General features: G+C 38.1%; 4 protein-coding genes and 1 pseudogene across 6 annotated transcripts; 4 read left to right on the top strand and 1 right to left on the bottom strand.

Annotated features, from left to right (window-relative positions):
* Nucleotides 1-18,513: 18,513 nt before the first annotated feature.
* On the top strand, nucleotides 18,514-23,442 carry LOC306887796 (interleukin-11-like; the record flags this gene model as incomplete). The annotated part of the gene is made up of 5 exons (XM_079445809.1): nucleotides 18,514-18,574; nucleotides 18,656-18,816; nucleotides 21,997-22,089; nucleotides 22,332-22,493; nucleotides 23,269-23,442. 5 exons carry the CDS (start codon nucleotides 18,514-18,516, stop codon nucleotides 23,440-23,442), a joined length of 651 nt encoding a protein of 216 aa, XP_079301935.1.
* A 3,254-nt stretch (nucleotides 23,443-26,696) lies between these two features.
* znf628 (zinc finger protein 628) lies at nucleotides 26,697-36,374 on the top strand. The gene is made up of 7 exons (XM_079444168.1): nucleotides 26,697-27,002; nucleotides 28,455-29,011; nucleotides 29,174-29,246; nucleotides 29,759-30,841; nucleotides 30,922-31,264; nucleotides 31,510-31,664; nucleotides 33,504-36,374. The coding sequence occupies exons 2-7, from the start codon at nucleotides 28,638-28,640 to the stop codon at nucleotides 35,751-35,753; spliced, it is 4,278 nt and encodes a 1,425-aa protein (XP_079300294.1). The 5' UTR covers nucleotides 26,697-27,002; nucleotides 28,455-28,637; the 3' UTR covers nucleotides 35,754-36,374.
* Nucleotides 36,375-36,730: 356 nt separating this feature from the next.
* On the top strand, nucleotides 36,731-39,146 carry LOC306886839 (putative N-acetyltransferase 14; annotated as a pseudogene). Its single transcript, XR_013785954.1, has 3 exons — nucleotides 36,731-36,845; nucleotides 37,280-37,371; nucleotides 38,399-39,146. The product of XR_013785954.1 is annotated as a putative N-acetyltransferase 14 (transcript).
* A 6,837-nt stretch (nucleotides 39,147-45,983) lies between these two features.
* LOC306887559 (single-stranded DNA cytosine deaminase-like) lies at nucleotides 45,984-47,863 on the top strand (the record flags this gene model as incomplete). The annotated part of the gene is made up of 5 exons (XM_079445391.1): nucleotides 45,984-46,003; nucleotides 46,792-46,957; nucleotides 47,081-47,360; nucleotides 47,460-47,575; nucleotides 47,813-47,863. The coding sequence occupies 5 exons, from the start codon at nucleotides 45,984-45,986 to the stop codon at nucleotides 47,861-47,863; spliced, it is 633 nt and encodes a 210-aa protein (XP_079301517.1).
* A 2,811-nt stretch (nucleotides 47,864-50,674) lies between these two features.
* On the bottom strand, nucleotides 50,675-56,965 carry LOC306887557 (microfibrillar-associated protein 2-like). 2 transcript variants are annotated; one of them, XM_079445388.1, is made up of 7 exons: nucleotides 56,842-56,965; nucleotides 55,410-55,494; nucleotides 55,278-55,307; nucleotides 54,323-54,361; nucleotides 54,154-54,241; nucleotides 53,940-54,013; nucleotides 50,675-53,222 (listed from the first exon to the last, which is right to left on the bottom strand). In XM_079445388.1, the coding sequence occupies exons 2-7, from the start codon at nucleotides 55,453-55,455 to the stop codon at nucleotides 53,119-53,121; spliced, it is 381 nt and encodes a 126-aa protein (XP_079301514.1). In that variant the 5' UTR covers nucleotides 55,456-55,494; nucleotides 56,842-56,965; the 3' UTR covers nucleotides 50,675-53,118. The 2 variants fall into 2 exon arrangements, with proteins under 2 accessions (XP_079301514.1, XP_079301513.1); XM_079445387.1 differs by having other exon boundaries at nucleotides 52,712-53,222; nucleotides 53,922-54,013; nucleotides 56,842-56,935.
* Nucleotides 56,966-63,061: the final 6,096 nt, after the last annotated feature.

Raw genomic sequence — 63,061 nt, 5'->3', positions numbered from 1 at the left:
TGGACCAAAGTGCTGTACAGAAAAATAAAACTCATACAAGACATATAATACAAATAAAACACGGTCATGGTCCGCAGTGTCAAATGCAGCAGTTAAGTCAAGAAGCACCAGAGTAACACAATCACCAATGTCAGTAGCTAAAAGGATATCATTAAAAACTTTTAGAAGTGCAGATTCTGTGCTATGTAGAGTTTTAAAACGGGAAAACTTGAAAGAATATTGTGATCTTTCAGATAGGCTAGATAGGCTCCGGCATTTCAAACCCTGAGATATTAAGACTTGTTTTTTAGAGATTATATCTGGAACTACACTACCTTCAAAAGTTTTGGGTCAGTACGATTTTAGAATTCAAGCTGATTCAAACTGATCAAAAGTGACAGTAAACACATATGATTATAACGATTTCTATTTCAAATAAATGCTGCTCAAAAAGAGTAGCATGCACCACAAATATATTAAGCAACACAACTATTTTCATTATTATCATTATTTGTCTTATTATCAACAATGATAATAATAAGAACCAAACCAGCCTTTTAGAATGGTTTGTGAAGGATCTGACTCTGAATATTAATGTTTCTGCCGATATATTGAGAAAAATTTGATAGCACTTCAGTATAGAGACCAATTCTCACTATTAACTAGTTGCATATTAGCATGCCTATTATTAGCATATTGGCTGTTTATTAGTACTTATAAAGCACACATTCTACATCCCTAATCCTACCCAATACCTAAACTTAACAACTACATTACTAATAGTAGTCTTTAGTAGTCGTAGTAGTAGTTGTAGTTAATGGTTTGTTCATTGAGTTCATTGAGAATTGGACCTTAAAATAAAGTGTGACCAAAAATTCTACTTAATTAAAACTTAATTCAAGAATGAAGGCTTAATATCATATGCAGTTTTGCTCTTTAAGTAACTGTATTTTGTTTTTAAGGATGTTTAGATATTTGTACTGGCAAACAAGATAAAATGTTGATTTTAATAATTTTAATGACAATGAGGCAAATAAACATCTTGGCAGTACTAACTATCACTCGCGATAGTAGAGGAAACAATCTGTCTTTATTACTGTCATAAGATTTCACAATGTTTTTCTTTCATAGTCTTCATGAAATCATAATGATCCTGTAAGCAGTAAAGCAGGTGTGCTATATATAGTAATTACTATGTGAGATAATCTTTACATTTACAAGTAGACTTCATCTTTGTGGCTGTATATAAAAAGCTTGTGTGTACTTGTGTTTTATAGCATTGTTTTATAATCTATCAAAATCCCTTCAATAGGACTCTTTGTTAATGGCAGCATGCAGTTGGGTGTGTATGTGTCAACATCTCTGTGTGATATTTTGGAAAGCCCTCTGACATCACCTGTTAAACTCCAGTGATGCGTTCTCATTCAAGTAAATTACAGCGTGCCATTTGTAAATCATTCAGTGGGCGGAGCTTGACACTGAGCCAAATTACAGCTTTCTCTCCACATCAGTGGCTGCTAGGGTAAAGAAAACATTAGGGATCCTTCATTCTTGCTTTCATCCTTTCAGTCTTAACAGGAGATGACATAGCCGTTTCTGTTCAACAATATGACATTATCTAAAGAGGGTATGACAATTTATGTCTCTGTTTCTCTCTTACTCATTACTTCTTACGTTTATGCAGATGACCGCAGTCATACGGCAGCTTTAGCTAGCTGCTGTTCCGAATCAGTCTCTGTTTTTTCCCAGACTCCTCCCAGAACTGATCTATACACATTCGGCCCAAATATAGAGAGACTGATGCCTCTTTTGTCAAGACTGTGTGTGTTCTGGGTGGGAGGCATATGGCATGTGCTTGCTTAAGGCCCGGCGCAGTTCAAATGATGATGTAACGCCAGGAAACAGGGGGAAATCAACCCCGGCGGTCCTGTAATCCGATCCCTCTTTTTTTTCTTTTTCTTTTATTTTTCTTTCATTCTTCCCCATATTGTGTAAGTTTATTCAAATCTGGGACAATGACTTGACACTCTGTTTTTGTTCAGATCCATTAATTTATTCAAAAATACATTAAATCATATATGCAATGACTTGAATACAGATATGTTTAGGGGCATTAAGTCAGAAATGTTAGGGTGATACAACTGTCTTGATAACATAATGAAGAAAAAAACCTCATCAAATAAAAACCAAATTCTTGAAAATAAAAAAAACTTAAGTAGTTTGGCATAATCTTTTACTATTATTTCAGTTTTATTAAAGTACTATTAATTAAAAAAAATATTTGTCTGCAGAATCAACCAAATTATATTATACGCATGGTCAGAAGGTATTTTAAAATATCAGACAATTTGAACATTAATATTCAGATTGTAGTTAGGTGGTGCTATTCCCCAAAAATATAATATTTATGAATTAGTTCATTAATTTAATTATATTTGTACCAACAACTCTTTTTTTACATTGATATGTATATTATACAATGTTTTTGAAAATAATAATTACATTAACATGTTTTCAACGTGTAAGGAATATATGTTATTTGGTGGTTACACCACATGACAGTTTTGAGGTCACTGAGTTTAAATTCATTCACTATAAATGTATTTATTTATTTGACCATACTTTATTTTAAGATCCAATTCTCAATATTAACTAACTAGTAACTAACACTAATTTGTTGCTTATTAATAGTTAGTTAGGTACTGATTTAAGGGATCTAAAATATGGTAATGCAGAGTAATTGTAATACACTAATAAACAGCCAATATGGTAGTAGGAATTGGTCCCTAAACTAAAGTGTTGTCATTGACCTACCTCTCAATGTAATTCTGAGGTGAACTTGAGGTCAAGTTGGGCGACCGGTGTGGGAGTCACCTGTAGGCTCAATGTGATTTGCAGTGAAAGTCTAGTGATTGTTTGTTACAGGTAAAGACTTTGATCTGACATCACTGGCAGCTTGGTGACAGACAAACGGAGCGTTACAGGAGCTGTCACTGATAGGATTAATTCAGGTTGAGTCATGCTGAGGTTGGTGAGACTGATCCAGTCACAAATGTTTGAGTAATGCTGCCCTACTGTACTGCTGAGTGTCTGTTTTCTTCATCATCAAAGATTTGACTCTTTTCTCTTCTTCTCTTTCCTCACCTTTGCCCTTTCTCTAATCCTCCATTCCTTCATCCGCCCCCTTTTCCCCACAGTCTGTGTGTCTTCATACATTTTTACATGTCTGCTATCTTTCAGGGAAATTCCCTCTATCTATGACTCTGCCATTTCTCACATTCCTTTCATACCTACAGGGATAAGACGATGAAATGTGCTGGAGTGCGTGTGTGTATGAAGGGGTTTAATGGAGCGTCTCGAGCAAGAGATAGAGAGGCGCTGAGTGGGTGGTATTAGAGGAGTTTTTAGGATGAGGACGTTGTGCTTCATTGATCTTCTTGACCGTGGGAGGCTAATTGGCCATGTAAACAGATGTATAAATATAGAACAGTCATTATGACATACAGTACATTACACTGACAAACACACAGAGGGAACGTGAATGAGTAAGATGGAGTGAGATTGTTTCACCTTCGGAATTTTAAACTGACCGTTCGTACTGTAAACTCTGACTTCCTATTACATGAGACCGACCTTTAAGGAATAAGGTTGTTTTTCAAGGCCACCTGAAATAGCTATTTGTATATTCACTTATTAAGTCCAGAGGGCCCATTTAAATGGATAGTTCACCCAAACTATTAAATTATTTTATATATTTATGACCCTCATGTTGTTCCAAACACAATGAGAGTTTTGCTCTGAGCAGAAATTAAGATATTTTTAATAAAACCTGAGAGATTTCTTTGCTTCCATTGAAAGTCCATTTCATCCTCATTAGCGGTTGACCAATATTGTTTTTTTGACAGCCGATGCCGATATCTTGGAAATCAGGGTGGACGATGGCCGATATAAAGCCGATATAATTTATTTATTTTAATTAATATTTAAGAAACTTTAAATATTTTGAAATTGATTAAAAAATAAATGTGTAAAATAAACACTTATACTTCAGATGACATTTTTATAAAAATATAATTAAAAAGGAAGTAAACACTAACCAACAGGGCACTCTGTATTCTGGGAAGTTTGTGTGCATTGGGAATCTTATTTTTTAGAATAAAGCCAAGGTAACACTCATTTTACATACAGCACACAGTGAAAATGACATGAATATGACAGTTGGCAAATGCATAAAGTGCAGCATAATTTTAAACCACGAGTTTAATGTTTGTCGATCGCGCGTTTCCATTGAAGCTGAACTCTCCTCTTGTGTGCTTTCAATTCACATGGACCGACCGTCAAGCAGATCACACACGATCATGCAGGATACAAATGCACACTTCACAAGATCTCACAACTGGATTCAGCTGAAGATTTATTTGAAATCTCACAAGTTTGCAAGGTTTGTGAAATTAAATATTCATTAGACATTGAAAGATTTGTTTAAAGGTAGGGTATGTAGTTTTTCAAAAACACTTTAGAAAACTGAGTCGGGCCGAGTAAGAAAACAAACTTGTAGCCAATCAGCAGTAAGGGGCATGTCTACTCATGATGCAGAGTAGAGAGTGCTCAGTCGACAGTTTACTGTCGGGGATTTGTTGTGTCGAGCCACGCCTATAGGACCCATGACTACATTTAAATGGGTCCTATAAATGGGCTTGCGCATACAATAAATTGTTTTTTTGTGTGTCATAAGCTTACACTTTACAGAGACAACAACGACACACAGGCATTAAAAATAAGATGAGAATAAAAAATACACATATATAAATATAAATAAACAAAAAAATTGAAAAAGAAAAATTATTTGAAACATAAATGATTGTATGTACAGTTGTGCTATAGATGATAGAATGGGATAGAATAGAAGGAGATGCAGGGATGTACTAGGATGGAGGTGGTAGCAAATAAATATAAGGTTATTGCAAATTGTTACTGCATAATGGGGGGGGGGGGGGGGCATTTAACTGTTCATAAGGTGGATTGCCTGGGGGAAGAAACTGTTCTTGTGCCTGGCTGTCCTGGTAATTGGGGCTCTGTAGCGCTGGCCAGATGGCAAAAGTTCAAAAAGGGGATGACTTGGATGTGAGGGATCCAGAGTGATTTTCTGAGCCATTTTCCTCACTCTGGATATAAACAGTTCTTGAAGGGTGGGCAGGGGGGCACCGATAATCCGTTCAGCAGTCCGAACCGTTCTCTGTAGTCTTCTGATCCCTGATTTTGTAGCTGAGCCAAACGGCTGAGTAGAACTGTTTCAGCAGCTGTGGCAGGTTAAACTTCCTCAGCTGGCGAAGGAAGTACAAACTTCGATGGGCTTTTTTTACAATGGAGTTGATGTGATTGTCCCAATTCAGGTCCTGAGAGATGATGGATCCCAGGAACTTAAATATCTCCACTTCTGTCACAGTGCAGTTCATGATGGCGAGTAGGGGGAGTGTGTGTGTGTGTGTGTGGGGGGGTGTTTCTCCTGAAATCCACGATCATCTCCACAGTTTTGAGCGTGTTGAGCTCCAGGTTGTTTAGACTGCACCAGACAGCCAGCTCTTTAACCTCCTGTCTGTAGACAGACTCATCACCATCCTGGATGAGGCCGATGAGTGTGGTGTCGTCTGCAAACTTCAGGAGGGGTCTTTAGAGGTACAGTCGTTGGTGTACAGGGAGAAGAGCAGTGGGGAGGGGCACCAGTGTCGGTGGAGCGGCTGTTTGACATGAATTTCCCCAGTCTCACTAGATGCTGCTAATCTGTCAGAAAGCTGGTGATCCACTGACAGATAGAGCTAGGGACAGAGCTGGGTTAGTTTGGTCTGGAGGAGTGTAGGGATAATGGTGTTGAAGGCCGAACTAAAGTCCACAAACAGGATCCTCACATAAGACCCTGATTTGTCCAGGTGTTGCAGGATGTAATGTAGTCCCATGTTGACTGCATCATCCACGGACCTGTTTGCTCGGTAAGCAAACTGCAGGGGGTCCAGTGATGTCCTTCAGATAAGCCAGAACCAGTTTTTCAAATGACTTCATGATGACAGACGTTAGCGCTACAGGTCTGTAGTCATTAAGTCCTGTTATCTTGGGTTTCTTTGGAACAGGGATGATGGTGGAGCGTTTGAAGCAGGAAGGGACTTCACACACCTCCAGAGATTTATTGAAGATCTGTGTGAAGATGGGGGCCAGCTGGTCAGGACAGGTTTTCAGACAGGCTGGTGTCACACCGTCTGGGCCTGGTGCCTACCTTCTCTTGTTCTTCCTGAAGACCTGGCGCACATCTTCTTCACTGATCTGAAGTACAGGAGTGTGTGTGTGTGTGTGTGTGGGGGGGGGGGGGGGGGTGCTGGTGGTGTTAACGGTTGTGTAGATCCTTTCAGCCAGTCTAATCTCCTTATTCAGTGTGTTCCTGGCCTGATTGAACAAGACTCTGTCCCCATTTCTGTAAGCATCCTCTGTGGCCTGACAAAGGTATCTGAGTTTTGCTGTAAACCATGGTTTATCATTGTTGAATGTTACATAAGTCCTGGTGGGAATGCATATATCCTCAGAGTAACTGATATATGAAGTTACAGTCTCTGTGAGCTTGTCCAGATTGGTGGAAGCAGCTTCAAAAACACTCCAATCAGTAAGGTCGAGACAGGCTTGTAAAACCCGCTCTGTCTCGTTGGTCCATCTCTTTACAGTCTTTACTACAGGTTTAGCATATTTAAGTTTTTGCCTGTAGGTTGGTATAAGATGAACCAGGCAGTGATCAGAGAGCCCCAAAACTGCCCGTGGAACAGAGTGGTATGCATTCTTTATTGTGGTGTAACAATGATCCAGTTTATTACTTTCTCTGGTGGGACATGTACCATGCTGTCTGTATTTTGGCAGTTCACGTGAGAGATTTGCTTGATTAAAGTCCCCTAGAATTATTAAAACAGAGTCTGGGTGTTGTTGTTTTGTGTCTGTGATCAGATCAGCGAGTTTCTGTAAAGCTGAGCTCACGTGCGCTTGCAGAGGAATGTAAACACTCACGAAAATGAACGAGCAAAACTCCCGTGGCGAGTAGAAAAGTTACAGTTAAAGAAGAGCGCTTCTAGATCTGAACAGCACATCTTCTTTAACACTGTTATATCTGTACACCACCTCTCAGTGATGTAGAAGCATGTCCCGCTGCCACGCGATTTCCCCGTTGATTCTGCGTCTTCTGCGTTGATTCAGTCTGCTCTAAACAGCTGACTGCTCTAAACGGCACGTCTGGAATGGCGTCGTTCAGCCAGGTTTCCGGGAAACACAGAGCAGTAAAGTTTGAAAAATCCTTATTTATCCGGGAGAGCAGAAGGAGTTTGTCCGTTTTGTTGGGTAGAGAGCGGAGAATTCGCCAGATGGATACTAGGCAACGGCATTCGAAATCCACACTGTCTGAGCTTCACAAGCGTGCCAGCTCGCTTCTCCCATCTACGCGTCCTGAAGCGTCTGAACACCGCTGCAGAACTTATCGGTCAATGCAGATATTTAAAAAATGCCAAATATCGGCTGATATATATAGGCCGATATATCGCGATATATTGGTCGATAACTAATCCTCATACATATTTCATCCTCTGTTTACCATATTTGTTCTATGTATGTGCATTGATCCGTGTTTTTGTATGAATAAAAGCCTAAATTTCGCAAAAGACCCTTCACAAAACCCACCCCCCTTCATTACTGTTGCTATGTCCAACAAGCCATGCCGCTCTCACAACACACATCATGTTCTCACGCAGTGAAATATACATCTCGGAGCGAGGAGGAAATTGACAACAAGTCATCAGACAAGATAGAGCAGGTTACTTTAGGTATGAAACAAAGTCTAGGCTTTCAAATTTTGTCATTTTTTAAGAAACTCAAACAATTTTGTGGCTCTTTCATGTGACCAATCGCTGTATCGCCTGTATCGTTCAAGCAGCATGTAAACTGATCATCTCTTCCTCTTTACTGTGTCAAATAATCATGAATGAACATCAGGTTTCAACCGCAGAAAGACGTCAATACACAGAATTTTTAAGTTCAAGTCCACCAATGTTAATCTGATCTCCTATCTGGTTTGTTTGTTGGACAAAAAAGGCAGATTCGCCATCATGAATGTTCAGATGACCTGTCAATCAAACTCCCTGTGAAGGGTCAATTATGGCACATGTTTTTTGGGGTTTTTTTTTGTGGATTACTACAAGTATTTAGAAGAATATGCATAAAATGTAAGTCTGTGGGCCCCAAAACAACACTGGATCCAACTGACTCTCATTGTGCAAACAAAAAATACATTTTTCCAAATATCTTTTTTTGTGTTCCACAGAAGAAAGAAAGCATTATTTGATTGGAATCACATGAGGGTTAATAAATGATGACAGAATTTACTTTATTTTTTTATGAACTATCCCTTTGACATGCATCTCACAACAAACATTAGACGAATATTTATGTTATTTTAGTTGAGTTGTATTAACTGAACTTCAGGAGTACTTTCTTCCTTTTCATTTTTGACTCATTTTTGACTCACCTAAGCCATAAAATGCCTGTTTTAGCTAAATGTCTGACTGATTGACAGGTGAGTAGGCAGTCCTTTGATGTTGCCTGTGCTGGATCTACCAGCACCTCCAGAGTGTAAGTGATGAGTGAGAAAAGAACTGAATATGAAAACACTGAGCTAGAGGAGAAACACACATCCATGTTCAGCAATGAGACCCACTGGCAAATCTGTGGCAACACAGGCAAAGAGCCAGAACCACCATGAGGTTGGCATCAGACCCCACATGATTACAGCTCGCAAGACAAAACACGAGTTACCAAACAATGAGCTGCTGACAGCCCGGTCTACCAAAGACTCTATAATGGTGCCAATGAAAAGACTGGCATAAGAGGTAGCTGTCAAAGAGGTTTAATGGCCTCCTGAGGGGCACAATGATAACCGTCCCTCCCTAAAATACTGGTACATCTGCATACTAAAAACAGACATGAAGGAAGGAAGGCTGTTTTTTGATTATTTGCTCTAGTTTATATTATATTAAGTGATTATAGGCTACTTCACACAGTAAGAGTCTTGTGAAACTCTCTTAGATGGGAAGACGTAAGGAGGATCATTGCTTAACGCACAATGGAAATGCCCAAGTTATTGGAAAGTAGAGATTAGCATCTTTGTTCTTTGAGCCGATTCTGTGTGGGACTAAATGGCACATTTTTGCAAGCGGTACAGATGTTGGTTGGCATTAGTCACACGACTGAGAGCATGAGAATGCCCTCCAAAGGCTTCCCTCTTTCATATCATCAGGGTCACGATGAAAACCCAGTCAGTGGGACAAACCAATGACGTTGGAGGAGCATTCCAGAATCTTTTGTCTCCTCTCGCCGATATGTTCTCACCCTCTTTCTTGCCTTCCCACTGTCTCTCTGTCAGCCAACATCAGCCGTCCATCGTATCTCATTCTGCTTTATCTTTACTTTTCCTTTCCTCTGTTTTTGAGCAATGAGATTCCTCCCTTAGAAAACACACAGCCCTCCAGTTAGCCCTCTGTGATGCAAGAGGAGCAAAAGGGGGTCCAGTAAGGGGAGGGTCCAGTGCATGTGTAACAGAAGGTCTCCGGTAAAGGGGAGGGTGATGAGTTTGGCCTTTGGCCGCTTGTGACGCTCCTCTCTTGTGAGCTATCAGACAAGCCTGACAAAGACATTGAGAATGTGTCTTTTTTTAGCTACAAAGAATTAGCTAAAAATAGCCCCACTCACGCTGGTTGTCTTGTATTTTTCTTTTGTCCCATCAGTCACTAGTCCTTTTACAGATGCCCTTGCTAAAGTTTCTCAGAGAGAGAGAGAGAGAGAGAGAGAGACATACCATGCTAGTGACCAGACCTGTTTACATATTTCACTCCTGGTTCCATCCGCTTGTTTTTGTTATTGTTTAGCAGCCCCGGTTTATGTTTAGCCCTCTCCTCCAACACCTACTCTTCCGCCGAGATAAAGAGAGATGGAGAGCCGGTGAAAGACAGAGAGATGGAAACCGAGATGGAGGTCAAACAGCCATATACTGCAATAAAAATATATTTTTTAGTTTTGGTTTGTTTTGCAGTAAAACTTTTCTTTGAATAAAGACTTGTTTTTAAAGAATATACCTTTCAATACTAAAGATGATCCATGATTGTTTTTATGTTTAGTGATAGTTGTTCATGAGTCCCTTGTTTGTCTGGTGCAGTTCAACTGCCTGCTGTTCTTCAGAAAAATCTGCATTCTGCAGTGACTTTGTGATTTTGAGATTCACGCTGAGGACAATTGAGGGACTCTTTTATACACAATTATTAGGAAAGATGAAAATATTTACTGATGCTCGGGTAGGCAACACAACGCATTGAGAGCTGGGCGTGTAAACTTTTGAACAGGATGATGATGTGTGAATTTTGTAAATATATTTTTTTCATTAGTACTGCCTTCAGAAGTTACATAGAAGACATGTTTATCAGAAGACAAAATAAGTCAAATTTACCCTGATCATCCTATTTCTGTATTGGGACAATTTTTTCTTGTTGTTTTAAGCCTAAACCTTGCCAAATTTTGTTACATTCATGCTTCAAAAATAAATGAAAAAAAACCCTGAAAGATATATTGTCTGAAAATAAGTCCTATTCTCTACAAAATGTAGCTTCTTATGTAAATTCTTATGTAAATGCTTACTTTTTTTCCAAGCAAGAAAATGTTTTTTTCTTGCTCGACAGACTGGGAAGTGATGGTTTGAGATACAGACAAGACACATACAATGACAGGTGAGGAAAGAATGTTTAAGCCGACTATGTGCGGGACGGTCAGCATTCCTGTGTTTGTATACGTGTGCTTTAACAGACTGAATTGAAGTCTGCAAAATGTTAACACACTCATGAGATGAACAGATGAGACGCGAGGAAAGGGGGGGTGAGTGTGGAAAGACTTGCCCACCCTGTAAAAAGTTCCTTTTTGCGTGGTTTGTCCTCCATCTTCATTCTGTTCTCTACTTTCTTCCTCTCTCTTGGTCTCTCTTTGACCTATTGCTCATTCAAATATGTCAATATTCAAGTGCATGTTACAAATATAGTATGTGTTACAGTAAATAAATGGAATTGAATAGAAATAGTTGCTTTTGTTTCTCCTTTTCCTAATTAGTATTTAATTATTTCAAGTATCTCATTTCACTTACTGACCTGACCACAATGCATACTCATTCTCTCTTATACCATCCAAATGTCTTCCAGCAAGTAGCTTGCATCAGAGTGTGTGTTTGTGTGCGTCAGGGTAATATCTGAACACAGCTGCCAAGCTCTAAGGACCGGAAGACAGCTACTGCCGCGAGTGATTTACAACTACTTATTACCGTTTAGGAGAATTTTCGTAACCAGATTCAGCCAGTGTTTGTAAGTGTGTGTTAAGGAAGTGAAATATCATCTCGACATTTCAGTACGTCAGATTTGAATAGATAAAGTCTATTAAGTTATTTAGTTGTAATCTAAGTGCGTGTGTGTTTGCACACTTGGCTCAGTTACATGAACTGTCCTTTGTGTGTGGTGACAAAGTGTGATGAATTATAAGGTGGGGTATAAAATACATATTTTCTTGATTTGATTAGATTTTTACTCATTTGGGTATATTTTTGTTACAATGCCCAAAATAAACTCATTATTGATGTAATTTATAGAGAAAAAAAATCTTGGAACTTGGAATTTTGTGAGAATATTACAGATTTAATGATCAACTCAACCAAAAACTTGGCGATTGTGAATCAGACTACACTGGTCACACTGTACGTTTCTGATTCACTAACAAGAACCAGTTCATAAGAGTCAGTTAATCGTGAATCAGACTATGCTGGTGACACTGTATGTGTTTTGTTCACTAAAAAGAACCAATTCATAAGAGTTATTTCATCATGAATCAGATAACACTGGCCCCAGAACCAGTTCATAGGAGTCATTTGATTGTGAATCAGTGTTGGGGGTAACGCATTACTTCTAAATTTACAAGACAATATCTGAGTTACTTTTTCAAATACAGTAAGTAATGCCAGTTACTTTGTTTTCCTGTGTATTGACTGACAGCTCTCCTGTCACCATGTTGAGAGAAATCGGGAGTAAGTGCAGAGGGGTTGTGTGCACTTGTGTGAACATGGTATTGCACTGCATTTCTAGACTAAATGTGAACATGCGTTAATTCATCTCACTCTCAAAAAACAGATGAAGTATTCCTCAAAATGAATAAAAACAGTGAAATGCAAACTCAGAATAGGACACAAAACTGCAATAATTAAATATGTTTAATTTTCATTTATATTTAGTCAATTAGCAGACACTTTTATCAAAAGCAACTTATAAATGAGGACGATAGAAGCAATAAAAATCAACAAAAGAGGTATAATATGTAAGTGCTGTGACAAGCCTTGATGTATTTAATCCCATTTCGTGAATTTACTTTTCCTTCAGCCTGAGGCTTATTCATTTCACTTTTGGTCCAAAAGATCTTCTATATTTCCCAAAAATATAACTATTTTATATTAAAATCAAACAAGCAAGCCCTGCCCAGATTTAAAAAGTAACGCTAAAGAAACATAATTAATTATTTGTAATTAGTTACTTTTTTAGGGAGCAATATTGTAATGCTTTACTTTAAAAGTAACTTTCCCAGCACTGTTGTGAATCATTTTACATTGGTGGCACTGTATGTTTTTAATCCACTAGTATGAACCAGTTCATAGTCATTCAAATGTGAATCGGACTGCACTGGTCACGCTACAGTATATACAATTGCATGCAGCCTGCAATAAAATGTACACACCCTTTTTTATCTCATATTTAATTGAGACTGTTAAAATATGACTTTTTGGTCTGTAGATTTAGGTGTGCGGCAATGCTGAAAAGTGCTACAGGAAACACTGGCACAGAAAAGATTGATCTTTGGATTTTAAGAATCAAGATCAAATGTAGATGAATCAGAAAATCAATATTTTGTACGCAGCCCTAGTGTACTTATTAGCTTATATACAGCGCATTTATTGACCCAATATCATTTGGCAGAGGTGTAATCCAGCAGTGTTTATGTGTGGTTTCCTGTGCACGTGTGTTCTTACAGGCTTGTGTCTGCAGCATTGTGAGACAGATTCTGAGACGTCACTTTATTGCTCAATGATTATCTTCCTGCAGTGTGTCATTCTTTCTCTCTCTTCCCCCTTTTGCTTTTCCCATAGAGCCATTATCACACTAACTTGCTCTCTGACGTCTGTACATGGGCACACGGGTTGGGAAAGGTGAAGGGGGCTTGCCAGATCGTAGTTGGTCAGGACACACCTCTTTTTTCTCTGCAGTACAAAGAATGGGAGCAGTCAGTTAGGGTCAAAGGATATGAACAACATCCTGTCATAAGAATTATCTTTCTTTTTTGACTGTATTTATACATCCTCCCACACATGCACACATTCATCTTCCAGCAGTCACTCTCACTCTTTTTTCCTCTTTCTTTCTCAACACCTTCCATTGTGAAATTCCCTTGAGGGTTTAGTAAAGAAGTTATTCATTTATATCAGATCATGCTTTTGCAGGTATTTAATGTGCTCTGCCAACTGTTGATATTGGTTTGTGTGTGTGTGTGTGTGTGTGTGTGTGTTTATGACTAAGGCTGTGATATGCATTACTGCACATAACATAATCATAATTATATGGCCTAAAAAGCTGTTTTGAAACATTGGAGAACAGAGTAATATTAAACAAAGTTTTATTTATTTTACTGCTAAGTAATTTAAACATCCTCGTTTTTATCAAATCATGTTATTACCTATTTAGACCAGTAGAAACATGTACCATAAAACTGACTAATAAACTAATAATTATTCATCCCCCAACACACATTGTTAAACTAAAACGTTGAGCATTTCTGAAGGAGTTTTCCATTCGAGAAACTAAATGGTTCCACCAATAATGGTTGTAATTGCACATGCAATTTGGCAGTAAAAAACAAAGTAGACTAAAACCAAATGATGGTGAATGGCTGTGAGGTTTTGGCTTGGAAAATGAAAGTGTGATTATGATTATGAGTGCAGTGCAAAATGTTAGCAAGTGTTACCAAATAAGTACAGATGGAGACATGAAATATTGATCTTGAGTTCAAATTATTTTAATATGTTATATGAATTTGGAAGAAGCTTTAATCCAAATTGACTTACATTGCACATATGCTTTTGATCAGTTAAACTGTGCTTTTATATAGATAGATAGATAGATAGATAGATAGATAGATAGATAGATAGATAGATAGATAGATAGATAGATAGATAGATAGATAGATAGATAGATAGATAGATGGATAGATGGATGGATGGATGGATGGATGGATGGATGGATGGATGGATGGATGGATGGACTGACGGACGGACGGGCAGGCAGACAGACAGACAGATAGATAGATAAAATACATCCCAGAAGTCCATGCATAACACATCACATATGATATTACATATGACATTATAAATAATTTTATTTTTTCTAATTTTTATTATAAATATACATTCTAATGTAATGTATATTATGGTGTTTCATGATACATTTTCTGTTATTTATAACGTTTATTGCATTATTTTAGTGTTGTTATTATATATTCTCAGTTATTTTAAACTTTGCACTTTTCACACACTTTCATTGTTTGAAAAAGTATATAATTCACTTTTACTGTATGGAAAAGTACAACCAGTACATTCTACTAAATTTCTCCTTATGTTTCCCACAAACAAAAGATAGCTATAAACAATAATCAGTCATTTTTGAGTTCATTTTGAAATCATTTGCACTGTTCACACACTAGCTTAACCTTATTTGTAAACTGAAATGAGTAGTCTCTTTCTCTGCCTTTCAAGTTTCATTTATTTGAGTTTAACTATGTTAAACCATCAGACTCACTAAGCCTGCTGTCCATTCCCGAAGAAAAAAAAGCAGCTTTTCAACAGTAGTTCTTAAACTCAGCATTTTAACCACCTGTTGAAATTCATTAGTGCCTTAATTGTTCCAATTAAGCTTCTGCCCTCTTGCCTAAGGGTGCTGACACATCAAAGGAAGCCATTAAAAAAGACAACAAAAACCACCACTGAGTTTGTGAGCACGTTGGCCAATGAAACAGTGTGTCTATTATTGCGTGCTGCTGTGTATGTGTATTTGAGGAGGGGAGGTCTTGCAGCGTGTGAATGTGGACATAATGAATGTGTGTGTGTGAGTCTCATAATGGGGGATATTACAGTAATGAGGTACTAGGATGTCTGGACACTTATTGCTCCCCACCTGTGCCTCACTTCCCCCGTGATCGAGGCGTGTGAGCGAATGTGTAGGAGTTTGTGTGTAATGTCTGTGAGGTTTGTGACCGGACAGCTCAGACTACTGGTCTTTCCTCCGGTGCGTTCAACGATCGGTGATGTGAGGGGCTGAACATCAGGACCACACACTCACATACACACGCATACAGCAGAGCAATCACCGCTGATTGGTAACGGGCTAACACACCCACACACATAATCAGACACACACGCCCTTTGGATTAGGGACTTAAACAGACTCACCATCAACCACCCAAGAGACCCCCATCAGGGCATGCAGGCAGAGAGAGTCGGTGAGTGACTAACTTCACTCTTTCTTTTATTCTTTTACCAGCTGTGTCTTCAAACAGGCCTTTGATGTGGGAAATTAAAAGAGCGAGTGTGTCAATATCTCCCTCCATCCCTCCATCGCTCCTGCACACTCATCCATTTCCCTTCCTTCCATTTCTTTCTCTCTCCTCCCTTTCTTCTTTATGGCTGACCCAACAAAACCAGAACATGACCCTGCAACCGCATTACTTCCACACACCCTTGTGTGTGTGTATATGAGTGCATATGAGAGAGTGGGAAAATGAATGGTTTTGTGTGAACAGTGCTTTTTGCATGCATTCATTACTATCTCTTAAGAATAAAGACGTGAAACCGTTTTTATAAAAAAAAATATATATATATTTGAAACACTTATGTTTGCCAAATCAAAGTTATGTAGTACGAAAAACAAGAAATCATAGCAAGGACCTCTGAAGACCCTCTTGAAAGTGTGTCAGGGTCACTGAGTTCAATGAGCTGCTTACAATATCAGATAATTTGACCTTTTCATGACAACGCAAAGTCATGAAATGTTATATACGACTTCCCAAGAACATAATATTTATGAATTAATAGTTCATGACTTTTTTAAAGTACCTTTATATATATATATATATATATATATATATATATATATATATATATATATATATATATATATGTGTGTGTGTGTGTGTGTATGTGTGTGTCATTAAATTAAAATTTAATGACAAATGGTGTACATTTTTTTCAATATCAAAACAACATGAATATAACATTATTTTTATATAAAACAACATTTTTATTCTAGCTTGGAACATGTTTTCAAGTAGTTTTTCCTTATTGTGGACACTCTTATTTGTCATTCGTTTGACCCCTGACCCATCTAAAGTGCCAATAAAATGAAGGACTGTGAATAGGATCAGAGCATGACGCAGGCTGGATTCAATCCCCAGTGCCTGGGAATTACCCCCTGTGCCACGGCTCCACTGTTCCCCCACTGTTTGTTAGATAATCATTCCCATACCTTTACTGCCGTGAATTTATTTATTTATTTTGTGAATCTGGAAAGGTCAGCTATTAATGCAGCATGTGTATTTAAGGTTGCATTAACCCCTCACCCATACTCTCTCTCTCTGTCTGGAAACTCCTCTCTACTTCTGTTGCAGCACTGTGCTATGCTTTATTGCATGTGACTCCGTATTTCCAGTGCCGTGCACTGGTTTCTGTATATGCTAAATTAACCTTCCCCCTCTCCCTCTCTCTCTAACTGTCTCTCTCTTTCGCTCTTGAAGTCTTAGTGCTAATGTTCTGCAAGTTCCCTAACTGTTACTATGCAACACTTACAGGCCTTACTATGCAACACCTTTCTCTTTTATTCCTTCTCTCACTCTTTCCTTTACCCTGGAGAGAAAGAAGGGGGAGCGTCAGAGAACGAAAAGAGTGGAAATAGGGTGGAAATAACAGACTGCTGTCTCAGGAGCGAAGTTTGAATATGGTAAATATGCGCAATGCAGCTGCTCCCTTTACATTACATTATGCAAATAAAGTGTTTATTTATTCCTAATATAACGGGGCTGAGAAAGACAGAACGTGGGAGTTATGAAACTCAGATTGACTGATATAAAATGAAACAATGGGCTTTTTAAACTTTTGCAGTGATAGAGGGAGAGAGGGGAAGAGATCTGCAGATGGAAAGATAAAGAGATGGACGATTTGATTGGAATAGATCGCGTAGCGGGATGGAGCAGAGGAAGAGAGATAGCAGGAGAGATAGACAGACCTACACAAAATGATATTGCCAGAGGGGAAAAAATAAAAACAACAGAAATGTCTTTTTTTGCTCTCTTTCAAAAATTCTCAAAAGGAGACAGACAATGCCGAGGGGCGGGAAGCGCGCGCTCTGAGGAGAAGGCGAGTGTGTGTGTGAGAGTGTTTTTATGAATGAAGTGGTGACTCAGGATGTGTCATACCCCCGTCTTTATAAAGGAAGTTTTAAACAAGCCTAAACATTTCACTTCGCGAAAAATTAGACTTACCCTCGCATCCTTCTCTCTCTCTGTCTCTCCCTCCATACACCTCTCTGACCCTCGCCGTGTATCTTTCCATCCTCACTCGCGTTTGTTAAAACTAAACAACTATTGGGACTGGACAGAGTCAAGTTTTGCTGCTTTTTTTTCTTGTTCTCGCTAATTCTGCACTTCTGTCATTCATTCATTTTCCTCCTCACCTCACGCTCTTCCTGTAAACTACTGTCGCGAGCCGTTCGCGCGGATACTGAGAGAGAGAGAGACGAACTTTGGAGCACGTGACAACATCTGGAGCTTCATTTATTTATTAATTTCTACACTTTGTTTGTTTGTTTATTTATTTATTTCTCTGCGTATTTATTTGCAACGTAAAACAAGGACCTGGACAAATATGAAATGTAAGTGTCACATTGTTTATATATTAGCTGTTATTTTTTGTACGTAGGCTACACTAATCATAGTGACGACACTAATTTGCTGTTTGTGTAGCGATTGACACTTGTTGCTGTAACCCTCGTAATTAAAACAATCTGTTTAACTCGTTTTATATCGCCTAACATAAACCTACGAAACTATTAAGCATCCCTACTGATTTCTTGAACTGACAAGCCTTTATTGTCATTTATAAACGCGGGACTTTTTGATGGAAACCTGTACGGGTTGTAAGTGGTAATAATGGGTAGATTTAGTTTGACAGGATAACTGCTTGAGGCGCTCGCGGTTAGTTCATTAGAGAAGCATTTATCATGTCGACAGTAATAATGGATCAAGTGTTGCTCGCTCAGGGCGCAGAGCAGCGTCAGCGGACCGCTTCTTCTTCTAGTGTGATGCAACATGTGTGATTTCCTTCTCCCCAAAAGATGAAAGATGTGTCCTCTGGCTGAGACTCTCGATGTGCTTTGTGGACGTGTGGAAACACGGTCCCGTTGTAAGAGTGGCACGGGATCCTTGGGACGAACATAGAAGTGTTGTTTGTAGCTGTGCATCAATGATTTGCTCTCCTCCGCAGTGCTGGGTGACTCCTCCTCATCGCTGCTCATCTCGCTGCTGTTGGCTCAGCTTCATCTGTTAGCATCTGCCTTCCCTGCCCACCCCCGGCGGATCCAGGCTGACTTTGACAAGCTGACCAATCAGACCAGACACCTTCTGAAGCTGACTCAGGATCTACTGGTGAGTTGATCTGGTGTGACACCAGGAGAGGAAGTTCACACTGTACTCAGAGATGCTGATCAGATCTTGATCTTGAGCCTCTCAACAGCTGGGCTACAGTAATGCTCCTTGCAAAGATTTGTGGACAGGAATTGGCTTATCTCTCGCGCGTTCGCTCGCACACAAACATACGCACACACCGCTACTGATCGGCTTTTCATTCAGCTGGCTCATATTAGAGATTGCAGATTGCGGTAGCTTTGAGTCCATGTGGGAGCAGATAAGGCTCATTACTGTAGCCTCTATCTAAAAAAAGCACAGATCCCTGGATTCAGGCCCAGCAGCAGGGCCGACATCCCAGACTGCTTCAAAGTTTGCAATGTAACATTCGTAAACTTGCAACTAATGAGCCTGAACCTACGGGATGGGGGGTAAACATGATCTGCATGGCTCAGAACGAGCCTTGTGCTCATATCCAGTGCTCAGACCATCTGAGAGCAAAATGCTGTGGGCTTTACTTGGGGTTTTGTGGTTGCTATGTGATGGAGATGTGTACTTTGAGGGTCTCGAACCCACAGTGCACCCCTCACCTCTCCGAGGCCTCCCTTCCCTACCTCGGAAACATAAACAGATCGGTGTTCCCATGGTTACTTGGAGGTCCTGTTTACCAGCACGAGTGAAGCATGTGGCACTGAAAGGTGAAAAGTACAGTGCTGCCTTCTATGTAGTTCCACTGTAAATGAAAATGCTAACAGATGTATTGCTTAACGGCGTAGTACGAGCCGTAATCCTTCGTTGGAGTTGCTACTAATAGTTCACTCAAAAATGAAAATCCTATCATCATTTACTCACCCTCATGTCATTCCAAACCTGCATGATTTTTTTTCTTCTGTGGAACACAAAATTGGACATTTAAAAAAAAGTGTCTTTTTTTTGCCTATACATTGAAAGTAAATGGGCCCAATGTTGTTTTGGACCCCATTGACTTTCATAGCATGGGCCAGTGTCATTGTTAACTAAAACTATTAAAAACAATCAATAAAAATAAATAAATAAATATTACATGGAAAAATTAAACTAAATGATTTTTTTTTTAAATGTTGCCTTGGCAAATAACTTAAATCAATTTAAGTTGAAGTACTAAAATCTGATACTGAAATAAAACTGAAACTGCAAAAAAATTATAACTTTTCAGATTTCTTTAAAAAAAACATACCTGTAGCAATATAGCATATGACAAAATGACTAGAAATTAAATTACAATGAAAACTGAATATATAAAAAAATTAATTAACACAGATAAGGGCAAAAACATTTGAAACATTATTCAAAATATCTTTGCATGTGTGTGTTCCCCTGAAGAAGTCTCATTTCTACCCCCTTAAGATGTGACTTGCCATATTTTTTTTTGCATGGTCTTTGATTCCCGTTGACGTTGAGATTATGTGTACATGGTTATGCTAACTCAAACATATACTCATCCTGAACAAGACAGATTTTCCTTTGAGAACAGAGAAATCACCTGATCTGACTCCATCACTTATAAACCCAAGACCAGATGCCACTTCTTCCAGTCCTGTGGTTCAATTAGATACAATAACACTTGGTTGTGTGCGTGCGTGTTGTATATAAGGGTGTTTTGCGTCTGCCGCCTTGTGTATGTGCACCAGATGTTACAGCGGAGAACCCTATCAAAGACCCCACTGGTGACAAAAGGGCCCGACACACTTTGAAAAACATTTTGTTAGTTTTTCAGTGACATGAAGCATTTATTTTGGTTTCTTTTCTTCTTGCATGGAGTTCCACTTTACAGGGGTCAAGCCTAGGAAAGAAAAATAGAATGGGAGTCGACGGAAAGTCCCCACAAGAAAGCTATAAAACCCAATGTGTGCGTGTATGTACAGAATGTGTTACTGTTACTTGTGTGAGGTGGTGAGAGTGTGTATACATGCGATGTTTGTATGACCGTGTGCGTGCCGGTGAGAGTGTGCATGTTGTAAATAGTTGTGGTCTGTGTAGGTGTGGGGCTGCTTGTTTAGCTTTCGGTCTCCACAGCAAAGTGTCCTGATAAAAATCACTCCGATTTATCACATTCCCGTATTTGCATTCAGGAAGACAGGAGGAGGGAGTGCACAAGAATCAGTCGAGTGAGGTCATGATACAAACGGAGAGGGTGGGGGGAAACGGGACAAGCGACCGAGGAGATAAAGAGATCAGAGAGTGCTCTGGATGAGAGACGCTCAACAAGGTTTGTGTGTGATGATAGTGCCACTAGGATGAAGAGTGATGAGGTATAGGACGGAGTGTGTCATCGTTTGGCTGCTACCACGGAGCCTAGATAGAGAAAAGGCTGGATTCAGCTGAGGGAGCAGAAGTACACAAAAACAACAACAAATCAAGGAAAAAACACATCATTCTAAACAGTGCAAGAGTGGCCACGGAAAGCTGGCTTCAGCACGCTATTATGTTCGTCATGTTGACTTCTGATTGGTCTACGATGTTGTTTTCCTCTTCTGATGGGGCTTCAAAGACACAAAGGTCGCATTACTCCTGTCACATTATCAGCACTCATTAGCATTCACAAACAACCCTTTGGATGACTCGTAAACAGGCTCTGCTCCATTCACGTGGCAGCTACATTAGCAACCTCAGATATTGTCTAAACACCGGCGAGAGCAAGTTGGGGTCACTCTTCGCCCCCCTTGAGATACCTTAGAAACACCTGAGTTCATTTCTGTCTCCCTCTAGTGCCAGGTGAGGGCAGTGCATCCAGGCATGGACCGGCCCATACGTCATGGCACCTTTTTTTAGTCCTGACCCTGGAGTTTCCCTGCAGCCCAGGGTTGTCTATTCCACTTCAAACTCCTTAGTCATTGCATATATTGTTATTCTTCCTCTAGAAAACATCCTGTGGCTTCAGGTCATGAACGTTTATTGTCTGGGTTCAGAAGTTAAAGCCCGGGGAACTCTGGGTGACTGCTGTTCCCTGTAATTCTGCGGTGGTTCTGCTGGTGGAGGCCAGTCGTTTCACTTGTGGGACAACTGTTACTCTGTTGTTTTGATGGTTGAGTTCAGAGTTGGGGATCTGGAAATTAGGTGTGACCAGAAGAAAATGTCATGACATTTTCATTATTTGGGTAACATGCTTCTTTTTTTCTTTTTGATTAATGCCTGTTCTGTCTTTCTGTCTTTTCTTTTCAGAAAAACCCAGTGTTTGCCACAGAGATTGATCACCACAGGTTCAAGTCTCTTCCAGCGATCAGCAACAGAGTCAGTGACCTCACCACTCTGGAGGTGTGTATGAGGACAAATAGGCTTTCATGCTGCCATTTATTTTAATTATGTACCTATTTATCAGTACAGGGCCTTCCTAAGAGCAGGTCCATCGATTGCACACCGATGGGACGGCCCTTTACCTGTACATCTTGTCTATTTGCTTGTACAATGTAGTTATTTGCCATGACATTATCATGATATTTTGTTATGAATTCTCTAAATAATTTTGTTTCTGGCTCTTTTCTCTTCCTCTATTGCAGTTCAAGCCTACACTTTCTCAGCTCTATGCAGACCTAAAGTCCTTTGAGCACCATTTTGAGTGGCTGAACAGAACAACACGCAAGCAGCAGCACAGCTCAGTACCAAAGCTGACAGACATGATCTCCCACATTAAGAGCCTCATACACTCCTTACAGCGTCAGGTACATGCTCACACACACACCTTTTAGCCAACAATATGTGTAACTGTTACAAGATTGGCTTATCCATATGAAACCTATAAACTGTAGGTATATGTAATATATAATATAACAGGTATTAAATACATAGAATATTACAGAATAGAAGTTAGGGGTCAGCAAGTTTTCCTTTTTTTAAGAGTTAACTTTTATTCAGCAAGGATTTGCATTTAAAGGTTTAAAACTGATAGCAAAGACATATATAATGCAACAAAAATGCTATTTTTTCTTTCAACGTTCTGTTCAACGTTCTATTCAATAAAGGTCTCATGGTTTCCAAAAAAATATTAAGCATCACAACTGGTTTTTACATTGATAATAAGAAACATTTCTTATGCACCAAATCAGCATATTATAATGATTTCTGAAGGGTCATAGAAGACCGGAGTAATGGCTGCTGAAAAATCATTACATAAATTACATTTGAATATATATTAAAAAGAAAACTGTTATTTTAAATTGTAAAAACATTTCACAGTATTAGAGTTTTTTACATAAATGCAGCCCTTTTGAGCATAAGAGACTCAAAAACATTAAATAATCTCACTGAACCCAAATCTTTTGAATGGCTGTGTATAATAGAATATATTTAAAATATTCTATAATACATATATAATAATATATTTGTATTAAAATACATAAATTCATTTAAGTCTCTCAGATGCATATGTACAGAGATTATTTATAGTTACCTGGAAATATAATCAGCATTCATGATTATGATTTTTTTAAATTTCAGATGACCCGAGCAGAGGCTCCCCGGATCCCTGTTCCCTCTCCCTCACTCCCACCTAATCCCGCTTTTCACTGGGAGGTGGTTCAATCCTCTCAGGAACTCCTGCAGCAGTTCAGACTCTTCTGTGACTGGGCCTCACGAGTGTTCCTTACCTTTAAATCCAGATTACCAGCATGAGGAACCTCAGAGGCATCACGCAAAAAGCATCGGGCGGTAAACTGTCTCCTTTTTACAGCAGGCCAGGACTCAATCATTATTAAAGTCCAGGGATGGACTGACCATAGGGAGCACCATATAGTGCACCAATAGTTTTGATATTGTCAGGCCGGAACATCTGAGTAAGAGGAAGGTAGTTCAGCATTTCAACTTGTTCTCTCGTAGCCATTCACAACCTACTCTTGTTCAGTCTCGTTCAACTGCTTTGTAGAGCCCTGCACGGGCTTCAAATTTAGTCCCTAGCCCGGCTCTGGCCCGAGACGCTCAGGCCCTAGCCCGGCCCGTGTCCGACAGCTTATCAGAATTACCGGCCCGAGTCCGACCCGAGCCCGTCTTTTTTCTCCCTTCTCCCAAAACAGCTTATACTACTGTTTAGGCTATTAAAACAGTTCAGTTTTGTATGTAATGGCAAAATGATTATATTTTGTTTCGTTTTTTTATTAAGTTAATTTAGAGAAATGTTTGGAGCATTTTTGTTCGTTAAATAGTAATAAGTCCTAAATTTTTGTTTTTTAAAGTAACGACCAAGCGGCCAGCGGCATGAGCTGATCATAGCCTATGTTTGATCAATTTAGCCTTCTGAAATCATCACGACTTGCCTAAAATAAAATCTATAGATATACTAAAACAGTTCAAGCAAATAACAATGTTTAAACATTAAACCTGCGCTATAATAATAATGTGATCTAGCCTAGATCCAAGTTTGTGCAGAGAGTGGAAGCTAAAGCGCACTCTGCAGGACATGGAGGCACCAGAGCAAACACTTTTTTTTTAGTGCAAACAACTTAAAATAGCCTACGACATCATTTTTTTCTGATAAAGGTAAGAGTAATACATCATTCGGAACTGTAAAGGGTCTACTTTTATTTGTGTGCACTCACAATATCAACAAAACGTTGTGCTTTTATAAAACAAAAACAAACATAATGCTCTTTCTGCCTTCTAGTCTTGGACAGGAGCGCTAACAAAAATTAACCGAAGCTGAGCGAATACATGCCTCACAGAATTGATAAATATATCTATAGAAAGCTTTAAATGATCACTTAATGAAATAAAAAAAAAAAAACTCTTATTATAATCTTAATCATAATCAATAAAGATGTATTTCTCTCTAAAGGCGCGTCTAATGAGGAGACAGCGAGTTAGGATCAGCAATTTCATCCTTGCGACATGGACGCAGAAAACATTAGTTTATTATTAAATAATTCAAATATCTCCTTAGTATTTCCCGCAGACACATTCATGGTTATTATGTTTGCTGGGGCTTTGCAGCAAGCTTTAGCCTATTTAGCATTTGAACGCAGAACTCTGCAGCTGCACTGAAGTCACTTGCGCTCGCTGCTGCTGCGGGACACTAAACACCGTCGATCTGCTCTTAGTCGCGGCAGCACGGTCTCATGTTGTTTCCACCAGCACGCCAATTTGTTTCTTCACTAATTGATGGATGTCTAAAATATAAAAATAAGGAGAAACCTAAAACAGGCCCGAGGCCCGGCCCGCGTCTGAATTCTGACGTGAAAATTGGCCCGAAGCCATATGAGTCATATAGAGGCCATATTGGACATTTCAATCCCTGAATACTATGTGTGATGTTGTGGATTATCTGTGGTGGGTTGTGATGGGCCGTGTACGTCCCAGACTGATTTGTTTTTAGTCCCAGTCCATCCCTGTTGCGGTCTGAAGCCTGATCAGTGAAGGAGTCTGATCTGAAAATAACAGTGCACTCCAGTCGACATCCTGCTTCTGACGCTCCATGTAACCTTAAACCTTCCTTTGCCTTTTCTGTTTTTTTATACAAATTCATTTTTCAGAACTATTTGTTATTTATGTATTTATTTATTTATTGACTAGTTATTTATTTGATATTATTTATTTGATTTCTTGATAAACGTGTCAACATTCTTTCATTTGCAAGTCAAGAAGTAAAATGTACTCTCTTTCTTATTCTCCTTTATTCATCAGCTTCTCCTGTACCACACACAAAACCACATGTATGACAGTTCCATTTCAAGTCTCTTATTAAACTGATTGTATTTTCATACAATTAAATTTCTTTCTCACTGTTACCTAGGCTACAATACTCTGCCACTAGATGTAGCAATATTTTGGGAGTGGAATGTATGTCAGTGCTGAATGAGAGAGGACTAGCACTGATCTGAACTGTGCTTGTCTTTCTTTTTTGTTGTTGTTTTTATTTTTTTGCACAGCATATTGGGGTTTATATTGTTTTTTTATTGTTAGTTCTGTGATTCAGGAACACGTTTTGATAAACCTTATTTCAAGCAACATAAGAAAAAGACAACCTAAGCCTTAAAATACTATGTATTTTGACACTTTGGTACTGTAAAGCTGTACATACATGCTGCCGAATGTAAACTGATATACAATGAGTGCATACGTATAATATTGTTTTCAATAATATATAAGTCCTCTGCCAATGTGTTGCAATATCAACATTATTTTTCCTTTCCCTCCCTCTTTTTTTAGGATTTTGATACAGTATTTACTATTTATTGATATTACTATTATTATTATTATTATGGTTATTATTAATTAAAATAATTGTTCAAATAATTTATTTTTGCGAATCGGGAGCAAGACTTCTGTTATGTTTTGTACTTTTATACTACTCACCACCAATCATCCTCTCTGTTTAGGTTGCTTTCTGTGTCTACATAGACTGAAAGTTGCTACATATTTGTGCACTAAATATGCAAAAACTGGCTGTGTTCAAATGTGTGCCTTCTGAGAGACAATAAAGGAATTGACATGTAACTTGTAGACATTTGGTTGTTATTGTCCATTGTCTAAAAGCAAAGACTATATGATTATGAACGCTACAATTAAAAATTAGGGATATACCTTTAAACTATTTGAGTAGGCCTGTATTTGTTTCCGACTGAGGTAGGTGTAATGGTATACAGTATAAACGTAGTTAGCAAGCGATGACGTAGGAGTTAAACTACATTACCCACAAGCACTTGCGCAGAGCCAAACCGGTACATAAAAAAATATTTCTTTGTCTATAAAGCTGAATTGAGACTTATCTAAGAATATATATTTGCATAATAAGATAATTGGTTTAATCCGTGTGGGTTTTAAACAAAACCACCGAAAGTCAATGCATAATTTAATAAAAAGTTCGTCACAGTATTTTTCTTGACCAATGAGACGAGCCAACAGGGGACGAGAGCGGACCAATAGCCGACGACTTTACTGAGAGGCGGTCACAGACGGGCGACTGCTGGTTAGTTTGTGCTCTAGATTATTGTTAAGGTTGTGTGGACTATCACTGCGGAGTTCGGCCTTATATCATTACAACAAAAACGGCTATTTCTCAGCAGTGAACCAGGGGAATAACACATGCATAAAATAATGCACTTATTCCGACAAATATTGTGACGCTTGATGAACGAAGACAAGGCTGGGATGGATTCGAGAAGGCCGGCTCGAGACAGCGCAAATAATTTAACAAACAGCCGATAAAACGATCCACTGTCGATTTGTTTAGAAACTGAGGGGTGAGTACGCTTTGGCCACTTGAAGCCTTTTATCTCCATTTTGTGTTTAGTTTTTTTTTTTCCATTTCCCTGGGACAAGAAGGCAGGAACACAGAGATAGATAGCGGGCGAGGGAGGGGGAGTGAAGCAGGAGGAGGAGGAGGATCTTTAAAGGGGAAGGTGGATCAACTCAAATTAAATGGTCTGTTTACTATTGAGATACATTGAGGATCTTCAGAATTACTCGTGGAAAGAATTCTTGTTAAATAACATGCAGTCTTGTTTAAAAGCTTTCTAATTTCAATGACAGTCTGTTAGCTAATGTAATATTTTGTTAAGCACAAATTATATTAGTAGCATAACATCTTGGATAAAAAGTTTTTGTTGAAAATGAATTTCAGAATGTTTTAGTATTTGGTTAGTCTTAGTTTTTGCTTTAATGGCACTCTACAGGTTTGTTGCATGATCCGGGGGGCTTGGAACAAGAACATCTGACTGTACAAAGCAGTTCACATGATCAGTGTCACACATTTGCTTGATTAGTGACCTAGAGATAGTGCAGATTCTTAAATATATTCATCTTCATCTCAAATTACATGCAGTGTAGTCTCAGACATTCAGAACAAACTGTATATTTTTATTTACAACATGTCAGCAGTTCTCTGCGGTTTTGGGTGAATGGGTGCCAGCAGAATGAGTCCAAACAGCTGATAAAAACATCACAATAATCCACACGACTTCAGTGAAGCGAACAGATGCATATTTGTAATAAACACATCCATCATTAAGATGTTTTCAACTTCAAATCACTGTCTCCAGCTAAAATATGATAATATTGCTTTCTGCAGTGAAAATGTTGTCTTGTCTGAGTCAGGAGAGAAATATGCACAGATCAAGCATTGTTTACAAGCGAAAACAGTCCAAAATAGTTCTTAACAAAAATTTGTTGGTAGATTCTGATGTGAGATGATAACAGGGGATGGACTTTTTCACTGGAGGAAGCTTTATTATGGATAATGGACTGGCATTTTGACCAGTTTTTACAATGCCTTAATGATGTATTTGTTTCTTACAAACATGCAGCTTTTGCTTCACAAGACATTATTTGATGGACTGGAGACTCATTCTCATAAGTGATGTAATGCTAAATTTTTCCAAATCTGATCCAATGAAGAAACAAACTCATCTACATCTTGGATGAGGAAATTCACAGCAAATTTTATTAATGGGTGAACTATTACTTTAACAAAACATATGAGAAACATTTTCATATGAGGAGCTGATATGCCTATTTATTGTATGTGAATATTTTTTTGGTAGTTGCATCTTATTGTTTGCTGTCCCCAGCATCTGAAAATAAATTTCCTCCTTGTTTTAGTTGTAACACACCAGTTGACAATCACTGTTATATCTTAAAGGTTTTTTTTTTTGTATTTGCATGAATCATAAAAATTTTAAAATGTGTCATTTCAGCTCTACCAACTAATAAGGACAAGACAATAGAATACATTTTGCCTCAGAAAAGATTATCTGGCTGAAATCTGAGAGAACTGGCCCAAGCTCTACAAAACATAAGCCATGGCTGCCATAATTAGAGCAAAACTACAAAACGACTGAGATTCCTTCACTACAGCCCAACATTTCACACCAGTTGTGATGGCTAACACGGTTGCTACTCTGGTGGTCCAGACTGAACTCTTACCTTCTCAGACACCCTCCTCCCTCTCTCCCTTTCCTTCCCTCCTCCCCTCCGTAGAGGATGGAGAGGAGGATGGAGAGAAGAGAGAAGAAGACGGCAAAGAGTCAGGAACAGTAGGCATCACAGGTGACATAGTGACAACATCAACACCCCCTGCAACGGTGGCTCAAAACCCAGAGCATCCATTCCAGTGTTTGGACTGTGGCAAGAGTTTTAAGTGGTCATCCAGATTGGCACATCATCAGAGAAGCCATAACAATGAGAGGCCATATCGCTGTAACCTTTGCCCTAAGGCATTTAAGGGCTCATCTGCCCTACTATACCACCAGAGGTGAGAGGTCAATTGATTCTACATATGGATTGAGATGCAGGGTCACACAGCATTGAATATTGTATAATTTATTAAGATGTGATTCCATGGTGACTGTTTTTGTTCTCTTATTTGCTGTTCACCACAAGTTCCTCAATAAAATTGGTTTGTATGTTGTTTAAGGTCTCATTCTGGAGAGAAGCCGTATAAGTGTGATGACTGTGGTAAAGCATTCAAACGCTCTTCTCTTCTACAGGTGAGCCATTTCCATCTTTATGATCCAGATTTAGATTTCAGTGAGTCTTCATTTGAGTTCCACCTCAAAATAAAATGAAGGAATAAGCTATCAATGTATTCATTGAAATAAAAGAGAATAGATAAATATTTTTTTTTTATTTGACAGAGTAGGCATATTTAAAACTGTTTATTTATTTTAGCTGTCCAGTGGTGAACTGCACAATGGTTTTTTTGTTGTTGTTGAATTCTTTAAAAAAAAAATTGATCTCTTTTTTTTTTTTCCTCAATCTAGTTGTCTAAGACACCTGGCATAAACCTTTTTGTGGAAATTGTAATATATTTATTTTAGGATTCTTTGATTAATAGAAAGTTCAAAAGAATAGTATTTATTTGAAATAAATTTGTAATAATCTAAAAGTCTTTATTGTCCCTTTTTATCCATTCAGTGTGGGCTTACTGAATAAAAGTCGTAATTTCTTTCCAAAAGTTATTTTTCTATTTACCTACTATAACAATGGTTTATCGATCCAGATACATCGGAGTGTGCATACAGGCCTTCGCACTTTCCAATGCTCCTACTGCCCTTTGACCTTCAAATGGAGCTCACACTACCAGTATCACCTCCGCCAGCACACCGGTGAATGTCCGTACCCATGCGACAGCTGCTCCAAAGCCTTCAAGAACTCTAGCAGCCTGCGTCGCCATAAGAATGTACACCTGGGCTTCAAGCCCTACGTCTGTGACGTCTGCAATAAAGCCTTCAGTCAGTCCACTAATTTGCGTCAGCACATGCGCATACACACAGGCGAGCGCCCTTATATCTGTGGGGATTGTGGGCGCAGCTTCACACATTCGTCCAACTTGGCGCTGCATCGTATCTCTCACACACAAGGAAAGGGGAAAAGGGCTGGAGGGGCTGATTCAGGGTCAGCAGCTCGAGAGATGGAGGTGGTGCTGACGGAGGACTTGAACACTGTTGGGATGAGCATTTCTGAAATGGTTGGGCTCGTTGGTGGACAGGAAGGAGGGGTCGGACAGGTGTTCCTGTCTCACAATGCGTCCTCTCCTGCTACCTCAGGTACAGCCAATCAGAACATCCTGCCACAGCTGACGCTCACACCCACTTCCTCCACTGTCACAGGCTCAGAGCATATCCACATGAGCAAGAATGACACAGGTGCTGCTGTTTTGCTGTTTAGTTGTGGCAGCTGTAATGAGACATTTTCAACACAGAGTCACCTTGAGGAGCATCAGACTCTACATCTAGATAGCCTTGGCTCAGCAGGTGGTGGAGGGGTTGCTACAGAAAATAGCACAGAGGCTGAGGGAGGTGGAGTGTCACTGGTGGGGGTTACACCATTGTTGGCAGACTTTGAAGAGGTTGTTGAAACCACCACAGTTGCAGATAGTGGGCAGACGGCAGAGTTACTTGGTCTGGATGCTGTTAGAAATGAGTCGGGGCAGGCACAGTATGATCTTCTGCAGACCTTTACTGCGTCTGTGAATCAGATGCCCGCTGATACCGGTGTGCCAACTGCACAAGCTACAACAGAATGTGTCTACTGCGGGAAGAGTTTCAAAACCAGCAGCGGTCTGACCAGACATGTGGCTCAGGTGAGACCAAGAAACTGTTCTGGTGGACAGAGAATTTTAAGAACCAAACCTCCATTTCTCATTGTCTCTTTCTTTTTAAGGCCCATCCTATTGCTCTATCCGAGTCGCGTTCTCCATTCAACTGCTCGGCATGTGATCGCTCCTTCCCTCTGCTCTCCTCTCTGCTCAACCACCAGCACTCCCACACTCCTGAACAGAGGCTGCTTGCTGAGGCAGAAGCTGAAGCAGAGATCGTCTGCCCCTCTCTCTCACTGCCCCTGCCCTCCTTAAAGAGAGATGGAGAAGATGGAGAGAGAGAGATCCATGTCAGTCTAATTGCTGTTACTGAGGAGGGAGAGAGACAATCTGTAAAGCCATCTGCCAAAGCATCAGGAAAGGGAGCTAGAAGAGGTGGAGGCAGCAAGACATCTGCTACAAATAATGGTGAGTGCTGCAGTGGATGCAAAATGATTAGTTTGGTTTAGGTTCACAATATGGCATCTCTGATTGTAAGGTTTCATTATTCTTATTAATTATACTATGCTATTACACTATGCTATTTATTTTCAAGATTTTGAAGACCTTACATGGTATAATAAACACCCATTTGATACATGAGACATTTGCACACACAGAGTGTAACTCTCATATTCATCGCACGGCTGCATTTCTGTTTTCATTCCCTACAGAGAGGCCATATCGCTGCTCTGAATGTGGGAAGTCATTCAAAGGTTCATCAGGACTTAGGTACCACATGAGAGACCACACTGGGGAGAGACCGTATCGATGCACAGAGTGTGGCAAGAGCTTCAAAAGGTCCTCACTGCTCTCCATACACCAAAGGGTAAATAGATGATCTTGTCAAATTGATACGTTTTGATTTGTTTTTGCATAACAGCAGTATTAAAAAACTGATTCATTGCATTATTACATCAATGAAGTAATGTATTAATTGAATGGTAGAATTGATTAATGGTATTTTATGAGGCGCCACGTAGGATTTAAATCAAACTTAGCTTATCAATACATAAAACACGTGCATATACACCTATAAATTTAATATACACCTATTGGATGTTCAATTATTTATATATATATAGAAACAGAAACAGTTTCTTCCCTCAGTCAATACATCTCATGAACACTCAATAAATAAACGTGGAACACACAACTAATTCATTATCCATTCACCACACTCACTTATTTTATTTTATTTTTATTTTTCTCATTTCTAATTGGCACATACTTGACCTGTACATACATAGTCGCCTATATTATATATTATATATTGTGTATTTTTTATTTTTTTGCTACTTTGTACATTGGTTATTGGCTATTTCTTGCTATTTTGTTTTATTACCTGTGTCCTGTCCCGTTACTGTCTTTCTGTTGCACTGTGGAGCTTCTGTCACCACAACAAATTCCTTGTATGTGTAAACATACTTGGCCAATAAAGCTCATTCTGATTCTATATATATATATATATATATATATATATATATATATATATATATATATATATATATATATATATATATATATACATGCATACATACATGCATACATACATGTGTATATATATGAAATACACATGCACACTAATATGAAATCCATACCAATACATATTATGTTAGTAACGAATGCACATACACTTGTGAATAACTTGCGTATAAACTTAAACATATAAACTTGACGCATACATATACACCCACAACAACACACGCACATACATATAAGCTCCTGCATGCAGACACACCTATACATACTCGCATATACATATAAACTTGATCCATGCATGTACACCCATTAAACACTCGCGCAAACATACAAAATAAAATTCACAAACGTATACAATTCTGATAAAGACGCATGCTTTAGTTGTGTATATATGTATATGCAAGTGATTTCATATGTGGATGTGCGTGAACTTTTCAGTGTAAACGGAAGGCATTTAGTGTAAAAGGAAGCACTTCCGGCGGGACATTAGAAAATGCTTAACGTGGCTTAATGCATTAAAGTGTTTTTAAAAGTCAAGTCAAGTCTGCTTTATTGTCAATTCTTCCACATGTACGTAATTGTGTAAAAGACCAAACTCAATAAACACATAATTAATAAAGCATACGATGTACGGCGCATACATACAATTTAAATTGCGTAAAAGACCAAACTCAATAAACACATAATTAATAAAGCATACGATGTATAGACAAGCAGATGAGTCCAGAATAAGAACGTAACGCGTTTAATTACGCATAAAGCATTTTCCTCCCATAAAGAATATGCTTAACCTTAATTTATAGGTGTATATGCACGTGTTTTATGTATGTATTGATAAGCAAAGTTTGATTTAAATCCTATGTGACGCCTCGTAGTATTTTATTTGTTTTTTTTTTATAATAATATTTCTGAGTTGAACCAGTTCATAAGTTACCAGTGACATGCATTTCAGTTTGTATCTCGCACAAAGCAACGTAGTGCATGAGTCATAACAACTACACTAATAATACTTTTATTATGCTTTTATGGTGCTTTTATGCATGGAAAATGGCCTGAGCAGCTTTCTTTATGAATGGCAGAATTCTAATATTTGGAATTTTACCATTTTAATCCTTAATTATGTTCATGTTTTCTAAATTAAAACCACCTCTAAAACCATCTTGAAAATTGTTCTCAACCCATCTAGGTCCACACAGGTGTGCGGGCTTTTCAGTGCCCCTACTGTCCACTGACCTTTAAGTGGAGCTCACACTACCAGTACCATCTTCGCCAGCACACCGGTGAGCGGCCATATGTATGCCAGGAATGTGGCAAGTCTTTCAAGAACACCAGCTGTCTCCGTCGCCACAGTCAGCTCCATTCTGGCCTACGTCCACACGCTTGCTCGGTGTGTGGTAAGGCTTTCTCTCAAACCTCCAACCTCAAACAGCACGAACGGACACACTCTGGAGAAAGGCCCTTTCAGTGCTCCCAGTGTCACAAGAGCTTCACCCACTCATCCAATCTGCAGCTGCACCTACGCACACACTCCTCACGCAAGGACTTCAAGTGCCAACACTGCGGAAAAGAGTTTGTCATGCTCTCCTACCTGCAGAGGCACTTGAGAACTCACAGTTCTGGGGGTGCAGTAGCGTGCACGAAGGAAGCAGGAAAGGTGGCTAAAGGTAGTGGGGCTTCAGAGACAGCAACGCTAAATTTAAACCTGAATGTCCCTGGAGGGCTTACCTCCTTGTTTCCCACTGATGGCAATTCCACATTGATTCTTTCACCCCCAAATCTTGACATACCTCCAAACACATCCCAGAATTATTTTATGATCCAGACGACTTCAGGGTTGCAACTGATCCCACTATCCAATCCCATGCCAACACAACCTGCCCCTCCTCCTCCACCCCCTCCTCCCCCACCACCTCCACAGACACAGAATTTCCTGCTTCTTCAGTGCCAGTCTAACAATGGAAACCAGCCTAGTCTTATCCTGGTTCCCACAGCATCCAGTACAAACACTCTTCCCACCCCTTCAGAACCACAGACCCTCCCCTTGGTGCAGACCATTCCGGGAATGCCCCAAGTTCTGGCAGCACCCCAAACTCACATCCAGCAATTTCAACCAGTTCAGACACAGCAGAGATTTATTTTGACTAATAATAATGCTTCCCTCATTACTGCCCAGCCTCAAAGCACATTGACGATTGCTCGTCCAATTTTAGGCAGCCTCGGTCGTAGCCGGAAAGGAGGAACCAGGCGTGGACGGAAGCCTAAAGCTGCTACCCAAAACCACCCCCCACCAGTTAAGCAACCAGTTAAGCAAACGTTTATGTTATCACCTGAAACTTCCACATCAACCACAATATCCAGTGCCACTTCTGCTGCTTCTTCAAAGACAGAGTTCCCACGGATTAATGCTGATGATCCACCGGCTGTGTCACCTGTTAGCACTAGCCAAGTACCTGGAAGCTCTTCGGTTCCTGCAGTTAGCATTATGTCAGTGAAGCCAAACTCCACACTAATAAACAGTTCCCCCATGTTGAGCCGTGATCCTGAAAGTGTTCCAATCGATGAGAAAGCTGTCGAAGAAATCTCAAGGGAGCACTTTGTTCTGTGTCTAAAGAAAGAAATGGAAAATGGAGGACAGGGGGATGGGATGGAGGTGAAGGTGGCGATGGAGGGAGGGAATGATGCAGGGCGGTCTTATGTATTGCAGATTGAAGGCGAGGGCCAGCAAGAAGAGGGGGGGAATAGTGAGGGAGGAGAAAAGTCATATGTCCTCCGGTTTCAGACAGAGGGAGAATGCGAAGGAGATGCAGAAAAAGAGAAGACAGAAATGGTCTCTCTTAACTTACTCCAAGAGTGGACCGGACAGAGTGAGGGGCATGGAACTGCAGGTGATGAGGGAAGTGTTGAAGTAGAAAAGTCCTTTGTGCTTCATTTCCAAACAGAGCCTCAGAGTGAGGAGGACATTCAGCCAAACTCAGGCTTCATAGGAGGCCCAGGTGAGGATCTCAGCCTTTCTTGCCATCCGGGTCAAACCTTGGTGCCTCTGGAAGGGCAGGATGTGGTATTTGAGCTCGGTGAAGAGACAAAAATGGATGGAAGCACGTGTCCAGGGGACAGTGTTCAAATGATTGCACTGATAGATGGTGAGGGCAACGGTTCAGGGCCAAGGGGCAGTTTTAAAGGTGCTGTTGGGGCAAACTCTGGGCAAATGGAGGGAATCTTCCAGTTAGAGGGGGGAGAAGGCATTGTTATAATTGAAGTTAGCACCAGCAGTTTGAGAGAGGGTGGAATAGAGGCATCAGATGTAGGACATACTTTAGCGGAAGGAACTGAGGAAAAACAAGCTAATGATGCACGAGAGGAAGTAATGTCAGAAGAGTCCAAACTTGTTGAGGCTGAGAGCATATCATCGTCAGAGATGGGACTGATTGGAACTTAGGGTTAAGTATCACACTTCATGACACGGTTTCAAATGCAAAATGGCACATTTGTTTACCCCATATCCAAACTGGATTCATTTCAAGTAATGGTTCTTTTATTCTAAAGTGTTCCTTTTGGACTGTGATTAATGTTTTTAGAATTAGGAAGCTGGCAACAACATTGTAGCTGTAGGACCAACACAGGACCTATGTTGAATCTTACATAAATCACTAGAGACCTGTTTGCTCCGCACATAGACTCCTTAGAACACCACAGTGTCTTCTTCCTAAGCTGTTGCCCCCCACACCACCCCCAAGACTGCACTTTGTGGGTATAAAGCATATTGCTTGTAGTTACAGTTGTTCACCTGGCCCCTACGGGGAGCTATTTCACAAACCACATTCATCGAATACAACCCAGCCAAAAAGCAGTGGTTTCTAAATGAAGGAATCCCTGGTGCTCTTCCACATCCAGGGTGCACTGAGAAGAGAATTTATAAACTAATATGAACTATATTCAGCTATGCTGTCATGTTGACAGTGACTATACAAAGTGAACTTTTGTAAATATGTCTACTGTTTGTTTTCATTATTAATATTGGTACTAGATGACAATTACCAATAAAAATAGATATGTCAGTATTTGTGTTTGATGTTTTGCTTATTTCTCAGAGCATACAAATATATTAATTTTACGTCATATGTAGGTACATTTTTAAGATTTCATTGATAGTTAATAATTCCATTTGAAATTGCTGCAAATCATTTTACAGACAGAGATAAGCTCTGCAATATTTAAGATGCTTTAATTTAAAATACAGATTTAACGCGCATATGTGTAAAAGGCACCATAAGGCACACATGTCAAATCCATACAGGACGCATGCGCTCTGGCGTTGAATGCGTACACCACTATGTGCGCATCTATACTACGCAGTTTGCGCAGTGTCGTATTCCCGGATGAGGATTGGTTGAAATTAAATTCCATGCGGGAAGACAACGCTGAATCCTTAAAGCCCTCAAACACTGCAAGTAACATTGACTACAGAGGAGGGCATTTTTGCATTACCTTGCTTTTAAAGCACTCACGCCTAAGCTTCTCTGAATATTGGGTAAGTAGGTCACGCATGCTCTATATATTACAGCCATAGATTAAGTTATAAAGTAGGCGGTGTTTACCATATAAGGGATTTAAAAAAGCGTGGTGACGGGGAAAGCTAACGGTTCAGCATGCTACAAAACCTCTAAATGCCTCTTGAACAGCTGCTCAGTCGGAAAGACGCAGTCAAGCCATAAATTGATTTTTCATAAATGTTTCAGATGTAATGCAATTTAATAATCTCATGAGGCAATCGTACATATCTATCATATTTAAAGTCTATCACGTCAAACTTGTCCTTATTTGCATGTAACGTTACTCCTCAGAGAATTTCCTGTTTTTTGTAATTAACGTTACATTCTCTGAAGTGAAAGTAGAGTCCCTATGTTAATTAAATGTTTATATTTTTAATTTAACCGTTTTTTTTATTTTTTATGTCTCACTCAGGTAACGTTAAAATGGTTAGATTGGACCTTGGTGATGTACTTCTGCGCAGGATTCAGGAGAAGGACATTGATGCTGTAAAGGCTCTCATCAAGGTGTGATTCAACATATCCCTCATGAGCTATACACACACACACAGAGCTGGATAGATTACTTACAAATTGTAGGCTAGTCAATTACAGATTACATGATGAAAACTAGTTAGTAATCTAATCTAGGTTACTCGTTTTAGGTAATGAAATCAGGCTACTTTTTAGATGACATTTAGATTACTTTTTTTTTTTTTTAAATGTACCATTAAACTTAACATTGATTTAAAAAAGCAAAGAGAAAGAAAATATATTCCATATTTTGATGTCAACTACATAATAAAATGCATTAAACATTACATTAGTGAGTTGATAGAGAGTGAATAGTAAATTGATAATAACCTAATAATTAGGCTAATAATTAGGCCTAATCCTGTCATAAAAATGTAAAATAAAAGCACTTGAACATAAATATTGTATTTGTTTACCTGTATGTCAGTGTGACCATTAACTGACATCAGAGAACTGTAAACATGCAAATGTGTTGTTTAATTATTAACTACCTCTGCGATATTTCAATCAATATTTTATTTTAGGGGGGGTGACAAAAACGTTTAGGAATCCCTGCATGAAACACATTAATAAACATGAAAACAACAACGACACACCCAAAGTCTTCTAGGTTTGAAATATTTTTGTCCAGACTTCCAGAATCAATAAATTATAAAAATTGACCGCCATTGTGTGAATAGTATGTAATCGTGTAATCCATAGAAAGTAACTATAATCTGATTACTACCATTTTAAAATGTAATATACTCTAATTACAAATACAACATTTTGGGAATCTGATTACATAATCTGGATTACATGTAAACAGTTACTACCCAGCACTGTGTGTATATATAGGCTTCAGGCCACTATCACCACAGAAATGCTATACATGGAGAGCATGTTATCTAGCAATATCAAACAACCTGGCAGATAATTAGGAGGTACACCATGGAGAGGTCAGTGAGGTACATTATACGTGCCAACATTGAAAAAGTTTTTTTCTCTTTATGGCCTCCTATCATTCTATCTTTGTTTGCAGGAAGGATGTGAGGGAACAGAGAACCGCCTGATTCTTTACCTTCTGACTCGTCCTCTCTCTCTCCTCATGCTGGCCATACTCTCCTCCATCCTCCGCTGTGTACTGCACTCTTTCATCTTGGCCTTGGTCGTTCCCGTCTTCATTTTCATCATCTACCTCAAACTCACCATACCACGGTCGGTAGGCATCTTGGGCTCCAGCAGGCCGTACTGGGACTACGTGGGCAGCAGTTACCATGCAGGCACAGAGCCAGATCTACCCAATCCTCACGTTGGCAGAGCCAAACTGGAGAAAACCAGACGGCGTAAAAAACCCAAAGTAAAGGAGAAGGACAAGACGAACGAGAAGGAACAGGTGGATGAGGATGAGCTGAAGGAGAGGGCGAAGGTTGCTGGTGAAGTGTGGGTGGCGGACTCTGATGGGGAGATTATGGGATGTGTGGCTAGAGACGGTTGGAGTCGGGATGGTGTATGTAGGATCTGCAGGCTTGTGGTCCAGAGTTGGTACCGTAGAGAGGGACTGGGTAGACTGCTGGTGCAAGGACTGGAGTCCAGAACAAAGGGTCTATGCCCATGTGCCATTTCCATCCAAAGTGGGAGAAGCTTTCTTCAGGAGGCTGGGTTATCGTCTGCAGGGCGAGACTGCAGGGACTACTGGAGAGGAGGAGGAGGAGGATGATGATTATGAAGACCCAGAGAAGGGTTGGTTGGGTTTCCCCTTAACTAAAGTGTTTGTTAAGGATCTATAAGTCACACTGAAACAGGAACGAAAGGCTTTCTTTGCTAGACAAGGCAACACATAATTTAAGGAATATTCTGGGTTCAATACACACTATGCTCAATAAACCTGTGGTGTAATGTTAATTGTGACCACAAAAAACATTAAAAATAACAACATCTCCAAGATGCTCCAAGAGACCTACCTACAAAGCTACTGTACTGTTAAATGTTTTTCATGTTTTCGGCACTTGTGTAAAAATGCTGTAAAATTAGGTTGCTGTCAAAAATAATGTCATAAATACAGTACATTTCTTTATAAATTATCTTCTATTAACTAAATTAAATCAACAGTTGTTGTGACCATCCATTGCGTTTAAAGCAGCTTTGCCCTCGGTGCACTTGTGCATAGTTTTTCAGTTAGTTTTGCAAATAGGTCTCTTGAAGCATCTTGGAGACGTTTCCACAGTTCTTCTGGATTTAGTCTGTCTCAGTTTGGTCTGTTTCTTCAGACAGACTGGATGATGATGAGATCAGATCTCTGTGTGGAGTACTGGCTGTTGTCAGACTCCTTGTGCAAACACAAATCTCACTGGATTATTACAATTGATGGCAAAATGAATGTTTGGAAATGTAAATCAATATTTAAAAATGCATTTTTTTTAGCTGGTGAAAATACAAGCATTCTAAAAATGCTTGGCCACCACTGTAACTTAGCAAGCAATTCTTTCAAACTATGAATCATGTTAACATGCATATTGTTTGCGTCTTGTGGCTTTACTATTGAAACAGTGAATATTTTTACCATTGGCTCCATTGCAAGTAACCCAGATTTAGCTTTTTTGTTTAAGTAATGAAATGGAAGTAGTTTCATATCTTTATGAATTGTGATGCACATCCAAGAGTAACAGATAGAAAACGAAAAATTAGTTATTTTTGAATAGGATTACTTCACGATTATATCCATAACATGCATTTATTGGATCATGTAATGGCGACTTTAAAGCTATTTCAACTTGTCCCTTGTTTTTTATGGTAATCAACATTGCGTTCTTTTGATTGAGCTTAACTCATCTTGAACCTTGAATATTCCTTTTAAAAAGCTTAGATTTCAGATTTATAAACGATTTGTTCATTTTCACATTTTCCCAGTGAATCACTGACATCAGGAACCTCTCTGGTTTTGCCACTATATATAAAAATGATTTCTATTGTTGTGTAAGAGCATTTTAATGTTTTTGAACGTTACAGAAATCATCTCTGTGTTGCGAAGCCTAAGCCTGAAAGGACAATCAGTCATTTGACTTGACTTATTGTTTATAGCATGGATTGCATTTTTTATTTTTTTTTGTACAAAGATAGTGATTTACATATGTTTACCTTATTTATTATCTTGTATTTATGAGTGAATGAGGGTTTTTGCGAAAACATTTTGTACGTTTCGCTTGACTGCTGATGAATATGCTTTTTTTTCATGTATAAATAAATGTTTTGTGTCTCAAGTTTGTCATGCAAAAATTATTTTAATTAAGCTTACATTGTACTGGTGAATGTAAAGAATGTATGTGTCCTCAGTGTAGACCTTTTAATGTGTTTCTACCAAGCATGGTTATCTCTCTTTCTGCTTCACTGATCTTTCTGTACCAATATATCTGTGGTTTTGCTGCACTGAAATGCTCTGATAGATTTTACCAGAAGCAAACCTAGGAACAACACTATACAAAGTCATCGCGAATTGAGTTCAGTCTCTTATATCCAGCCCGTTTGCTTTAAATTTGCTGCAAAAGCCACTGCAAGTACAGTTAATTCCCGCATGCTACTCTAAATGTGTGTGGGTGGATACAGTTTAGTGACTCTGAGTGTATTTGAAACTAAGAGCTGCTCATGCTGTGTGGTTAGCTTTAAACACCAGCTATACCTTAACCACTCACACTACTACCCAACAGCACCTTAGGCTGTCATTCACCACCGGATGTTTATACAGTTCACTGTGTGGTTGGGTTGATGCTCACCTGCAACAGAAAGCTGCACTGTCACGTTTAATGCTATCGCTGCTTACTTACCCAAAATATTTAACTATTGTTTAGAAACCACACTCTTGTGAAAAAGGACACTTAAGCATACTTTTAAAAAGAATGCTTATTATTGTACACAATACACTTTAAAATAATATACTGAAATACAAACTACATCAAATATTACCAGACACTGGACTGTATGTTAATTGCAATTAAATGGAAATGTATTATATTTTAAATTCATATTAAATGCAGTCAAGTAGGGGTAGGGATAGTTCACCTAAAAGCTCACCTAGTTCAAATTCTGTCATCATTTACTCACCCTCTACTTGTTATAAACTTGGATGAGATTCTTTCTTCTGTTCACCACAAAAGAAGATATTTTGAAGAATGTTTAAGGTAGCTATTAATTTAAGGGATACCATCAACTGATTGGTTACCAACATTTTTCAACAGAAGAAAGAAACTCATACATTTTACATGTAATTACTTACAAAAACGCAATTTAGTACAGGTGCTGGTCATAAAATTAGAATATCATGAAAAAGTTGATTTATTTCAGTAATACTATTCAAAAAGTGAAACTTGTATATTAGATTAATTCATTACACACAAACTGATATATTTCAAATGTTTATTTCCTTTAATTTTGACGATTATAACTGACAACTAATGAAAGTCCCAAATTCAGTATCTCAGAAAATTTGAATATTGTGAAAATTTTCAATATTGAAGACCCCTGGTGCCACACTCTAATCAGCTAATTAACTCAAAACACCTGCAAAAGCCTTTAAATGGTCTCTCAGTCTAGTTCTGTAGGCTACACAATCATGGGGAAGACTGCTGACTTGACAGTTGTCCAAAAGACGACCATTGACACCTTGCACAATGAGGGCAAGACACAAAAGGTCATTGCTAAAGAGGCTGGTTGTTCACAGAGCTCTGTGTCCAAGCACATTAATAGAGGGGAGAAGGGAAGGACAAAATGTGGTAGAAAAAAAGTGTACAAGCAATAGGGATAACCGCACCCTGGAGAGGATTGTGAAAAAAAAACCCATTCAAAAATGTGGGGGAGATTCACAAAGAGTGGACTGCAGCTGGAGTCAGTGCTTCAAGAACCACCACGCACAGACGTATTCAAGACATGGGTTTCAGCTGTTGCATTCCTTGTGTCAAGCCACTCTTGAACAAGAGACAGCGTCAGAAGCATCTTGACTGGACTGCTGCTGAGTGGTCCAAAGTTATGTTCTTTGATGAAAGTAAATTTTGCATTTCCTTTGGAAATCAAGGTCCCAGAGTCTGGAGGAAGAGAGGAGAGGCACATAATCCACGTTGCTTGAGGTCCAGTGTAAAGTTTCCACAGTCATTGATGGTTTGGGGTGCCATGTCATCTGCTGGTGTTGGTCCATTGTGTTTTCTGAGGTCCAAGGTCAACACAGCCATCTACCAGGAAGTTTTAGAGCACTTCATGCTTCCTGCTGCTGACCAACTTTATGGAGATACAGATTTAATTTTCCAACAGGACTTGGCACCTGCACACACTGCCAAAGCTACCAGTACCTGGTTTAAGGACCATGGTATCCCTGTTCTTGATTGGCCAGCAAACTCGCCTGACCTTAACCCCATAGAAAACCTATGGGGTATTGTGAAGAGGAAGATGCAATACGCCAGACCCAACAATTCAGAAGAGCTGAAGGCGACTATCAGAGCAACATGGGCTCTCATAACACCTGAGCAGTGCCACAGACTGATCGACTCCATGCCACGCCGCATTGCTGCAGTAATCCAGGCAAAAGAAGCCCCAACTAAATATTGAGTGCTGTACATGCTCATACTTTTCATGTTCATACTTTTCAGTTGGCCAACATTTCTAAAAATCATTTTTTTTGCATTGGTCTTAATTGATATTCTAATTTTCTGAGATACTGAATTTGGGACTTTCATTAGTTGTCAGTTATAATCATCAAAATTAAAGGAAATAAACATTTGAAATATATCAGTCTGTGTGTAATGAATGAATCTAATATACAAGTTTCACTTTTTGAATGGTATTACTGAAATAAATCAACTTTTTCATGATATTCTAATTTTATGACCAGCACCTGTATGTTTAAAATGTTAACTTTAAATATAATATCAAAATACACTAGTTACAATCAAGTACTTTACATGTGCTTTAGTATGTTAGTCAATACATCAAAATAAGTGCACTTATTTAAAGAACGACAAAAGATTTTAGTAAAAAGTAAAACTTTTCGTTTGATTTTTTTAAAAAGTGCGCTTAAGTGTCTTTAACTGTATTTAAATGACCTTTTTTATCATTAATTTTATATTTTCTTAAAGTTCAGTTATTTTTTTAAATATACTTTTAAGAATTGAAATATATTACAGGTGCACATTTAATAGAATTACACACTTCTTTTTCACAAGAGCATACAGTCTGGGACTTTTACCTATTAAATCAAGAGATTACTGAACAACTTAAAAAGTAAAAACCATGTTAAATATGTAGGCCTGTTGTACTCATTTTGCTGGTTTTGATATTACTTTCCTGTAAGCAGTATTATGCATATCTAGGTTTAAATACAGTTTCAGGATGATTTGAATTTTCACCTGGAACTTTTTGCGTTTTATCAGACCTCTTCAGTGTCTGAGGTATATAAATGAATCCACAACTAGAAGATCCCGTAACCCTATTTTTTTCTTCAGACAGAGTCGTGTCAGGCACACGCACGACTCTAATGTAAAAAACTGTTTTAGTACCAACCACTAAGTTTTCATGGGCTACAATTGTGTTAGTCAACTAATGAGCACAATTACTTCATCTTTCCTTTTGATAGCTTTTGCAAGTCATAGTGGCGGGTTTGTTGTGGAGGAGCTTTTGTTATAATGTACAGAGCTGCTCAGGCAATTGAACACCTGCTACTATATCCCCCTAACCGATGTGTAACTATTATTGTCGCCAGGAAACAGATGTGAGTTCATGACTCTGGAAAGTAAGTGTGTTTGGAGTTGTGGTTGATTCTGTCTGCACGATGAACTTGTATGTGTGTGTGTGTGTGTGTGTGTGTGTGTAGGTGGGTGCGTTTCGGAAAATATGACTTGGCGTTTCCGGCCATGATTCGATTCATTTGTTGTGCCGCTTGTCACAATATGGTGGTCTTCATTGCCCACCCTAAGCAAGAAACAAAGGAAAATGGGTTTTGGGTCACCTGTGAGAACCAAATGTTAAAAGTTCTATCACCATTTACTCACCCCCATGATGTTCTTTCTTCTGAGGACCACAAAAGCAAATATTTTGAAGAATATTATAACAAAAGGGTTTTAATAGTGGAAAAAGGTTCTTTAGATTTTTAAATGTTCTTCCCACAAAGAAACAATTGTTCTTTGGGAACTTTTTACTGAAGAGTTCTTTGGAGAACCTTTTGGAACCTTCGTTCCCTTCTGAAGCAAAACAATGTTGGACCCATTGACTTTCATAGTACGGACAAAAAGCCATTCTCAAAAATGTAATTCTTCAAAATATTTTCTTTTGTGCTCCACAGAAGATAGAAACTCATCATTGGTGCGACATGAAGGTGTATAAATAATGACAGAATTGTACTCTTTTGGCGGACTGGCCTATTAGAATGATTAGTAGGCTATCACGAGTATATATCAATAGATTTGTCTTAAAAAAAGTCTAGTCTTTTTCTTGATAACACACATCAAAACAAATCATTAGCAGTAAAAAAATAAATAATGCGAATCCGCTTTAACAGGAGAAGGACCTACAGTATATTCTTTTCTCTGTTTTCCCATGTTATACACACATAGCGCATTGTGGTAAGACCTCAGAAAGACTTGTGGTCGGAAGGTAAATCATGGGAGCAGACAGATCTCTTCCAGATGTTCGAATTCAGACATACACACACATACACTTGAGAGAGAGCTCATTGGGGAGCGGTGATTTCCCTGGCCGCAGAGTGCATGAGAGGGTGAAGTCGAGTGACTGGAGACAGACAAACACACAGGATGCCAACTTTAAAGTCACCAGGAAAGAGCCAAAGACAGTTGCAGGCAGCAACAAATTAACAAGCATGCTGTAAATCCTAAACCAGGCGGATTCAGCAGTCCTTCTCGCTACCTGTGTGTTGGAGTATGTGCTTGTGTAAGGTGTCTCCAGGGCTTGTGGTGACCTCCTGTAGTAAAACAACTCTTTCCCCCCGTTTTTATTCCCTGTGGGAAAAACTAAACAAGTGGAAAGGGTGCGGATGGAGAAAATCTGAGCAAGAGAGAAGGTATATGGGAGTTGTTTTTTTGGAATTGTGTGGGAAAAATGAAGTGGAGGCTTCCCTGACTGGGTGAAAGAGATCTGGAAATTTCCAACTGGCTTTGGTTATGCTGTTGGCAGCAATTTCTGACGCACATTCTGGAGCAAAAAGGTTAGAAAACACGTCAGAGGCTCAAGAGACTAATATGCGGTTAGGACAAAGTCAAGTGCTATTGTATAAACTTGGAAAATTAATACACAGTTTAAAAACAGATAAAAAATGCATGCAACCATTCATCCGTTATGCCATCCAATTCACAATCTATCATGATTTTCACTGTCTTTTGTCTGTGCAACTAAGACATTTACATATCTCTTTAAATATCACATGCACAGGTTATTGAGCTGTATCGTTGTTTAAATGCACCTCAGCCCTCCCAAACAGGTTTGAAAACCATTTTCACCCAATCAGAGACCCTCTTTCATACAGCTATATGAACATGTCATAGGGTTTCTATACCTCCCTCTTCCTCAACCCATTTTTAAACTCTCACTAACTTTCGCTTGACTAAATGAGTTAGCAAGTTTCGACTTTCGGAATGATCAGCAAGCTGGACAGGTATGTGAAAACAAAACAAGTGATGGTGAGAGACAAGGGAGATTTTTTTTAGTCTGTGTAGGCAAAATTGCCTGTATATCCATTAGAATTGATCATCATATTTATTAGAGCTTTATTAATTAAGGAATAAATCAATGCTTTGATGTCATTCAGTTCATGTTCTTTAATGATGTGCAAGTGCATTGACCTGTTTATGGATTTTCTCCAGTTTCAGAAAGTGTAAATTGAAACTGATAGTTATTAGTCTGGGAATGACTTGATGCACGTTGCGCTGAGTCTATATTTAAATGCACATGGTTAAGAACCACGTCTAAACTCAACCGACCACTGATGACTGCAGGTGTCAAAGTCGTGCTGAACAATGTGATCACTACAAAATGCTGTAGACACAGCATAGACTTGAATTATTGGGCATTTTAGCTAATTAAATAGTGACATATTTAGGAACATTAATTAAATTAAAAATGTGATTTAATTGATTTAAATGTAGCAGTTTTGTTTTATTTGAGAGTAACTAAAAACTTATTTTTATGTCAGCACAATATTACAGCATAAAACATTTGTTGGTTTTTGTTTTACAAGAAAAATATCTTCCAATTCTTGTTTGCAAGAAAAAAAATATTTAAGAATCACTATTAAGTATACAAGACTTAATTTCAGAGAATATGTTTGTTGTTATTGTTTTAAATACGTGTAGATATCTGAAAATGTTTTTTGTTCAGTGTTTATTATCTTTTTTTAATGACAAATGTATAAAATGAATAACAAAGTGTCATATTTTGATATAGTGTGCTCATGACCCAGAGGAAGTTTATCTTCCATTATAAGAATGTGCGCTGGGCCCGAGGGAGACACGAGACGTACCTTTGTTTTGTAGTAAAGAGACGCACCGGCCCTGATTCCCTCTCTTTTGACTTCGGACACCTGCGCAATCGCTCCGGCTGCCATGTAGAGGTGAGGCAAAGATTAACTGATAATTTAAAAAGATGAAACATTAAGATATTATTATAGAGCAAAAAAATCGTACTCACTCCTCTTACTCATTCTTTCTCCATCTGTAACTCTTTTCATCTCAAGCTGCTCTTCCTACGTCACTTGGGTGCGTTGTGTCCGGGGCTGTGGGGCTCCAGTGTGGACGGTGCGAGAATGTGTTACGCAGTGACCTGGTTCTGCTCCTGGTCCCCCTGCTCTAAATGTGCTGAACAACTTGCCCACTTCCTGTCACAGACGCCCAATCTGCGTCTGAGAATCTTTGTGTCACGCCTTTACTTCTGTGATGAAGAGGACAGCCAAGAGAGGGAAGGACTGCGACACCTGAAGAGGGCAGGAGTGCAGATATCTGTGATGACTTACAAAGGTAAATGGGGAGGGAACAGAGGGGCGTGGTTAATATTTCAGACATAATGTGGCAAATTACATCACACTTGTCATTTATTAGATTCTGTTTTGTTTCTAGACTATTTCTACTGCTGGCAAACATTTGTTGCACGGAGGCAGAGGAATTTTAAAGCCTGGGATGGCCTTCATCAAAACTCTGTCCGACTTGTTCGAAAACTCAATCAGATCCTGCAGGTTGCAAATTTACAATAATTTTAATATGATTAATACTGATTCAACTATAGGACTAGTATTATTTGTCACAATGTTGCAATTTGAAAATTTTACAACAACAGCATTGACTCACTCTATTTAATAGTAGCATTTGTGGTAGTAATCCATAAGCTATATAAATGTAAACATTTTGATGAGGTCAAAGGTCATATCATATTTGTCAGAGCTAAATCTTTTTTTTTTTCTTTTTCACTGTAGCCCTGCGAGACTGAGGATCTGAGGGACGGTTTTGCTCTCCTCGGGCTATGATCACAAATCAATGAACACTGAGATATGAACTGAATGGGATGACGAGAAATGGTGCTGTATGACCTGAGACTTGAATCCTTTGACTTGAATCTGACTTAAAACTTATCTTGTACTGTACTGTGTGTAGCATTAATGTGATTATGTTGGATGCCAAAATAAAAGCTGTGATTTGACATGAACATTTTCAAATGTTTTTTGAACACCAAATCAGCACATTATAATGATTTCTAAAGGATCATGCCACTGAAGACTGGAGCAATGACTTTAAAATATCAGCTTTGCCATCACAGGTATAAATGACATTTTCAAATATTACTTTATATATAAATGAAAACAAATGAATGTAACCTTGCTGAGCTTAAGACATTGATTTAAAAAATGTTTCAATGTCCCAACAATATTAAAATAAAGCTAAATAAAATGTAATGTACAACTATATAACTGTAATAAGGTATTTGCTATGTACGTATCATAAAATGTATGTAAACACATTAATATTTATTTATTTAGTCATTTAGCAGACGCTTTTATCCAAAGCGACTTACAAATGAGGACATAAGAAGCAATCAAAACCAACAAAAGAGCAACAACGTGCAAGCGCTATTACAAGTCTTGGTTAGCCTAACGCAGAACAGATAATTATTATTATTATTTTATTTATTTATTTTTTTTAAATAAAAAGACATATAGATAAAACAAAATTAGAATAGAGAGTGCTAGAGTTAGAGGGTCAAGTAAAGATGGAACAGATGAGTTTTTAGCCGTTTCTTGAAGATGGGTAAGGATTCGGCTACTCGGATTGAGTTGGGCAGGTCATTCCACCAGATGGGAACAGTTAATGAAAAAGTCTGTGAAAGTGTTTTTGTGTGTCTTTGGGATGGTACAATAAAGCGTCGTTCACTTGCAGAACACAAGTTTCTAGAGGGCATATAAGTCTGAAGTAATGAATTTAGGTAAAGGGGTGCAGAGCCAGTGGTGGTTCTGTAGGCAAACATTAATACCTTGAATTTAATGCGAGCAGCTATTGGTAGCCAGTGCAAATTGATGAACAGAGGCGTTGACGTGCATTCTTTTCGGTTCATTAAAGATTAATCTTGCAGCGGCATTTTGGATTAATTGTAGAGGTTTAATAGAATTGGCTGGAAGACCTGCCAAGAGAGCATTGCAATAGTCAAGTCTGGACAGAACAAGAGCCTGAACAAGGAGTTGTGTTGCATGTTCCGAGAGAAAGGGCCTGATCTTCTTAATATTATATTTCTTCCTGATCTTCTTAATATCTGCAGGACCGGGCAGTTTTAGCAATGTGGTCTGAGAAATTCAGCTTATCATCAATCACAACTCCAAGGTTTCTGGCTGTTTTTGAAGGAGTTATAGTAGATGATAGTAGCCTAACTGGAAGGTGAGATTGTGATGAAGCGATGGGTTAGCTGAAACTACAAGCAGTTCTGTCTTAGCTAGGTTGAGTTGAAGGTGATGGTCCATCATCCAGCAAGAAATGTCTGTTAGACACGCTGAGATGCGAGCAGCTATCGTCGGATCATCAGGATGGAATGAGAGGTAGAGTTGAGTGTCATCAGCATAGCAGTGATATGAAAAGCTATGTTTCTGAATGACAGAACCTAGTGATGCCATGTAGACAGAAAAGAGAAGTGGTCCAAGAATGTTGCAGCTAGATATTGCAACTTGGATACCTCACCTCTCCAAGATACTTTGAAGGACCTATCAGAGGAAGTTGGGGAAGTCGTGGCCTAATGGTTAGAGAGTCGGACTCGAAATCGAAAGGTTGCGGGTTCGAGTCCCCGGCCGGCAGGGATTGTAGGTGGGGGGAGTGAATGTACAGCGCTCTCTCCACCCTCAATACCACGACTGAGGTGCCCTTGAGCAAGGCACCGAACCCCCAATTGCTCCCCGGGCGCCGCAGCATGGCTGCCCACTGCTCCGGGTGCGTGTTCACGGTGTGTGTGTGTGTGTGTGTGTGTGTGTGTGTGCATTTGTTCACTACTCACTGCTGTGTGTGTGCACTTGGATGGGTTAAACGCAGAGCACCAATTTCGAGTATGGGTCACCATACTTGACAATACGTCACTACTACTACTAGAGAGGTAAGACTCAAACCACTGGAGTGCGGTTCCTGAAATGCCCTTTCTCAATAGGGTTGACTAGAGGATCTGATGGTTGACTGTATCAAAAGCAGCAGACAGATCCAGCAAGATCAGTAATATGGTACTATGTAGTCATCTGTAACAGGGTTACACCCACCAAGAGGCCCTTGGCCAGGTTGATGAGTGAAGACCCATCCTAACATCCTAATTTGACCAAATTGGGTAAAGTTAGTGTTAGCTGTGAAATTCTTACATACAGCAGTTGTTTACACAGCATATAACATCATGTGTATTGTTGAGGCTATATGTTCTGCGTGGGGGACTCAGGAAGTGCATAATGTTTACGCAATTCTGCCCACTCTTTCTCCAGTTTATTATCATTTCTTGTTTCTTGAATGCACAGTGACCCTATGCTGTTTTCATGTAACATCCCAGCTGGAAAAACAACAAAAAACAACAATAGAAACCATCACATAAATTCGAATAGTTTCCACTACAGTCACCATTACAAACCGTCAACTTTTAACCATTAAAACCATAAAAAAATGGTTTCCTCTAGTGTGTTTTGGGACATAGCCTATTTAAGATTTAGTGGTTTTAACAAGCCACCATTACAGTTTCCATTAAAGCCAATACAATTCCCATTCTAACCAGTAAAACCATTATAAATTCTGTGATGGTTTCTAATTTTTATTTTAATTTTTTTCTACAGGGATGTCTGGTCTATCTGCTTGTGTAGATAAAGTGTTCGCAGATACAACGCTTGTTAGCGTAAAATCACATTATCTTGTAACTGCACTACGTTGCCTAGTAAATATAAGAAGATAAACATAACCAGGTAAAGGTACAAACTCAACAACTTACCTCACATATCTCTCCTATCTAAGGTGCAACTTTAAAACACTGTATAAGCACATTTCTGCATGTTCACTCGCTTGGTTTTATAAAACAAAAATGTTCCTTCACAGATATGTATCCCGTTCCACTTGTGTCCAGTAGAGGGATCTGTTGTCATGGAAACCATGCGTGACCTAAGTTGACAGTTGGTGAGTGAAAAGATGTTCTTCACACAGAAGAAAATAATGCCGCTTTGTAAAAGACTCTCTGATAATATTTTTTTCTCTTTCTCTTGAATGTTGTTTCTATAATTCCATCCCTCCGGCTCCCTCCGAGTCGCTAGACTTAAACATCATTTATAGCTAGTAACGTTATCTTAAAAGGATGTTTCGTACAGTTCTCTGAACTCTTACAGTTTTTGTAAGAGTCTAACACAATTGAACCAAAATGTGTCTCTTTCCCTCTTCTGTTACTCCCTCAGGTTGATGAAAGTACATAGATGCGTGAGGATGGGAAACATCGCCACATCGTCTGAAGCTTAACGTTACTCAAACAGGGTTAGTGTAGAAAGGTAAAAATCACATTTTTAAACGTATCTAGTGATACTTCTCATTGTTTTCATATAGGAAAGAAGAAAAAAATGGGAAAAAAGCGCAATTAACACATTTCTTCCATCTGCTTACATATCAGTAAACATTGTCGACATATTGTCTCAAAAATTTGTTTTTCATGACCGCAAGCAATGAGATCAGTAAACAATCTCAGGCATCAGATACAAGCCCTAAATCAACTCATTACATCATTTCTATTATTTATCTCCACTTATCAAAACAATGAATTACTCAGAGGAGACACTTGTATCACAGCTGTAGTGTTTTCCGATCTGGACAGGTCTTGTGTTCATAACAAGTTGACTGCTGCTGCTGCTGTCTTTTTATCATATATGTCGCCCCCTACAGTTTGATCTATGTATAATCCATGATACTACATGTAAATGGACCTTTTTGTTGTGTTAAATGAATAAATGTTTAACCACTGAACACATATAAAAGTGTAGATATATGTGATATAAAGTTCAAGACACTGATGCTTGCATACAGAACTACCACAGGCTCAGCACCCTCCTACTTCCACTCACTATTACGAACCTGCATCCCCTCCAGAAGTCTGAGATCTGCTAGTGAGCGACGCCTTGTGGTGGTACCATCACAGAGAGGCTCAAAATCACTCTCCAGAACATTCTCGTTCACCATTCCTGGCTGGTGGAATAATCTTCCCACCCCTATCTGGAATGCCGGATCCCTGGCAATCTTCAAGCAACAACTGAAAGCTCATCTCTTTCAGCAGTACTTGACTTCATCCTAAACTCAAAAAAAAAAAAAACTTAATCTTTCCCTCTATCTTTCTCTCCTTCCCTTACTAGCTTGTACTTATTTGAACAATGACTGAGACTTGGTGTTACGAGCACTTCCTCTGTCTGATTGCCTCTTCAAGATGAATCGCTTTTTGTACTCCCCAATTGTAAGTCGCTTTGGATAAAAGTGTCTGCCAAATGACTAAATGTAAAGCTATTCTGGTATGAATCTCTCCTAACTAGGGGTGGTGATGGCGCAGTGGATAAGACACATGCCTTTGGTGTGAGAGACCCGGGTTCGAATCCACTGTGAGACACCAATGTGTCCCTGAGCAAGACACTTAACCCCTAGTTGCTCCAGAGGCGTGCGACCTCTGACATATATAGCAATTGTAAGTCGCTTTGGATAAAAGCGTCAGCTAAATGTAAATGTAATAGTTTTCTATAAGAACAGGACATCCTAACGTATAAAACATATAGTCCAAAGCAAATTAGTCAGTCAGTTTAAATATAATGGCACAATACTTCAATAAAACCCATGAATGACTTATCTTTGAGAGTGACAATATAAACATTTTTATTTGCTATTGTGGATTTTTTACTTACAGTGGTTGGTGTGGACATACAGTATAATAGAAGAATATGAAGCAACTAGTGGCTATACAGTGGGCTACTTTAACATTCAGCACCAGAGCTGTGCATTGTCATGCCCTTTGAGAAAATACAGTCTTTAAAAACACTGAGACATTCAACCAAGCTTATTCAAGCACAAGCATTAAAATAAAATAATAAAAAGTGATTATTGAACAGTAATGTTTGTGAAGGTCACTGGACCACAGCTTCGGTTTGTTTTAGGAATGTAACAAGTTTACATTTTGAGATCCAACATTCTGATTTATAGTGGTATTTGTTGAAACCAGAAATCTCTTATTTTTCTCTCTGTCTTTGCCATCCGTCTGACTTTAGGCCCTGTTTGCCCAGGTTTTTTGGTAGGCATGGCGACAGCGACTGCTAGTTGTCCTCTTGTGGCGTTTTGGCCAACCCGATTTCTCTCTACAGAGTTCAGCTGAAAAAAAAGAGAGTACTCACCACCTTAAGGTTGTAGGTTTGTGTTCATTTATTTTTGGTCAAATAAATGCAGCCTTGCTGAGCACAAGACTTTTTTCAAAAACATGAAAAAACAACAGTACTGCCAACAAGATATTATGAATCTATATTGAATTATGAAGATACTATTATTAATTATTCTAGAATTGTTCATTATTATCAAATTATTATCTTAAATTGTTTATTTTTTTCTTGTTTCAAGCATTATTCTCAGTAAAATGTGTTAGATGTATTAAAAATGGAGATGGATAGAATTTTATACATTTAAGATATATGCTCTGAAAATAATCTTTTGAGTATTAATCATAGTAGGGATGCTTAATTTTAAATTTGCTCTTCATGTAAACTGAATTTAAGGTTTAGATTAAGGTAAGGTTAATGTTTAGATATTTTCACTGCAACACAAGACAAAAGTATTGATTAAGATTAAGATCTTTGCAGTGAAGTCTTAAATGTTAAGTAGCAAAACCTGTCAGAATAAAGGTGGAAGGTAGAAATGTTCATGGAAAACTAAATCACAGTGAATGAAATCTGAACTACCATTATGAGTGGAATTCATAATATATGATAACAAAATTTGTATATATAACTATATGGCCCATTAAAAAAAAAAACATAAGGTTCCACCCACACTGTCACATATTCTGTAGTTTGTTACCGAGATATTGAGTCTCACCCATCAGGATCTCGTCTTGCTGGCACACGGTTCTCACACAGATTTCTTTGTTGATCACATAGACTCTTGGAAGACTGCAGAAAACAGATGTTGTTGATTTCACGTGCACCATATCAAATACAAATCTGTTTGCTTAGGTTCAGCAGAGGAGAATATCAAGAAGAAAGAAAAGCAGCTTGAAATGACGATGTGTGTTTGTCTGTGATTTAGCCACCTGTAGAGACAGAGTGAATGGATGCATCTCTTTATCGGTCGATGAACAGAGTACATCCTGGTGCAGGGGTATGTTTCCTCTCTGCAGTCTGTGGGACAGAGACAAGACTGCTATTATCTTACTGTTGATACAAATGGTGTACTCACATACACTCTATATACAAACTCACCTGGCGGTGGCAAAGCAATGTCATCAGTGTCATGGATTTCTGGCAAGAAAAAAAACCACAGCAAACTAAAAACATGTAGAGGAGACCGGGGCTAGCTTTTTACTCCGGTGAGACACATAACTTAAAGTCTCTGCTATTGAACATTTCTGCCGTTATGGCAAAAAGATACAGTTAATTCAAAGGGCATATAGGGGGTAAGTTTTAACAACAAGGACTTTTTTTGGAAATAATTTTTTGAAATACTATTTGTAATTAAAATAAGTAATGAAATCCATTCTCTATACACAAGAGTGACATTTTCTAAAAAATTTCTCATCCTGTCTTTGTAACAGTAATATTTGACTAAAATGTTTAAATAAAATAATTTAAATAAATTCCACAATTCCAGAATTTTCAGTAACTGAATGCTCTCGTTTACACTTTTTATTACAGATGAATTTTCTAGTCAGTTGTTCATCTTCTAGTCATTTATAGGACTTTTAAAATTATTTATAATAGCAAATTGCAATTTCAACCCAATAAAATATTTACAACTTGACATAACTAGAAATGTTATATTCATTATAAATGTTTCCTTGATTTTTCAAATACTTTATTAATTTTTAGAAATCTAGAAATCACACTAATGTCACTGATGTGTATGTACAGACTATTATAAACTATTTCATAGCCTTCTGGTAAAAATAAAAGCATAATGGAAAAGGTAACATCCTAAAATGATTAAATAATTTCATTATTTAAAAAATTATGATAGATAAAACACACAACTCGTCCTTGGCACTCATGAAAATGTCTATATGATAATGTTTAGGACTTCTGACTCCTTTATAGTTGCTGAGATATAATTATTGTGATAACTTCCCCATGGGCCTGTTCTCCCTTATACAAACACACACAAGTTTTCACACAATCATTTAACAAAACAGTTGAATTAGTGAACAAAACAGTGAATTACCAGTTTGCTGTGCCCGGACAGTAACAAGTACTGTGAGAAAAAATAGCAGAAAAGTTTTGTTGGCTGGGCATTCAAAAAGAATCATTCATTCATATTAATTAAATTAATTGGCTTCTGTTTTGATGGAATTACCAAATAAACAACAGCATAACAGCACAGAGACTGGATAGCTGCCCATTTTTCAGGGTCTTCACGGGGTCCGATCACAGCTCAGGGCCTGGAGAGAGCATGCTTATCATAACAAGGCTGAAATAACTTTCAGTGTCTTCAAAATTACAATGGATGAAATGGAAGCCGGCTTCCACTTTGGCATAAAAATAAAGGTTATTGTGATATAAAGTATAAAATCCATACTACCATTCAAATGTTTTTGAATTCTGATGTGTACAGTACTTAATAAAACTCTTTTTCACTATAATTTTATGAAATATTATTACAATTTAAAATTTCTATATTATATACGTTAAAATTTAATTTATTTCTGTGATGGCAAAGCTGGATTTTCAGCATCATCAGTCTTCAGAGTCACATTATCCTTCATAAATCATTCTAATCAAGAAACATTTCTTATTATTATTAGTTCTAAAAACAGTTGTGCTGCTTATTTATGCAGAGCCTGTTATTTCAGGATTCTTTGATTAATAGATATCAGAAGAACAGCTTTTGTTTGAAACTGACTAGAGTCATTCGTCCATTTGGACCAATTGTGAATGCAATATTGTTTTGAGAAATCTGTCAGTTATCAGACCGGTCCCAGTGTATCTGTGTGCCGGCAGAGCAGATTTCCTCCTTAACAGGTCATATTGTCAAGACTTTGGAAGTCACCACTTCCAAAATGTAACCATTTATAGACATCCTCGAAAGACAGAACAGATGAATTCTAAAAGACACACTGCATGAGAAAGCAGAACTGCAGATGGATGAAATCTATTTAGATTTCCATTTGCCTGTGACTCATGCAGATTCTCATTTATTGTCACAGAACATGAGTTCTCTGTTCTCAGTCGCTCATTAAAGATATCAGTTACAGCTGTTCCATCCATCTAGTTTTGTCTGTTTCCTTCTCTCTGCCCAAGTCTTTTCCTCTAAGCCTGTATTTATCAGTGTCCAAGACATGAGCTCACACTAAAGAATGTGCATTCCCACCCCTCGCTGTGGACTCAACAACCTCACACACTCATATGCTTACATACACACACACACACAGATGCATAAATTCTCGTCATTTGTCATAAACACATATGTACCCCTATGCATTCCCTCAGACCATAGTTTAGCCTGAGGGAGCCATTACATGTTCATAACCTAGCAACTCAACTGCATAGTGCACATATGGATCAACACACAGCAGACCCTCACATTCTGCATTCTGTTTCATATAAAGTGTGCATTTCTTAACCCGCTGCATGTTGTTTCAAGAGGAATGCAGATTTGTACATATTTATCTACCCACATTCGCTTCTGTTTTACTATGTGCGTGTTAAAAGCATTGACTAGATGATGTGTTATATGATGATTGTAATGATGTAATATTCTCAAAAGAATTGTTTTTTATAATACTTACAAATTTCCAATCCTCTGCTGCTCCTTGTGTTTTTCAGAATCCTTTGGCTTTTACTTTTCCCCTCCCTTTCTCTTCCCTCCCCACATCATCCCTCCGCCTGTCTCTCTCTCACCCCCTCTCTCTCTATTAGTCATTCGCTCTTCCCATTTTTATCCAAATTTTGAAGTTATGTGGATAGCCCTTGTACATAATACAAGTTTCATTTGTTTTATTGATTCTTTTCATTGCATTAGGTCAGGAGAGGGTACAACTGAGAGTGTAATGGGACTCATCCCACACTTGTAATTTGCCTTGGGCCTTGTTAGGCACCCTTGCATTATTAGGTCATATATAGATCTTTGTGTTTTGAATGCGAATATGCATGCATGAATATGGAGATCTCTAGTCACGTTCTTTTGTAATGAACTCCTAGTAAAAGAGAAATCTTCCGTTTTAATTTGTAAATTCATTACTGTTCTTACTATTAACTGGCAGCAGGGGTCAGCACAGGGGTCAGTTGGCTGTTCTGTATGTGTCTGACAGCCAACAATCAACATGCATTTTCATTGTATGGAAAAGCTAATTTGACATTTTTATAACTCTATTTGTAGTCTAGGGAATAAAACGTACATAAAATTAATTAATAAGTGAATAATTAGAATATAATTAAATATAGAAATAATTATATATTTTAATGTAAGTCTATTATTATTAATAAACAAATAATCATTAATTAGATTATTTGTCTTGAAAAACATTCAAATACATACGATAAGCATAAAATTGCATAAGATAATAAAACTGTTCTGTAATTATTCTGTAATATTCTGTAATTGTATTAAATAATTCTTTAACTAATTATAATTAATGAACTTTTTTTTTACATCACCACCATTTTTCCCCTTTTTTAAGCATAAATCACACTAAAATGTATTAGATTTATGGAGTAAAATGGGATTTTAAACATTTAAGGTTTTCTGAAAACAATCTTAATTTTAAAATATTATTTAAAGTTCTATACATTTTGCTTATCATATAAATTGATATTGATCAACAAGAAACTTGACAGCATGCCAGATTCATGTCACAGGGTTAATCTTTACAGAGAACATATTAAACCAGTGGTTCTCAAAATGTGGGACGAGTACCACTAGTGGTACTCAGTCTCCCTCTAGTGGTACACAGAGGAAGCACTAAATTAAATATAAATGAATGTTAAAACACAATACATTTTAATTTATTCTTAATTTGAGTAATTTATTTTTTTTTACATTTATGTGCAGTCGTTTTTATTTAACGTTTAGGAAAAACACATTTTAATTTAATCATTATTTAAGTTTTTAATTTACTTGTTTGTAAGCACTGCAGTGTTCAAACTGTGTAACAATAAATATTCTAAATAGGAATAAAACCACCTCGTTTTTGAACTGTGCAGAGCTGTAGCTGAATAGTTAAGCCTACTACGCTACTGTGTTTTAATGTTGGTCGTTATGGTGGTACTTGGAGAGGCAAATTTTTTCTGAGGTGCTACTTGGTATAAAAAGTTTGAGAACCACTGTATTAGACCATATTAGGTATTTTGTTTTAGGGCTGGCATGTAAATGTAAGGAAAGCTACCACTGCTGAAAATAAACAAATACTGACCCCCCTTGCCCACCACCTCCACAGGGATCAGAATCCGTTTTGATAAGGGAAAACCCACAATGCCACTGGGACGGTGCAGTACAGACCTGTAGCTTATCTGGTGCCTACTTTAGACCCAGTAATTCAGTCAGCATGCAGTTGACACAACACGGCTGCATGATTTCCCAATGTCCATACTGTGCTATGGGACGATATTCTAACTAAGTCGACAAACTGAGCACCAGAGGATGACAACTTGACATATGGTGGCATGGCAGGAGAGAGCCAAAGCTGAGCTAGTCCAAACACGTGTACACAGTGACCTGACAACCAAGCGGTGGAATTCTGTGTGCTTCATCATGCCATGTGGGGCGGCATGAGGGAGACACGGTGGGTACTTGAGTCGACCACAAATAGATAAGCGTGCCAGATTGTAAACGCAGTATAATATTCTAACCTGTTTATTGGAGGAATGTATCTCCTTAGCCCTCCCAAAAGAACTAAACTCCCTTCAGTTTCCACTAAAGAGCAATCTCCTCATTTTATTGGGTTCTTGTAAACATAAATTACTGTATTTCCTCTTTTTGATACTACAATTGGCTCTGTCTCATAGTATCGCTTACACTGACATCTATAAACTGGATTGAAAGATAGTTTATAATAGAAAGTTTATAGTAGTAAGTAAGAGGTAAACTGAGATGCTTAGACATCTCAAATCTGTGATATTACAGTAGTTGCGAGTATAAAACTAGTCTTAATACAAACCCAGGCTTAGAGTGACCCGCCAGTGCCTAGTAAATTGAAGTAGAAAATCATGGGCTGTGTAGCATAGTGGCATTCTATTACTACTACTATGCTTGAACTTCCAGTTAAGATGCTTTAACATAAAATTGCATTAAACATGCAAAATATATTTTTTTTCTTTTTCCTGAGATGATAACTACAAACCTGTATTCTATACAAACACACATGTATATTGTTTTTAAATGTAAATATCATTTTTATAGTTATTTTTGGTCCATTGTATGCCAGTAGGTGGAGACAAGACTTTTCAGGCTTAGTTAACCCTAAGTCATTCTAAACCCCTGGTTAACAGAATCCTGGCTTATCTTGCTTCATATTTCACATTGCTTATTATTTCCTTGGCGTTAACCGTTATGGGTATTTATAAGTTGACTTTTTGCACTGTGTATCATTTGCATATCAGTATTATTATCATTGATTGGATAAAGGCAGCATGCATAAATTACATAATGACTCTAGCATCGCACATAATGACAGACTGTTTTTCACTCCAACTCACATGTTTTTCATCACCATTTGACATTTTTTCCCCATGAAATGCTGAAACGGCCGTTATACAACATGCTGTATTTTCGTTACTGCCCAAAGCACATGAATATAAGCATTGTACAGTATGTAATAATAAGAGCAAGTGGTCGAAATGGGCACTGCGGTCTAAATTCAAACTATTGTTTCTCCCGCCTCTGCAGAGGAGATGCTCATGGGGGTTGTCAGATTGAGGACACACAATACAAACAAGTGCAGCTGACAATGGAAGGTGACAAGCCTTACACTGTAAGATTATGAATTGATTTATCCATGTTTTTATATGCCTGTGGTAATGCTTTTTAGGTCACACAGACCAAAACAACAACAGGCATTCTGACAAGGAATGCACATTTTCAAAGCAGAATAAATGGCTGTAGCATTGTTTTTCAGAGAAACAAGTAGGCTATGTGAACTTAACATGTATCGTAAATATCTGCAAATGTATTATGGAGTTTTTATGCTTTAGTACAGTAAAAAAAATAAAAAAATACAAACAGCACCTTTAAACAAAATGTTATAAGTATTCTGAGTGAGTCATTGAATCATTTACTCTGTCAATTTGTTGAAAATCACAGATTCATTTCAGCAAAAAAAACACAGTTAGCTTGTAGATGCTCGATTGTTTATTCTGCTTTGGTTTTATTTGCATCTGTTTTCATTGGACTGTGAATCTGCTGATTCTGCTGTAAATGCAAACGATCAGTTTCATATGTTGACTGCTATTGATCAAGATTAGCCAGTCTGTATATTGATATGTTTGTGCGATGTAATCATTATCCCTGCTTTCTGCTGAGGTTTGTAGCAGGTTCTGCTGAACGCGTTGCTGTCTTAATTGGCTCTGCTCTTACCGTCCAGCTCTTCTTCTATCATTTTCATGATCCATTGCACTCTATCTGTCTCCCACCACTCATCAGTTGTTGTGTCCTTCCATCCAGCTGTCCCCTGCGGAGTCTATCCCTGTCCACTGGAATTTACTGGCCATCAAATCTGTTTATGACTTTGTGCACATTCGTCTCATGTCTGAGATTCAGTTTTACTAGCTGCAAAATGAATGAAACTAGTAATAAAACTACTAGATTCATTTTTATACACATACGATATTGAACTAAGACCTATGTTTAATTAAACAGGTCTTGTGTTTGTAGGTTGTGCTTAGGTAGAGGTTTATTTAAAAAAAAAAAAAATAAATAAAAACATCATAGATTGTGCATCATTCAGAATTAAATTAAGAACTGAATGCATTTTAAATTGCATTAAATTGATTTTAAAATGAGGTGGTAATGAAAAACCTTTGTCTCTCACTTAACCGACTTCACTTTAGATCCACAGTAAACCAGCGCTAAACAATGAAAACTAGTTTAGACCACATTTAACAAAAAAATTATGTTGGCTTAAGCCAATGCTATTTTAGTATTGTTTATTTACTATTCATTCATCTTTTGCATTAATTTTCTTTTTGTACTATCAGTTTTAATTTTAATTTTAGTTTGTCTTAGCAATTATGTTTTTTTCATTTTTATTGTTATTTTTATATTTCTATTTTGCTTTAATTGCTTTATTTCTCTTTAGTTTAAGTAATTTTAGTACTTCGACAAACATATTTTCAGTAAATATATTTTCATAATTTGTCATTTAAAAGTTTATTTTTAAGATAAAGTTTTTCATTTAATATTTTATTTTATTTCAGCTGTATTTCAATAAATGAAAATGTCTTAATAGTTTTAGTTTTGGTTTACAATAACAACACTGGCTTAAGCTTTTTTCCCAGGCTAGGAAGTGCACTGAAAAAAATGATTCATTGAATTTACTAAAAAAAATTTAAGTGGTTGCAATCATTTTATTTTAGCTACTTTTAAATAAATTTTGTTGCCTAACTTTCACATTTTTTTATTTATTTAAATGTAGCTAAAAAAATTGATTGCAACTTACCTTAAAAAAAAATTGTATAATTTTTTTTAGTGTGTACATAAAGAAGCAGGAATAACTTTATCTCGTTGCAGAGCTGGACTATTGGTTGCTGCCGACTAATTGCTGCTCATTTGTATAAAATTGAGCTCAACTTTGTTGTATCGCCAGTGGCTTTCATTGCTTGAGTCATGAAAAATTGTCAACTCTTGTTTAAAGAGAATGACTTCTGGTCCCTTTGTCATTCCAAAGCGTTGTCTGTTTTATTGGCCCTGTCACTACTGAAGTTCCTCTGCAGCTCCGAACACTGATGCAAATCCAACACTACTGATATTGTGTATCTCTGAACTGTGTTGGGAAACAGATTTCCAGAAAGCTGATGGCATGAAGTGACACTGATTGATGAAACATATAATATTCTTTCAACCTTGTCATCTACTATTAGAGTACCTCAATATCATCAACTAGGGGAGAATACTAGTGGACTGTATCAATGCATCCATGAGAGAAAACATAATATGACCTGTTGACTTTGACCTGTATGCGAAATGAATGTCCTGTACCGAACCAGAGAAGGACGGATCACAATGTTTCATCAGAGAGATGAAGAGGTGGTGTGAGGGAAAGGGAGAGAGAAACAGGGTGCAAAGAGAGGACACTGAAAGGTGCTGATGTGTTCGACAGTCTAAATAGATGGACCTGAGGCTATTTATAAAACCATCTGCAGAAGGGCTCACATTGGCCCCATAGTGAAGGCCAGAGCTGATATAATGAATCTTTAGGATTCATGGAGGAGACTAAATTAAGGAATAATCAAAACACTGAACAATGTTAGAAAATAAAATTACGTTGTCAGATTCTAGAAATGGGGATGTAACCCATGTAATCTGATTATATTACATTTAAAATACTTACTGTTACTTTTACATTGATTGCATGATTATTCACACAAAGACAGTAAATTCTTCATAATTTATCATTCCTCCATAATCTTTTAATTTTCTTTCTAAAGTCTTCTAGTTTTTTGGAAGTGCACAAAAAAAAAAATGAAAATGGACAAATTAATTCCATTGTGTATTTACATGTAATACAATGATTCCCAAATTTTTATTTATTTATTTTTGTCAGCTGAACATTTTTGACATTATATAATTACCTGAAGTACCCCCTGGCTATTAGCTAATTATTAGTATACTTAATAATAAGTGTATTAATAATTAGCCAATAATTTAACAACAGTTAGTTACAGTTCTCTGAAGTTGATGGTCACACGACATGCAGCTAAACAATTAAAAAAAAAACATAGTGTTTTATTGTTTTTATTTTTTAATTATTTATTTAATTTAACATTTTTAAAGGTTTAAATATCAACGATTTAGGA

Source organism: Barbus barbus (genome assembly GCF_936440315.1).
Source record: "Barbus barbus genome assembly, chromosome: 21".
Lineage (NCBI taxonomy): Eukaryota > Metazoa > Chordata > Actinopteri > Cypriniformes > Cyprinidae > Barbus > Barbus barbus.
The sequence above is the reverse complement of the archived record's forward strand: the minus strand, read 5'-3'. Positions and strand labels throughout refer to the sequence as shown.

Coding starts and splice junctions, on each gene's coding strand:
- znf628 (XM_079444168.1), top strand. CDS start 28,638: ATGGCTAACACGGTTGCTACTCTGGTGGTCCAGACTGAACTCTTACCT. Junction 30,842..30,921: donor TGACCAGACATGTGGCTCAG/GTGAGACCAAGA, acceptor TTTCTTTTTAAG/GCCCATCCTATTGCTCTATC. Junction 31,265..31,509: donor GACATCTGCTACAAATAATG/GTGAGTGCTGCA, acceptor CATTCCCTACAG/AGAGGCCATATCGCTGCTCT.
- LOC306887557 (XM_079445387.1), bottom strand. CDS start 55,455: ATGGGCAGCTATCCAGTCTCTGTGCTGTTATGCTGTTGTTTATTTG. Junction 55,308..55,409: donor GTTATGCTGTTGTTTATTTG/GTAATTCCATCA, acceptor TTTTTCTCACAG/TACTTGTTACTGTCCGGGCA. Junction 53,223..53,921: donor GGGTGAGACTCAATATCTCG/GTAACAAACTAC, acceptor CTTTTTTTTCAG/CTGAACTCTGTAGAGAGAAA.